Source organism: Lepidochelys kempii, chromosome 21, assembly GCF_965140265.1.
Source record: "Lepidochelys kempii isolate rLepKem1 chromosome 21, rLepKem1.hap2, whole genome shotgun sequence".
Taxonomy (NCBI): Eukaryota; Metazoa; Chordata; order Testudines; family Cheloniidae; genus Lepidochelys; species Lepidochelys kempii.
This window is the reverse complement of record NC_133276.1, coordinates 12,122,157-12,183,131: the sequence shown is the minus strand read 5'-3', so window position 1 is coordinate 12,183,131 and position 60,975 is coordinate 12,122,157. Positions and strand designations below refer to the sequence as shown.

Below are 60,975 nucleotides of genomic sequence, written 5' to 3'. Positions count from 1 at the left end.
CCAGCTCCCGCCCGGGACCTGTGCCATTGGCTGTCTTACAGTCACTGCCTCTGAGTCGGGCTGCGTTAAGCTCCCAGGAACAGCAGATACCGAGCGCCCGGTCACTGCCACCCGGAGTTCCCAAGCAGCCGCACATGTGTGCCCGGGCAGGGGGCTGCTGCTCTGCCTGCCCCCCCCCCTACACACACACACACATTGGCACATTTTCGAGGGCACTATTTTCTCCCTTCACCATGGCCTGGCCGGGAGCCCACCCCTGTTTCCCACCCTTCCCCCACCAGCCTCCCTTCCAGAGCCTCTCCCACTTCCGGCTCTACATTTCTATGATTCTGTGCTTTTGGTTAACCCTGGTGCCCGGCCTGGATTTAATCAAGGGTCATAAAATTCTGCCTGCCTAAATTCTCCCCCTTGCAGTTTCCACTGAATGTGGCCTCCTCCTTCCTAAACTGGTGTGCAGTGTTCCCGGCAGAGCAATTTCCCGTGTCTCACCGGCTCAGCGGCATTCAAGGTTGCTGGAACTCACCTCACTCTTTCGGATACCTCTGATGCTGCAAGAGTGTCCCCCCTTTTTGATCCGAGTGGCTAGTCAAATGTTGGAGCCCTGGAAATGAAAAAAGAAAGTGATGGGGTCTTATTTTCTTTGAGGCAATCTTGTTTGCGTACAAGGAATGTACTAGGGCCTACTCCTCTGAATACAGGAGGGACAAAACCCAAAAGCCTACAGCCCCAAGCCTCTTTAACCAGCAGACCCAAAAGCTCTCTCTCTAGCTTCTTCCAGCATCACACTGAGCTCTGCTCACAGGCTACTGCTTGGCTTTCTAGCTTTTTGTCTCTGGCTCTCTCTCTGTTGTCAGTTTCTGTGTGTTCTCTCTCTCTCTCACACACACACACCCCCAGGGAAAAGCTCCTGGGCACAGTCATACACACCTTTGTTTTGTGCAGGGGGTAAAGGGGGTTATGTTTCCAGTTATGTTAACTGAAGGCTGAGTTCACACCTAACAAGCTCAATGGGGTTTTAATTCAACCCAGCTCATAACAATTTATATCCCTGACCTACAAGGGTGTTGGGAAGCCCTAGGAGTGGAAACACTCTCTAGGAGGACAAACTATTATCAGAGAGAAGCGAACTAGATACCATTAACTTAGGTTTGAACAGAGACTGGGAATGGCTCGGTCATTACACTTATTGAATCTATTTCCCCATGTTAAGTATCCTCACACCTTCGTGTCAACTGTCCGAAATGGGCCACCTTGATTATCACTTCAAAAAGAACAGGAGGACTTTTAGCACCTTAGAGACTAACCAATTTATTAGAGCATAAGCTTTTGTGAGCTACAGGCATCCGATGAAGTGAGCTGTAGCTCACGAAAGCTCATGCTCAAATAAATTGGTTAGTCTCTAAGGTGCCACAAGTCCTCCTGTTCTTTTTGCGGATACAGACTAACACGGCTGTTACTCTGAAACCTATCACTTCAAAAGTTTTTTTTTCCCCTGCTGATAATAGCTCCTCTTAATTAATTAGCCTCTTACAGTTGGCATGGGTACTTCCACCTTTTCATGTTCTCTCTATGTATAAATATCTTCTTACTCTATGTTTCATTCTATGCATCTGATGAAGTGGGCTGTAGCTCACGAAGGCTTATGGGTTAATAAATGGGTTAGTCTCTAAGGTGCCACAAGTCCTCCGGTTCTTTTTGCGGATACAGACTAACGCGGCTGCTACTCTGAAATCTACAGTATCCTCCCACACTGATGGGCTTTCCTCTCCTGCTCTCACTGAAGGAATTCCACTCTCTCTCTCACTCCTCCCTTCTATGTCCAAGCTCGGTAGGTTGCAGTTTTGTCCTGTTTTGCTGTCTGAAGTGATCCTTGCCCGAGTTGCCATGGAAACTGGCTTGTTTGCTTTGCTACTCGGGAAGGAAAGCTTAACTAACTCTGACACTCCCGCTGGAGGAGGAATTTCTCTGCCCTCATGAGGAGGTTGGGGTGGGCTGTGCTGCAAAAGCAAGCCGCTGACAACCGGAGGTGGCCATGCAGAGGGGACAGGTGATGGGCAGGGGGGAGGGAGAGCTCAGTGGTTTGAGCATTGGCCTGCTAAACCCAGGGTTGTGAGTTCATTGTGGGGCCATTTAGGGATCTGGGGCAAAAATTGGGGATTGGTCCTGCTTTGAGCAGGGGGTTGGACTAGATAACCTCCTGAGGTTCCTTCAAACCCTGATCTTCTGTGATTTTATTGTGTTCATCTTCATCAGCTGATTAGCCTCATTCACATTGGCACCGAGTGAGAGCGAAGCACCGAACTCATTGGCAGAGGGTTGCAGCAGCATCTGTCCTCCCCTTGCCCCCGCCAGCCTGTGACTGAACAGCCCCATCTCCATAAGTCCGGGAATGGGAGAAGGAGCAGGGATCTGTGCCCAGCAAGGTGGGGGATTTTCCAATTCCCTGGTTCCCTTTTGCAAATCACAGCCCCAGGTAGTCATACGGTCCCCATCAGCAGCGGAGCAGAGCCTCTCCCAAACAGCAACAGACCTTTACTCTCCCAGTAGCCCTGGGAGGCAGGGATAGACTTTCCCGCTGCTGCAGATGGGGAACTGAGGCCCAGAGTGGGCTAAGTCACTCGCCCAACTGCACACAGGAAATTTGTAGCTATGTCTCCTGAGCCTCAAGCTACTGTTCTCCCCACTGGACAGCTGTTTGTCCACTGGAGGGTTGTGCCGCCGGGGGGGGGGGGGGCTGAAAGACCAGTCGGGGGCAGCAGGACAGATGTGAGATGTTGATTCATAGATTCTAAGGCCAGAAGGAACCATTGTCATCTCATCTGACCCATAGGTGCGGGAACTAGGGGTTGCTGCAGTACCCCCAAGTTTTACACAGGGCTCCACTTCTGCCCGCCCCCCCGCCACGGGGTCCCAGCTGCCAGCCCTTCTCCTGGGGCTCCCGGTCCCACCCCTGGGGCTCTGCTGCCAGCCCCGTGCCCGGGGTCCCAGCTGTTGCCCCGTGCCCGAGGCTCCGCTGCTGGTCCTGCACCCGCCCCCCAGTTGTGGCCCCAGCCTCAGCCTCCTTACCCCTGTCCGGGTCCCCGCCATCCTGGAAACACAGCCCTGCTCCTGGCCCCAACTCTGGGGAGGGGGGACGACAGGATAAGGGGGCTGGATTTCAGCACCCCCACTATGAAAAATGTTCCAGAGCCACTGATCTGACCTCCTGTCTAGCACAGGCCAGAGACCCGCCCCCAAATAATTCCTAGAGCCGAGCTTTTAGCAAAGCACCATGCACTCGCAATTTAAACATTGTCAGTGATGGAGAATCCACCATGGCCCTTGGTAAACTGGCCCAGCGCTTAATTACCCTCACTGTTAAAATATTATTACAGTCTGAAGCAAAGCAAACCTCCCACCCCTACTCCCCCACACACCCCGGCCCTTCAAGGGCAGTATTCTCCATCAGCCCCTCAAAACACACACACAACCCAAGTCTCTAGGGGTAGCACTGAGCCATGTTTTACTCTGCCTTATAAAGTAAATGTCAAGGGGTCGCAGGGATTCGGGACTTTGGCTGGGAGGGAGGGGGCGCTGCCCTAACAGGTTCAGGAACACTGGCTTTCCCGGTCCTTCCTTCCCATGGTGCTACTCCCTTTTCCCACCCAGCAGCCGTTACCCGGTTAACACCATGGTGCCAGATCGCTGGGCTGCTGGGTGTGATGACTGCGAGGGGGGAGTGGGATTCCCAAGGGAGGGGGCGAGGCAAGGGTAGTTGAATTAACAGCAAGGAAATCAAATTAAGCAAGGAAAGATCTAGGCAGCCAGATATCAGGGAAAACACCCTCCTGGCAAGGCGTCGCTGGCTTGGGGCAGGGAGGCAGTTCATTTAGACCATCTTAAGCCATAAGCCACGCATCTGATCGCTTTGCATGTCTGTTATATCCCTTCCGTCTGCCTTCATGGTTCTGGACTGCCCCCTACTTTGGGGTGGTGACTGTATCTGCTCTTGGGTTTGGCAAATGCCCAGCACACCCTGGGTGCCACCACAAGACAAATAATCATCGGCTCGCCCACTTACCTGGTGTGCCCCGGCAGACATGGGAATGGGGCATGCAAATTAGGTAGGCAATTGCGTGTGCAATTTTCTGCACGTGCTGATTAGGAAAATCAGGCCTTGAGGCCCTGGTGTGTGGCCAACGTGTCCTTCCACTGGTGGGGAGCACTGCTGAGTCCTAGCGTAAGCAAACCTCTTGGGAAACCATGGGACTTTGAGCCTCTTCTCCCACAATTCCCCTGGGCCTACTCTGAAAGTATCCCATGAGACCATGGAAAATTACCCAGAATGCCCCATGCCAGACCACAGTGTTGGGAATCAGGGATCCGCACGGGCGCTGTGAAGTGCTGCCCCAATCGCCAATCGGCGCAGCGCCGTTCCTGGGGAAACACACGGCGTCGCTCACGGCACCGACTCCGCTGAAGTTAGAACAAGTGGCGTAATTCATTCCACTGACATCACACCCCCTGAGCTCGCTGAAGGATCCAGGACCTTAGCGTCTCTCTGCTGCATTTCCGCCCGGCTCTGTAAAAGGCAGCGAACGGTACTGACCTACCTAGGCTGAACTGGATCATTGCACAGGGTCTCCCCCACCTTCGGAAAACGGTCTCACCAGGCCAGTTGAAAGACAGGCGACAAGACGGTGGAGTGTTAGTTGTCAAGCGTCATGCTGGGCCGGGAGCGACCAGTGGAGTGTCTCTGGTGGACCCTACCGGGCGAATTCCCTGCTCGGATCCTCCACTGGATTCACGAACAGGTTAATCTTTGCAACACGTTGCAGCATCTGTCTCTCTCTCCCCAGACACCTCTTCCCTAAGCAGCAGCAGCCGCCAGCCCTTGGTGCTTTTGCAAAAAGGCATTTCTCAGAGCTTTTTGCAGCCCAGATTTATTCCTGACAGCAAGCGGCGCCTCTCTGGGTTGCAAGCTGATGGGGACAGCACTGGGTCAAGACCTGTAAACCTGCTCCTTCGCTCGCACCCGCAAGTCTCTGAGGCAGGTTGGAAAAGCTCAGCCCGAAAACAGTCCCCTCCCTTTGCCAAGTCCTTTCCGCTGCTAGCATCCCACTGGTGCCTGAAGGCATGTGGATGGAAAGGGTGGTTCTTCTGTGTAGGCAAATATCAGCTTTTCCTGATGAATGAGGAGACCTAGCAGACAGACAGGGAATGGGCCCACAACATCTTGTGGGAAAAAGCAGAAGCCAGCGGCTCTCTCCCAGCAGCCCACCCACCTCTCAACGCCCTTCTCTTGTCCCTCTGGCCTGCGAGTTTCCAGCTCAGCAGCTCCTGGGAGGTCACAACTCAGGCTGAGGGGGGTCTATTCTTCCTCCCTATTATTTTGTTAGCCACATCCATCCCCCTGCCCCACCCCAAAAGGGGAGTGGAAGTGCCAGAATCTTGTCCACACTCAGGTATTGCCCTGATTCAGTCATCCGCATAGCTGCCCCAGGACTGAGCCCAGACAACGGCAAGCTGGGTTTTGCCTTGATTGCAAGTAGGAGCAAGGCTCAGCGTGGCCTTGTCTACACCAAGGTCTGGCTTACACATGACAGTTGCACCAGTAGAATTCCCCTTGTCGCGAGGGAGGCAGGCCTGTGTCCCCACTTGTGTCTGCCACCTCAGGGGCTTCCCCTTGTCAGAGCACCACCAGCCCAGGCCGCTGGAGAGAGTTTCCCCTCTCAAAATGCAGAGCAGCACCTCTGCCTGGAGCAAACTGGCCAGGCACCTTTTCCCGCAGACCCCGCTCCTGCTGCATGTCTGCGTGGTAAGCGACCTCTCATTTCCAGACATCGGCGTGTTCCAGTGTTGAATCCACTGCTAACAGAACAGAGCAGAAGCGAGTGATTGCAATACCAGCAGGGCGGAAGAGAAGAAAGCAAAATGCTAAGCCTGTTCCAGTTGCCCAAAGAAAGGATCCAGTTTAATCCTGAAATGCAGCCACATAATAAAGTCCAGTACTGTGGGGTGAGGGGGAAAATGAACCGCTAACTGTTAGTTAGAGGAACCTGCCCCTTCCATCTCCCCTCCCAGTGGTTGTGCCTGTGGCCAAAATATAACATGAAGAAATCTAGCACAGCTGTAAGGAAACCCTAAGCCAGGAGCATTTCGCCTTGAACCAGGACCAAACCAAAATCAAGGCTGGGGTCCTGCTACTGCATCATCTGTCCTCCGGGCCAATCTTGAACAGAGCCAGCCTCGTCTGTGGGAGACACAAACCCAATAGCTGCCCCTGGAAATGTGGGGTTGTTTGATATGTCTGGTTGTTGGGCGTTGAATTTTGCCAAAAGCTTTGAGCTGAATTTCCGGACGGAGGCCGCAGACCTCCCATTCCATGGGAAACCCCCAGTCGCCACCAAAAATCTCAACCTTTATCTTTGGAAAGAAATCAGCCCCCCACCTCCGAAAACACACCCCTGGCTTGCAGCCAGCAAAAGCTGGGTCTTCCTTTTGCTGAGCCCATCTCTGCTTCCTGTAAAGCTCTCTCTGCAACCCCAGCTGAACCGGAAAACACACCCCCTGCCCTGAGTGAAGACAATCGCGCAAGGAGCAACTGGGTTTCCGTTCCCTTCTCTGAGCGCCTAAGAACAGACGTGTCAGATTACGAACCTGAAATTACAGGAGGAACTCATAAAAGAAAGCCCAGATCCCCACCAGGAGCCCAGCTTTCTACAGCACTTGGAGCTTGCTGCATGCTTCCCTCTTTGTAATGTCCATCAACCTCCTGGAGTTGTCCTGGGTTTAAAGAGCTGCTGGCACTTCTGGGAGAGAGTGAGAAAACATCACATGCAGAAAGGATTCGGCTTTCCTGAGGCTGGATTTGTATACTGTGAGTCTTTCTATTTCCCCTTCTCTAATTACCCCTAGTCATTCAGTGCCATAGATTTGCATGATGATTTACAACCGTATAAGAAGGCAGGTGCCAGCCGCAAAGAGTTTGCAATCTAAATATTCTCCTGGCCGTTTTCCTCTACTCCTTCTTCTCATTCCCTGTTTAGAAACCCTCATCGACTCTTTAAATGTTTCACAACCAGAGTACCGCCCCTTGAAGACTTTGCCCCGTGGTGCTGCCCGCTTATGGGGAGTAAAAGGAAACAGCTGTGTGACAGTAGGGAGACCCGAGGGGGCTGCTGGCCCAAGCAGAGTCCAGTGTAGCATGGGATGCTAATGCGTAAGCCTGCATCATCCCTGGCCCTATGGACGTAGCAGGGCCAGGGTATGTGTCGCGCCGAAGCCCTGGGCAATGAATCCAAAGAATGCACTAAATGGTGACTGTGGCAACCAGCTTCCCAACTGGGTTTGTCACCAGGTGGCTCTGCCATTCGCTTTGTTCCCACTGCGGGTTTGGTTAGTGTGCCGGCTTGTGCAGCCCACAAGCAGCTGCATTTCGGGGGCGCTTTGTTTTGCTAGGCTGTAAAGCGCAGTGGGATGGAAGATGCTCTAGAAAGGGAAGCTTCCAGTAGACAGCTGGGACTGAGCCCACCACCTGGCATCACCACAGAATATTCCAAATCAACGGCAAATAACCCTGCAGGGCAGAAGTGGGGAGATAGATAAAACCTGTGGGAGCTCTCCCCTGAACTGGCGGTTGCAGTGGACACATGTGTGTTGCATCCATCAGAGAGCAACAGCCTACTAGTGCTACTGCCTAAAGGAATTACTCCTTTTGCTTAAGAGACAGAGGCCTGTGCTGTGCGGCTGCAGATCCTATCTTCAGACTCAGCTGATGACCCATGCAGGGAATCGTTAGTCGGTCCTGATCCTCTGGTTCCCTGCCATTGTCATCCTCCTGGCTAGTAGTTTCCAGGAGTCCATCCTTCAGGAGCCGCATGAACCAGGGTTTTAATTCCTCTCCCTCACCCCGTTACAAAGGGCTTGAACCTGATTGGTGCTGATGGCGCCACCCAATGACCTCCGCAGGAGCTGCAATTGCTCAGGATCTCCGGAGATCAAGCCGCGAGCTGGTAATGTTCTCCTGTAGCACAGGTCACGGTCATATATCTACATGAAAGTGGAGCTGTTCCGGCTTTAAAGCAAAAAGGGGCCCAGAGGGAGCTTCACATGCTTCTCCCCAACCCTTGATTTGGGGCGGGGGAAATGGGGTCGGATTCAAACACCTGGGCATAAACCAAACTAGATCAAAACCATAAAAGGGCCGATTTTCTTGGTCCGGTTCAGATCCAGCCCAAGGAGGTAGAAATCCTGTACAATTTTGGTGCCCCTCCCCAATCTAATCCAGATACAGTCCCAAACTTCTCCCTGAAATCCCTCTGCCTGCTGGCTCTGCCCAAGGAAGCACTGCACCACCATGTAACATGAAGGCCACAGGGCCATCCCTTACAGATGACTCACAGGCACTTTGACACAACCAGAGAAGAGGCCAGCCCCCGGAAATCTCCCCCATACCACCTGTGGGAAGAGGACTTCGGGCGTTCAAGCTGGGCCATGCGGGTGCCCACGCAGTGCAGACAGGTGCAACGAGGCTTCTGTGTATGCCCCACCCCCAGCGTCAAGTCCCAGGCTTTGATTTAAGAATCTCCCCAGAAGCCACAACGGCCTTCTCCCCCGCCCCCCTGAAACAGACCAGAAAAGGTGCAACGCGAGACCCACCTATGTTCCCTGAACGAGGAGAGCCAGCCACCCGGCTAGCCCTTCTGGCCATTTGACAGCTGTTTGCGGCTGCTGATTGGCTCTCTCCCTCCTCCAGCGATGGCTTCTGCCATGGAAACGACTGGAAATTGCCACGAGAGCCGAGCACGCCGTGACGAGCGATAAATCACCCAGGCATTTCACAGTGCAATTTAATCTCCCTTTAGGGACTTAGAAAGCCGTTTGCATCCACGCCACGGTTGATGTGGGCTTTGAGGGCACATGCCCAGTGCTAAAGGCACCTTGTTTGCTTGTTTCAGGTCTTCTGAACCTTCCTTTTCAGCCACGCCGGCCTGTAGCGTTTGGTAACAGTCACACGCGAAGCCCCGGCACAATGCACAGCGGCGTTTCTCTGTGGGCACCGGTCAGAACGTTCGCTGGGGCGTATGGCCATGTCGCTGCTCAGCGAAAGTTTATATTCGTCAATCAGCTCCACGGCTGGTCAGGAATAGAAAGGGACAGGGGCGGCGATCAGAGCTTAGAGAAGAAAGACAAGACGTGACGCGGGGGCAGAGCATTGACCACCTAACCTCTGCCATGCATCACCTTAACTCTAGGGTCTTTGTGAGCAAAGTACGTGGGGACATGCAGAGCTCTTGATCCCTGGGTTCTGTGGAGTTTTAAATTGTGATTGTCGCAGGGAATGTGGACCAGCTGCTGAAGGACTGTTAGGGTAAGTGCAGGTCGGGCAACGTCTACAGTTGCACTGAGTCAATGTCAGTATGCCGTTCGGGGAGGTGGTTTCACCACATCGCTGTCACAGGGCTCTGACATCATCAGCCAGAGACAAATCTGAGTGTAGACACATGCACCCATTGGGTAACACAAGGCAACTGACGTGGACCTAACTTCATAGTGTAGACCAGGCCAAAACGTCGCAACGCGTAACGGCAGTGAAGACATCCCCAACTCCCCGCTGTTCAGAGTCCCCACGTTAACAGGGATCAATTTAATCCTTCCCCACAGTACAGGGCTGTAATTGTTGATCTATTAGAATTTTAATTGTACTGGGACAGCGCCAGACTGAAGAATGCAATTAACGTGCCAGCCAGATCTGAAAGAAAGAAAGGTCTTCGGGTTTTTATTTCTGTTATCGCTACATCAGCCTGCACAATGGAGGAGAAGGAAGCTGCATGAAATTACATGGCTTCTGGGGATGAGCGGAGGGGAATCAGTGTTCTCAGCTCGTCACATTTGAATTCTCTGGCAAAAGGGCTACTTCAGTTTCCTATGTTAAAAAAACAAAAGGCTCCATGTATAAGTAGACATACAAAAGGCTGCTTATGGCACACCCAGGTCAGCATTCCCCAATTGCCTTTGCGCAGAGCAAGTCTTCATTGTTTCTCTCTCTTCCCCCGCCCCCCTAGAAGAAAAGCTAGACAATTTACAGCACATACAAACGCAGTGCCAGGACAGAGAAGTGGCTGTTTGACACCCCCTAACCCATCAACCTCCTGAGGGCCGGATGTGAAACAAAGACCGGGAATGAGGGACCCAAGAAGGAAATGAGGGAGCATGGAACGACGTGGAATTAATGACGTTATCCTGAGCAGGGTTGCTGATGGTGTCGATTTCCTGACTCAACTGTTTCTGAGAAGTCATTTACCATGGCAAAGTAGAGGTGGATTTGGCCAGGAGGGGCCACTCGTGAGTGAGAGCTGATGTTGTTTAATAGGATATTGTAACACTTCAGATTTAATGGCTGCTGCTATGCGGCACCTGTTCAGGACTTTTCCCAACAGCAGAAGAACCCTGAGCCTCCTGTACCCAAAGCACAGGCCCCTGCCACCGCAGCGAGAATGCAGGCTCTCGGCCATACGGGGCCTGTGACACACGGCTGAGCAGATCTCATTCTGGCCAGTAGAGGGCAGGAATGCACATGCACAGTAGCCAGGACATGACACTCTTGTGAGCTAGGGAACATGGACCTGCTCCCTGACAGGTGAGCTGAGCGACCCTCTCCTGTACCAATCTCTAACAATGCATTTCTAGCGCACATGCTATCGAGCAGTAGTTCTCAGCCCGTTTACCACTGGGGGCCACATCCAGTACTACCTGTCTGGCCCTGAGGATGACACATAGGCCGCAGCTCTGTGCTGAATTGGGCCGCAAGTGGCTCGCAGGCCGCAGGTTGAGAACCACTGCTATAGAGTCATTCGCATTTCTCTCTCTCTGGCCCAATGGCTGTTCAAGTATTTTATACGCAGTGGAAATGTTTCAACAGGACAGATGGAGAGCCCCACCCCGGATTACCCGATAGCTCAGTGACTAGGGCACTCACCAGGAATAGGGGAAACCTGTGTTCATGGCTCCGCTCCAGAGCAAGGATTCAAACCGGCCTCTCCAATCCCAGGTGAGTTCCCTAAGCACTGGGCTATTGGGGACCTCCTCCCACTCTTCCCCTTGGGAATGTCGCCCGAAAAATTGAAACATTAGGAACCATTTCAACACTGCCGATTTCGTTTCCCGCTGCGACCGAAGCAATTCGCTGAACTCGCCACGAATTTGCCAAACGTTTCGGTCGACCCAAATCTGCCTTTGTTGCTGGAAAAAACGTATCAGCTGAAAAACATCACCCAGCTCTAGTTGTCAATGTAACCAAACAAGGCAGGGGGTGAACCCAGGCTGGGTGAATGCTCCAAACAGTCCATACCAAGAAGCTGCATTTTCTCACCAGGAACGAACCTCTCCCCATCCCCAACTCCCCAGCCTTGGCTCTAATCGCACAAGTGTTTCCAAGCCATTTCTTGCAGTGGCGTGGGTTCATCAGTACCAATGGGATATTGACCATTTGCAACGTCCTTTTGAAGCATTGTGTGTATAAACCAGGGAAGGGCTCAGGCATAGATCCTCAAGCATAGTTTGGTGCCTAAGTCCCCACTGAAACCAATAGATCTTTGAAGATCTGGACATCAGTCCTCAAGGCAGACCAGAGGCAGGAAAGGACAACAGAGAGAAAACAGAAAGGTGGGGGGGTGGGATTCCAAAGATGGTGGCAACTTCGCCAGGCATGGATTGAGAGGTCCTAGCAGAAGTACCTAATCCTCGGTAACTGGTGCTCAACCAGAAAAGGACTGGGGACCACTGACCTAGAGAGAATGAAGAGAGAGCGTTAAATTCTCTCATTTACACTGGTGCAGTCCCACTGACTTCAGTAGAGTTGTAGCAACGTAAGAGGAGGAGGATTTAGTCCGTGGCGGCTCCGATTGTCACAGGCACTGAGCACCCACAACTTCAGTGGACGTCAATGGGAGCTGTGGGCCTCAGCACCTCTCCCTATCATGCCTGGGGGTCCCAAGCCTGTTTATAGATCAGACGCTCGTTCAAATCCGTTATCTGATCTGCTTTTAATGGATCAGAAGTCACGGGCCCTGGTTTCTGTTCCCAGCTCAGCCACTGGCCTGATGCACGACTTTGGGCAAGACACCTAACTTCTCTATGCCTCAGTTTCCGACCCTTTATCTGTCTTTGAGCTGCAGTTCTTTGGGGCTGGGACTGCCTCTCGCTATGAGGGTGTGCAGCATCTGCACAATGGGACCCTATTCCTGGTCGGGGCCTCAAGGTACTATCATATAAGACGTATAATAAATAATAATAATTTTAAAATATTCCCACCTCCCCATCTTTTATTTTTCTAAAGACATACTTCAAGAGGCTCTCAGTGAAACTGAATAACAAGAAAGTAAATTTCAGGGTTGATCCTGGATCCTGAACGAAGCAGTTATGGAATTAACATGGGAAAATTGTATTACTCCTCTCTCGTCCCGCATTCGTTACAATAAACAGCTCGCTAAATGCAACCATATTTGCAGCCCTCTTCTGCAGATAAGATCAGGACTTTATTAAAGCATTAAGCCTGAAAGGCTGTAATAACGGAGACCTAAATGATTCCTTCCATTAAAAGGAAATGGGCTGAGATAAATCTTTGGAGGAAAAATGGGGGCGGGGGAAGAGATGCTATTGAAAGGAAACCAGAAAACGTTCCTTTTTTAGACGATAAGCCACATTTTGTCCTAAGAGATGGGCATAAAATGCCACCACACCAAAACCATCATCTGTCTGCTGGAAAATGCTGCCTTGCCAGAGCCCACAAAGCATGTTACTGCTCACCCCCAGCCAGAAGCCCCCAGATACACTAAGCCAGTGAGAATCGCTCTTTGGTGGCATTAGCCTTCTAGCCTGCAATGCTCTCTGAGAGGGCAGACCCCTGCCTACTGGGGCTCCAGCCCGGCACAGGGGTCTGCTAGCATGGAGCTGATGGCAGGATCGGGGCCCTAGTGAAGGCGCTCTGTGGCGATGGTTGACAGTTCAACTGGGGATCACTGTAGGCACTGCCAGCCAATCAATTAGGGCTGGTCAAAAAGAAAAAAAACCCCAAACCCCTGGGTATTTTTCCCATGAAAAATCTTGAGTGAAATGAAAAATGTTTGTTTCGTTTGGAAATTTTTCCAGATTTTTCAACAAAAGGATTTCAACCATTTTTAAAAATTATTGTTATGTTGATTCACATCACACAGAATTGAAATGGGCAAACAGTTGGTGTAGGGGTTCCCCTCCGTTTTCTGCCACCCCTTCCCTTCAGTTCTCCACTGGAGAGAAAGGCGCATAATGCCCCCAGACTGGTTCTTAATCAGAATCAAACATTTTCATTTCAAATCCTTTGGTCGAAGGGGAAAAAAACAGAAAGTTTCAAACATGAAACTGTTTCACAAAACTGTTTGGATTTGTCCAAAAAGCCATTTGTCCTCCAAACCAGCCGGTATCCAGCACCCTTTTGATCTATCTTCGTGGCACACGTCAGCTGACAGCAGAGTACTCCACAGCTCACAGTCCTAGCGTCAGCTGGCCTGAAATGGCGATCATTCCCCAGAGCCCTTGTCCCAATGGAAATGGGATCACATGTATTCCACCCGCCCACGCTAGACACATCAATCTTCCCACGCCGAAGGCTGAGGCTCCTTCAAATGAGGACACTTCACCCCATATGGGGTGACCTTCATAAGAAGGTTAGGAGGAGTCACTAAATTAGTTCAGAGCGTACCATAACATCACATCCAAATATAGTCAGGCACTTTGTACAATTTATCTCTTTTCAGTCTCCTTTCCTTCTCCACCAGCAACACACAGTTAATCAACATTATAATGGGCACAAAGTTTCTGCCTGAGAGGGGGTCACGTAGTGGAGAGCTTTGATTAAAGGTCACAAATTCACGCCTGAGGTGACTCCTGATGTAATAAAGACTAAAAAAATGCATTCAAATAATGTTAAAGGCCTGACTGCAGCCTGGGAAATTCAGTTCCCGCGCCCCATTGCATCCAGGTGCTGCTGCTCAGCCGGCACAGGGGAGAAGAAACACACGGCATCAAGGCTGGCTTGCACGCATGGCCACTGACCCTTCAGTCTTCATGCTGCCCCAGAGCAAGTCTCCTAGCGTGAATTTCTTTACCTAGAAGGGGCCTTCTCCAATGCTTTGCGTTGATGTCAGTGGACCTTGGACTCTAAGGCCTTAGGCCCTAATTCCGCCAAATACGTAAGCACATGCTTAACTTCAAGCATGTGAATCATCCCACTGGCCTCGGTGGGACTGGCAGGCCTCGGATGGAGTACGCGCTGATGTGGGAGAGTGCTAAAGGCACATCTGGGAGGGAGGCACCCATCTCTCATTATCTTCCAATGGGAGTTGGGACCCCGCTGCCCTCTCTGCCTACGACAAATCTCCCCCCAGGAACCTTAATGAGGTTATTTCTCATCTCACAGAACAACCAGTGGAGTGGCCGCTAGAACTGGGATTACTGGGACCCACCCCTATGCATAATGATAGGGGGTCTGATCCAAAATCCACTGGAGTCACTATGAATCTTTCCATTGACTTCAATGATCAGGGCCAAGGGGCAGGGACGCTACCAAGGATGTAATAAAGCCATGACACACGGTAGTGCTACTCAGAGATTGGACTTTTCATTCCTAGCCTCGATCACCTGACATGGGTAATAAAAAGTCACCAGTCACATAACTGAGTAAATAAGTCTCCACTGACCCAATGGTTACCATTACCTCTTCTTTCTCTCGTTCTCCTCCTGCACTCTCAGGCCATCAGGTGTCCACCAATTTCCGCCCTTTATTTCAGCCTTGTGCTGGTCTGTGTCAGCTTCTGAGTATCAGGTTGATGGAGGTGGCGTCTTTCTCGACGGTTCTGCGTAATGTTTCCCTAGGCTACCCTCCGTTTCCTCTCCCCAGGAGGTCTCCATGTTATCACTTGACATGAAAGTCTGTTTGGTGGCCTCTTGAAAGCTGCAAAGATCAGGTAGGTAATGTTTAAAAAGGATCATAGCTACTTTTCTTCTATGATGCTGTGGGCTACGACACCGCAAAGCCCCTGCGTGTTTTGGAAGCTGCTACAGAAATCAAATCATTGTCTATCACGCGCGTAAGGACTCAAACCATTTTAAAACTGCAGCTGCTGGTCTGACAGATCAGCTCACACACTCTGGAAGCTTGAGGCTGAATTAAACATCTAATTATATATTATTAGAGCTGCAAAGGCTATTGATTAATGGCCACAAAGGGCATTATCCAGTGCCCACTGAAGTCAGTGGAAGCCTTTCCACCTAGCAGGCAATGGATCCAGACCCAACTTATCCAGTTCCAATTAGGAGAAAAGAGGAGCTGACAGAGGAAGGCTTGTCCAGGAGGGTAGAGCACTAGACTATGACTCAGGAGATCCTTGTTCAACTCCCTCCTCTGCCACAGACTTCTTGGGTGAGCTTGGACAAGGGTGGCAGTATGGCCTAGTGGACAGAGCACTGGACTGAGACTCAGGTGCTGCTATGTGACCTCAGCTAAGTCCCTGTGCCTCATTTTTCCCACCTCTAAAATGGGGACAACGAGGCTTCCTTCCTTTGTAAAGCCACTTTCTAAGAGCTACTTATTATTGTTTAATCTCTCTGGGCCTGATCCTGAAAGGTATTTAGGTTCCTAACTCACCTGGGATCCTAAATCCCTTTGAGGAGCTAGGCCTCAGGTCCCCATCTGAAAAGTGAGGATAAAAGTACTGCCCTGCTGCCCAGGTTGTGAAGTGCTCACACACTCTGACCGTGGGAGCCCTACAGGTACTGGTGATAAACAGATAGTGGCCCACTTACTTCCTGGGTGATAGAAGCATGAAACCTCCTACTGCCCTATGAGAGGGCACAGCCTAGTTAATTGCATTATGACCAGCTCCCCAACAGCCAGGCTTAGTCACTAGCCTAGATAAGTCACCAGTCTGTTCCAACCTGGCGTTTCCTTTCCAAGCCGCTCAGGTTGAAACTCAAATAAATGAAAGCTCCAGGGGTCTGAACGCTTGAGAGTATTTCAGAATAATTTAAAATTAAATTAAAAGAGCTGCTATTCCTTGGTGCCCTTTCCCTGGGTCAGAACTCACCTGCGGGAGGCTAATTTGGTTAATGAGTTTTCCCACTGAACTGTTGGCTATTATACTCCAGCATCAAAATACTTGTCAGTCTAGCAGGTCAGGCACGTTTTTTCCCCTCTGCCTAATTGATATGATACGAAATAACGTATGATACATTTGCAGGTGCCTTCTTAGACTTTTCTGGGAGATGGAGCGACTGCTTTCAGTGAGCCACAAAGTCTGGAGCTCAGATTTTTCCCCCCACCCTGCCCCACACTTTGGGCCTTTCCCTAGATTCACTATTAGCTGGTTTCACAATCACATTTCCCCAGACGCTCGCAAGCTGCACTGTTTGGCCCCAGGTGACAACAGACACGTGCCTCGAAGGTTCTGGGGTTGTTCAAAGCTACATCGCTTCAGCCCAAATAAAAACAGGTGCCAGCTGCATCTAGATTCTGAACCCACCGACGTCTGAGGTTCCCATCCTGTGTTTCGCTTAATGGCCTCCGTGCGCTATGGAACCAAGCCAGCCAAACACTTAAGCACCTGCTTAACAGTAAGCCTCAACTGAAGGCATGAGGATGAGTCACACGCTTAAATTAAGCATGTGCTTAAGTGCTTTGCTGGGCCCACGCCCAAGCTAACAGCAGAGCCAAGAGCTGGCCTAGGAAGAACGGCCATGGGGTTAGAGCACTGACTGGGGATTTGGGTTCTGTTCCAAAGAGGCATTAAGGGATTTGCTCAAGAAAGGTTAAGTAAGAGGGTGCCCACAATTGCCAACGCAGAGTGCAGGTGTGATTGTAGCAAACCCGGGCTAGCTTTCAGCTAGCTAGCGGAGCTGACCACAGTGGTGAAGACCTAGCAGCCCGGGCTTCAGTGCACACTAGCAACCGGAGTACGTACCCAGAACCCCTGGTGTGCCATCACATCTTCACTACTGTTGTGACCCGTGCTAGCTAGTCACACCTTCACTTTGCAGCGTAGACTAGGGTGACCAGATGTCCCGATTTTATAGGGACAATCCTGAAATTTGGAGCTCTTTCTTATATAGGCTCCTATTACCCCCCATCCCCCGTCCTGATTTTTCACACTTGCTATCTGGTCATCCTAGTGTAGACGTAGCCTGAATGTGAGGCTGCAGCTAGTTATCTGGGGATTGGTTTGTCACTGCCTGATCGGGGCTTTTTTCCCAGGAGGTGTATTTTACAGGGCCTGGGGCTATGTGACGCTCCTGGAATGCTAACCCGCTGTCATCAAATACCCATGCGGCTTCTCACAGAGACCCAGGCACCACGCCTCCTGCCCCTCTGTGCCTTCGGGGCAACAACAGCAATAAATAACCACCATCACGGGGTGACATTTAAAAAATAAAAAATACAAATTGTCAGACTGGATGCACTATTTAGCCCAGGATCCAGTGGCCAGCACCGGATGCTTCCGAGGAAGGTGCAGGAAACCACATAGTTGGCAGATGTGGGACAATCAGCCCCACAGAGAAATCTCCTCCTGATCCCTTTGTAGTTACAGCTTGTTTGATGCCCTGAAGCAGTTCTAGGGTTTTAAGGGGTGTGTGGGCCTGTGCTGGCTCTCTGCCCAGGGTGAATTTCCCCCAGTGAAAGTGGAGATCTCCTGCATCCCAATGGGTTTCTGAACAGAAAGGGGAATTGAGTTGATGCTGGTGCATCCTAGCTCCCATGAGTTTGGAGGGCTGGCAGTTAGGGGGGGAAAAAACCCTTTTCTTTGCTAGTAAGCTGAGCAAACTTGATCAGAAATCCATGCAGAGATGACAGTCTGTGAAAATGGCACCACGGGGTTCCGTCACGTCTCGGAGCAGAACCACACTTTAAGCCCCAGAGGCAACATGAGCTTTGAGGGAGCAATGAAGGTGGGGCCACTAAGGGGCTGCCTCTGCTCCACCGGGAGGGGCGGATTTTCAGACATACTCAGCACTGGCCTAGTTTTGCTTTGGAGTCCAACTCCCAGGGACCGAGATGGGAACAAAGTGACACCTCGCTGGTATGTCGGCAGACGCCACGAATGAGGCCGGGTGATGGACTGAGAGTGGCTCAAGCCCTGATCTTGCCGTAGGGAAGGATGAGCTCAAGGGAAACCCCGTCGATATCGATTGTGGGTGCTCCCATGGATAACTAGTGTCTACAAAGGGAAACGCTTCTGTGCCAGAGACGCCCAGCTGCATGCCTGCCTCGGCAGGACCTGCCTCCATGCCAGATGCTGGGGAGGGGTGAGCATACCTCAGAGAGAAGAAACTCTAAGCACAATTAGGAAACATGTTTTCCTTTCGTTCCCCGGCTCTCCTTTGATCTCCTCTCCTCTGTTTTTTAGAGAAGGGTGTTTTTCCCTTTGTGTCTCTGCTGCTCTAATTCTTCCCCCTCTTAATTTCTCCCCACTGACTTTAATTAGGACCTCATTAGTCCTCTCTACAAGCACTTTATAAAAGAAACCCTCTCCTTCTGCCCACTTAGTTTGCTTCCCAAGGTTCGCCCACCACGACCGCTCACACAAGCTCCTCCAGTTCCAAGTGCTTCGGACAACAAGGACAGGTCTCTGCAGCTAGCACCAGCAGCCACTGCACAGACAAGAACCCTTCGTGATGGGGCTAAGAAGGGGTCTTGCTCCTGGAGATGCAGCAACTCACTGTAAAGCCTATTCTTTGCTTGCTGGTACCCACACTCTGAGCTTGAACGAGCGTAGGGTTGGGCCGTCAGTGCAAATGAAAGTGTTATCCCTTTCTGATCCGAGCAGTTAGTCCAACTGGGGTGCTGAGGGTTGTTTCCGGTAGCAGGAGAAATTGATGAGGGAGTCAGCTTTCTTTGATCCAATGCTGATTATTTACAGAGAATGTACAAAGTCCTATTTCCCTGAATGCAGGAGGAATCACACAACAGGAGACAGTTTCTGGGCTTGCAGCTCCAAGACAGGGTGACTGTATTTCCCCCAAGGGAAAACGGGACACCCCCAGCCGCTCACCTGAGGCCCCCACCACAGAGGCTGTTGCCGGAACCCTGCCAGCCCCTCGCATGCTGGACCGTTGCCCTCCCACCCAGCCTTGCCCTCCCACACAGGGCTGGCATCTCCGCTCACCCCCCCCACATTTCTCCACACCCCACTTTTTTGACAAAAGTGGGCACTTGTCCCGTTTGCCCTTGCCAACTGATCAAAAGTGGGACAAATGCAGAAAAGGTCGGGGCAGCCAGGACAGGGCTTAAAAAGGGGACTGTCTCAGCCAAAACGGGATGTATGGTCACCCGATTTGAAGACCCTCTCTAGCCAGCACCTAGCCCAAAAGCTTTTCTCAGGGCCACACTCACAGGACTTGTACAGGGGCGTTTTGGCCCCTGCTGTCTTGTGTTATCACCTGCTTCTTTCTCTGCTCTTCTGGCCTTTCCGTCTCTCTTTCACAGATACACAAACCCGCACAGAACAATAGCCAGCGAAACCCCTCCATGCGCCTGTGTTTTGGGTGAGGGCTGCTGTTGTTTCAGCTATCTGATTCCATAAAAGTAAGAAACAATTAAGCTCCAACTATCTTAAATGAAGGGCAGCAGTTACACCCCCGTCCCCTTTTCCAATTCAATAAGGTCTAGTCCAACCCATAACAGAGCCGCTCTAGTGGAGACAGCTGTCCAGATCCTGCCAGCTTAAGGCATCTGCCAGTCCATGTCCTCCCCGTGCTCATCTACCCAACAATCTCGGCACTGCTATTTGGGGAGGGGCTGCCACATTTCTTTTCCCCACTGAGAGCTGCAAGGAATGCGATCAGCGCAACGGGTTATGTATGCAGCAAGCACATCTCTGGGCAAGGATCAGGTGGCCAGGCCTAGCAGGGTGGTGAAGCACTGGAACGGGTTGCCAAGGGAGGTGGTGAAATCTCCATCCTTAGAGGTTTTTAAGACCCGGCTTGACATAGCCCTGACTGGGTTGAGTTAGTTGGTGTTGGTCCTGCTTTGAGCAGGGGGTGGGACTAGGTGACCTCCTGAGGTCTCTTCCAGCCCTCATCGTCTAGGATTCTAGTCCAGTGCTGCTGGTGGCCTGTCCTGGCAGCACTAAGGGCTGCTCTCTGAGCAACACTAATAACACTGACTCGTGCCCCGGCTCCTTTTCAACTCTGTTCCAGCTCCCTTCCCGATTAATGGGATCAGGGGCCTTATGAAGATGGTCTCTCCCCGCTCTGTGGCTCCCCTGGACAAGAGTCAATAATTGTAAGCTGGAGAACTTATCAGAGGCGCCCTCCCCTGCATACAAATCTCATTAAAAGAAGGCCCGGTGTCAGTAAACAGTTTTATTACTGACTATTTATATTGGTTTCCCTTTATCCTCTCTCAGATCTGCTGGTAAACTACCTGCCTGAGCGCTATTCATTCAGGAGTCCCCATAGTTAACAAATTAGTCACAGGCGCTGCTGTGGTGGAAAACATGTATCAATTTCCCCCAAATCAAAGGAGAGGGCTGAGAAGGTGTGTGTGGGGGGGGAGGTCAGCAGGGGTTAAAACTGGAGCTGCCCAAGGTAATGAACTAGCTCCCGTCCCTGTGTTTGAATGGGGAGAGCACAGAATCTGGGGCACTAGACAGAGGGCGGGAGGCTGGTGCCGGTTCTCCATCGGTGCCAGGGATGAGATGGACTCCCCGTCACCTTCCCCGCCCAGATCCAGGTCCCAATTTGGGGGGTGTTCAGATCTGGAAGATTGGTCCAGCCCATTATAAAGACAGGAGTCCATTCGGATTCAGATCCAGGTTTGGGGACTAGGGACTGGTCTAGGAGTTTTGTTCAAGCCCATCTCCAGTTTTGTACCTTTCTCTCTCTTGCCTTGTTTTCTGGGAACTGGGGCCTTACATCCCATCAAGACCTAAGTCAGGCAGCTGTGGTGAGCGTGTGGGGTCTCAGCCAAGAGGCCCTGCCATTCGGGACCCTAGCATACCCTGCCTCCCTCTGCACCCTGACCAAGTAGTCTGGAGCTCTGGGACACAAAAAAGCCCACAGATGCCCCAGAAGCGGTCACACAGCAGCCATCCCCCCACAGCCAGAGAGCTGGACTAGACGGGTATCGCTGCCCGCTTGCAGCGTCTCCACCTGCGCGAAGCCTGGGCACCACAACAGCAGCCGCAGCAGAGGGCTGGGGTGTCCCAACCCCCTTCCCCCCACCAGCGCTGGGCGTCCCTGCACCTCCCCCCCCCGCAGCGCTGGGCATCCCAGACCTCCCCCCCCCCCGCAGCGCTGGGCGCCCCATAACCCTCTCAGGGCTGGGCGTCCCAGCACCTCCCCAGCGCTGGACATCCCCCGATCTCCCCCCCCGCAGCGCTGGGCGTCCCTGCACCTCCCCCCCCCGCAGCGCTGGGCATCCCAGACCTCCCCCCCCCCCGCAGCGCTGGGCGTCCCAGACCTCCCCCCCCCCCCCGCAGCGCTGGGCGCCCCATAACCCTCTCAGAGCTGGGCGTCCCAGCACCTCCCCAGCGCTGGACATCCCCCGATCTCCCCCCCCCAGCGCTGGGCGTCCCAGACCTCCCCCCCCCCCCCGCAGCGCTGGGCGTCCCTGCACCTCCCCCCCCCCCGCAGCGCTGGGCGTCCCAGACCTCCCCCCCCCCCGCAGCGCTGGGCGTCCCAGACCTCCCCCCCCCCCGCAGCGCTGGGCGTCCCAGACCTCCCCCCCCCCCGCAGCGCTGGGCGTCCCAGACCTCCCCCCCCCCGCAGCGCTGGGCGCCCCATAACCCTCTCAGGGCTGGGCGTCCCAGCACCTCCCCAGCGCTGGACATCCCCCGATCTCCCCCCCCCAGCGCTGGGCGTCCCAGCCCCAAGCCGCTCACCCCTGCGAGGCTGCATCCCAGCCGCGGGCTCCCTCTCTGGCCGGGCTGGAGCGGAGAAATGCTGCCGGGGGGCGCCCCCCCCGAGCCGGACCCGGCGAGGCTGCGGCAGCTCGGGCCGGGCGGCTGCAGGGGGCGCTGCAGCGCGGGCCCTTCCCGGGGGGGGGGGGAGCTCGGGCTCCCGGGAGCCGCCGCCGCCGCGCGCCGAGAAACTTTCCCCTGCGCCGGGCGCCGCCGGGCCACGGCTCCGCAGGGGGGAGGGGAGGCAGCCCCCGGGGGGGGGGGGCTCCTTGCACGGCCTGGGGGGGGGACGGAGGCTCTGCCGGAGCCGCGGGGGATGCTCGGAGGAGGGAGGAGCGGCCGCGGGTCCCCCCCACCCGCAGCTGGCTGCAGAGACGCCACCGCTCCTAGCCGTGGGGCGCGGGGTTGCAGCAGCACCGGGGGGGGGGTGCAATCCACAGGCTGCAGCGAGCTGACACCCCAGGAGGAGGAGGAAGAGGAGGGGGGTCAGTGGGGGGGGCTTTGTGGCAAGTCTCAGCTTGCAGGGCCGGGGGGGGGCACCTACCGGGGCTGATCCCCCCCCCAGCTGCGCTTCCCGGGATTCCCCTGCCGCTTGCTGAGCTGAGCCGGGGTGGCGGGGGCTGTTGGCTCCTGGGTACCCGCCACAGGTTCGCGAGCCTAGTCCCGGGCAGCGAGCTTGGCGCCCCCCGGCCGGGAAGGACCCCCCGCCCCGCGGAGCTAGTCACATTGCCACGGTGCAGCCGGAGGGAAGGGGGGGGGATCTGCTAGCCCTCCCCATCCCTGCCATGAACCCTCCTGCTGCCCGCCTCGCTCCCTGCCCAGCTGCAGGAGGGAAGCGCACAGCTGCTGCGGGCGGTGCCGGAGAGGGAATTACCGCTCGGCTTTCGCCTGGCAAACTGCACCCAGCCGGGGGGAGATACTAGCCGCCGCTCTGCGGGCTGAATGCAAAGGAGCTGCCCAGAGATCCGGGCTCCCTTCGGCCCCCGCCGGGCAGCAGAGGCGTTTGGCCCCCAGAGAGAAGCCGGGTGGACGGGCTGCATCTTCTGGCTACTTTCACCAGCTGGAAGACACTGGGCTTTGGAAAAAACCCAGCCCGCTGTGGGTGAGAGTCTGACCCTGCCTGGACCAGGAGCACAGGACGCTGTGACAAGGAGCCACCCACAAGAGGGGCAGATCCCCCCCCCCCTCCCGCACGTGGGGTCCCCCTGCGAGGCTGGGATGTGGTGACCCGGGTACTAAAGGAACCAGCCTGTGCCCCCCTGGAGCTGCAGCTCTCCTGCGTGGCTGCAGCTTTTCTCCTGCTCAGAGGGGCTGGGACTAGGGGGGGCTGCCGCCCCCCCCTTGCTTGGCGTGGTTTCCATCATATCCAGGGTTGACAGTTTGGTTCAACAGCTCTCAGCCCCCCCCCCCCCCAAATGGCTCCAGCCCTCCTGCTCTGAAGGGAATGCAGCTACTCCCCAGCCATGCTGGGCTGCCCTGTGCCAGGTGGAAACGTCCCTGGTAGTTGGATTTAGAGGGGACCCTGCAGCGTGAGAGGGGGGTCCAGCCCTGCCTCCCCGCCCCCCTCCCAGCCCACTCAGGATGCTGGCCGGCTGGAGAGAGCTCTCTGCAGGGATTGGTGCCACGCTTTGCTTCCTCCTCTTCTTCTGGCTCTTGTATTCTCAGCCGCCTAAGGAAGGTAAAGTCTCCGCTGTATCATACTCCTGCCAAGGCTGCTGGCTTGTGCCAGCCGGGGCAGGGGGGGAGGGTTTAAAGGGGTTGTGTCCCCTTCTGCCACATGCCACCCCAGAGAGCCTGCGTCAGAGCCATCTGGTGCCATGCAACCAGCAGGGATCCCCCTCCTCTCTGAGATTTTGCATCGCAGAGGTAGCATCGCCTGCTGGAGGGGCTGGGGGAAACTTTTCAGCAAGGGCTCCCCAGAGGAGAAGAGGTTCAGTCTCCCACTGGACTCAGTCTTTGGCTGCCAGGTGCCTGGACTGGTTTTCAAATTGAGAGACGCTGGCCTGCGGTAGGGGGAGGATTCACCTCTGTGAACTGGGAGTCTGGGGGACTGATAAGCCTTGCGAGCTGAGCCGTTCAGCAAGGAAACTGGGGCTGCCCTTCCTTCCCGAGGCTGCTGGGAGTGCGTGGTGCACTGGGTCAAATGGAGGTAGGTCAGAGCTGGCCCAAGAGATGGGGCTGCCTCTCCTCCCTGTTACCAGCTGCTAAATCACATTAGAAAGAGCATGAGATACAGTCAGTACTTCCCTAATGAGTCCTCTCCATGCAAGGCAATTGCAGTGTCATCCAGTGGGAAGGGAAGGGGTTTGCGCCATCATGAGTGGGGATCTGCCCATAGGACAGTCTCTCCCTTAAGATGTGAGGATACCCTGGGGAAAAGTTTGCTCTAGGGTCTGAAGCATAGGACTGGAAGTTAGGAAGTCTGGGTTCAACTCTTGGCTCTGCCACAGACTTTCTGTGGGACCTTGGGCAAGTCACTTAGTCCCTCTCTGCCTTGGTTTCCCATCTGTGAACTGGAGATCATTGTACCTCTGTTTACTGAGGATTCTTTATTAACAGGGGTAAAGTACTTAGGTGAAAGGTGCTACAAAGTGCAAAATATTATTTCCACGGGGGGCTGGTGCTGTTATATTTACATGGGATAAATTAAAATAAGCTGCCTGGAGAATGAACTCTCTTTAATTGTATAGAGTCCCATATAGTGTGGATTGCAGCTTGGGTGCCCAGGGTGACTCTTCTCCCAGACAAGAGGGATGGAGGGAGAGAAGTGAAAGTAGAACAGAGAAAGGAAAACTGCCAGGTTAAAAAAACAACCAACCCTGAAGAGCACTGTCAGTTTCCCTTTTTCTCCAGACTGGGGGGCGCTGTATGTTTCACAGTGACTGAACTTTGTCTAGTTCAGTGTCCCACTTTCCAATGTTGTCCCAGCTGGTTTCCAGAAGGCTCTTGGGGATGGCCAGGCATGTAAATTGGATGAGAGCTGGAATCTCTCCCTCCATTGTCTTTTGATGGTATCTCATGCAGTAGGGATCCTTTTTATAGCTGAATGAAATTCACTTCTAACACTGCTTGGTCTGTACCCAAATTGCTGCCAACATGGGGGAAAAGAGTTTCACACATGACCCAAGGAAAGACAGTGGGAAATTGGAAGAGAAGCTGTTAAAATGGCATGGGAATTGGGATGAAAAATTGCTGAGAACACCCCCCTTTTGTGGGGCTCAATCCTGCAGGAGTGCTGCATTCCTTGACCTAGGGACGTGGTGGAATTTCCATCCTTGGAGGTTTTTAAGGCCTGGTTTGACAAAGCCCTGCCTGGGATGATTTAGTTGGGGATTGGTCCTGCTCTGAGCAGGGGGTTGGACTAGATGACCTCCTGGGGTCTCTTCCAACCCTAATCTTCTATGATTCTGCATGAATTGAGGTTGCTTGGCACCTCAAAGGACAGGCCCCGTGCTACGTAACTGATTTGCTGTTCAATCTTCTCCTCCGCTTTCTTGCTGCTAATTTGCCGCGTGACTGCCGGGGCTGGCAGCAACCTGAATAAACCATGCCAAGACGCTTGCTCGCCCCCTGAATCGACACCCTTACGCTGAGCGCTTCAGCAAGCCTGCCGCGTCTCCCTCCCCTCCAGAGGCTGCGCTTGCAAATGAGGACGTGAGAGGAGCGTTGCTGAGCCATGTGGATCCATAAATAATGCCACAATTACCAACTGTAACTAAACATTTATGCAATAATTCAAATGATGCAGCATTACTCAGCCAAGCACGAGACAAGTTCAAGCCTGGCCTTGGGCGTGGAAGAGGCTAGAACTGCTAAAGCATCAGCTGGGGTTGGTAAAGCTGTAGGATAGAACAGCTAGAGGGTGCAATGCTCCTGACTCCACATCACCCCCTGCTGGGCAATTTGTAAAGCAGCTGGGAACTACTAGTCATTATTCATCCTTGTTAGAGGTAAGGGGCTGCCCCAGATTGCAAATGTCGGAGGAAAGGAACCCCAGTTTCCTTCTGGTTTAAGATATTAAACCAGAAAGCCCTGCTTAACAAATGGGTAGAGAGAAGGCCTAGTGAGAGAGTCAGCACAATCTAGCGGATTGAACCAGGAAATCCTAAATTCAAACCTCAGCTCTGCCATTAACTCACTGGGTGGATTTGAGGAAATCATGTGACCTTTCTGGGCTAAATTTAGGCTCTGAGTTACACAGGTGTAAATCCAGAGTAACTTCAGTGGAGTCACTTCTGATTCACTGTGGAGTAAGTGAGAATTTGGCCCTCTCTCAATTTGACATGCATGTGTTTTAGTTGCTCCCGGCTGTACAATGGAGACAGGTGCACTTAACTACATCAGATGTGGTTTGGGAGGATCAATCAGTTAATGTTCTCTAGGCAAGTGCTAAGTAGAATGCTCAGATGTGTGTGCGTGTGGCTGGGTGCATGCCTGGGCCCTGGTGGAGGGGGAAGTAGTTTCCAGTCATTTCAAGGGGGAGTTCTGATTTAAAAAACTAGTGGCACAAAAAGACATCCCCCTGCCCCAGCTGGGTAACTGGAGGGCATAGAATTTGAATGGCTCTGAGCAAATTTTGAAATTTGCCCCCTTGAGCAGAAAAATTTCAGAGAGACCCTAACATGTTCAGAGCCGTGATTCTCAGTGCCCTTGCCCTGCTTGAGAGTTTCTTCTCATACTGCTTCTGATGGAAGCAAACAACTCAGAGCAGTTCTCTTGCATTCCTTGTGGCGTGCAGTTGTGTATGAGTGCAGAGCTGGTAGCGCCCGCTCCTTTAGAAGGAGGATTTAGTTTGGATTCATATTAGCTGCTTTCCAAGCTGCCCTCATTCTTGTGCTGGAGCATTTTGCAACGTGTGACTCATAAAATCTCCTCCAGACATTATTGAAATCGCCCATTGTCCAAATGGCCACAGTTAATTGGCAGTGTATGTGTGGGCAGGGGGAATGGTGCATCCCCCTGGTGCAGATCCCAGAGACTCCCAAGGCATATCCCAAGCCAAACCATAATCCCTGCTGAATCAATGGCAAATCTCCCACTGATTTCATTGGAACAAGCATTTGGCCCAGAGGATGCCTGGCTGTGGACAGCAGAGGCTTCAAAGCTACCAAGCACTAGGCCAAACATGGCTCACACTGGAGCTGCCTATAAAAACACTTGTGACTGCCTGTAGCAGCCTGTAGGGTTGCATCTTCAGCAGTGACCCTGCCTGCACCCAGCAGAGGCTGGGAATGATGGCTGAAGCCCCTAATACTCATCCACAGACTCCCTTTTTAACAGATTCTCCCTGGTGACTGGTCTGTGAATTTTTTAAAAATTTGGTAATGACGAGGGACGGTCAGTGTCATTGACCCATCACTTAGGAATGGTCCATGGGGTGCACATCTCAGCCCAGTGAATTTTTCCTGCTCCTGTCTCTCTCCACGTGGTGCTTTTCTCTGTCTAATACAGACTGGGGCTCCTGAAGACGTCTCGCTTTTGTCACCCGAGGAGAGGAGAAGAAAACGCCCTGTCTCTTCAGTGCTATTTTCAAGGGGCTGATTGAGAGGAGCTAGAAGCAGGAGCCTGGCTGTTTTAAATCTAGGAACACTGAATGCCAGGCACACAATTCATCTCAATGTAATGAGAGGGATAGCGGTGTGTTAAATAATTGCCCCAAGGAATGGAGGCTTTGGATTCATAGCCAAGTGCAAACTGCAGCTGTCCATTGGCATTTGTCAGTGTTGCCTTTGATGGGCATTTAAAACCAATGTTGACTCAGTTACCCTGAACTTCCAGGGGATGAACTCCCCCGCTCTTCCACTTTAAATGCCAAGTTTAATAGCCTGGGTCCATTGAACTCAGCAGGTGTTTAGCCACTGACTTTCCTCTGGAGCACCATTTCACCCCACAGCTGTACTGAAAGCCTTTTGCAGCATTGGGAACTGTATGTACATAGCTCCCAGGGCTTGGTAGAAGGCTGGGTGTCCATCCAGACCTCAGAAGCACAGATGGTAGGGGAGGCATCCATGACACAGTCTCTCTGTTAAACGGAACTGGGAGTAAACTTGGCTTGAATAATGGTTCCAGCTAAACTGGTTTCTAAGCCGATTTAGCTGATGGGAGTGGATGGAGTCAATGTGTGTTTGAAAACCATGCTAGCTAGTTATCTATCCATCCATGGCAATTGCTCTAACACTTGAGCATCCAGGCAGTGGACAGGCATACAGTCTGAGCTGGATGGCTTATTCCCTTGAGCAGGAGGCTGGTCCAAAGAGACACTGCTTCATGTCTTCAAGTCTCATCCGGAGCTCCAAGCAGAGTGAATTCCACAGTGCCTGACCCCGGCACGTTTCAAACTGGGCCCAGCATTGAAACCAAGCAGCCTGCAGTTCAGGGGAGAGGCAGGTGGAGAAGAGCACAGGCCCACAGGGGTTTCTGGCCAGCTGGAGCATTTAAGAGAGTCAGGCCTGATCACATCAATCTAGAGAGTCTGCCCTGAGGGGCAGGGCACTTGCTCTGTGGAAATGTGGCTGCACTGGTGAGACAGGCTGTCCAGGAATCCGGAAACTCACCGTTGTGCAGAGAGCCTGGCACAGGTATAGCATTGTAGGTTTTTGGCTGGCTTTCATCCGGAAGAAGCGCTGGGTGGGGCTGGAAGAGACAAGACAGTGAGTCCAATCAAGCTCTCCAGGCCTTCCTCACTTGTCTTCAATTGAGTCCCTCCTGTTTTACTCCCGTTAGTGGGAGCAGGAGCCACCTCAGCATTCGTCAGGACAACAGGGAAGCTCCAGCCAGCGGGCCACACAAGACTAACAAAAGCAGTCACATCCCAGTTACTCAGCAGGACTGCAGGGCAAAGCTATTGCTGAAGAAAGAAGTGGCTATATTTTCAGATCAATTAAAAAAAGAAAAAAGACTAAGGATAAATACATTAAAAGGCTGTGAGACGCTCAGACACTATTGTTATGTGAGGCCAGATGGGGACCATAGATTTAAGAATCAAAGAAGTTCTGAAAGCTTTGTAACGTTTTGCCCTCCGTTTACTATGAATTAAGGGCCTGATTCTGTGATGTGGCAAGTGCCCAACTCCTGTTCACTTGAGCAGGAGCTGAAGATGCTCAGCACTTTGTAGGATAGGTCCCCAAATTGCTGAAGGTTATTATTGAAGTGTAACCATATTTAGAAAATATTTTCAATGGGTTTTTTTTTTTGTATTTCCTGATGACCCAGATCTGCTTTTGGGTCTAGAATTCAGCTCCAGCGCTTGGAGGTGTTAAGATTTGACAGTTCACTGGTTCGGTCCATTCCACAGACAGCCCATTTGGATCAGAGTTTAGCTCTTGCTTTCGACACAGTCGCCCCAAATGCTTGGGAACTGAATTATAGAATCTTAGGATTGGAAGGGACCTCAGGAGGTCATCTAGTCCAACCCCCTGCTCAAAGCAGGGCCTATCCCCAACTAAATCATCCCAGCCAGGGCTTTGTCAAGCCTGACCTTAAAAACTTCTAAGGAAGGAGATTCCACCACCTCCCTAAGTAACCCATTCCAGTGCTTCACCACTGTCCTAGTGAAAAAGTTTTTCCTAATATGCAATCTAAACCTCCCCCACTGCAACTTGAGACCATTGCTCCTCGTTCTGTCATCTGCTACCACTGAGAACAGCCTAGATCCATCCTCTTTGGAACCCCCTTTCAGGTAGTTGAAAGCAGTTATCAAATCCCCCCTCATTCTTCTCTTCTGCAGATTAAATAATCCCAGTTGAGACCCATCTCTAGCTATTGTAGGTACTTACATGGCCCGCATCACCATAACATCCAACTGCCTCACACTCTTTGAATAATCATATCTTGCTCTTCTGTAGCACTTGTGACAGAGTTGGGCCAGATGGCTATAGGAGAGTAATAGAAGTCAGATATATTAGCCCCAGGCTAAGTAGGTCCCTTTTCCCTGGGTAAGGTAACAGGGAAGGTTCCAGAACAATAAGGAACCTTCTGGAGACAATTAAGACAGGCTGATTAGAACACCTGAAGCCAATCAAGAAGCTGCTAGAATCAATTAAGGCATGCTAATCAGGGCGCCTAAGTTTTAAAAAGGAACTCACTTCAAGTTTGTGGTGTGCGTGTGAGGAGCTGGGAGCAAGAGGCACTAGGAGCTGAGTGTAAGAATGCACACTGTTGGAGTACTGAGGTGTACAAGCATTATCAGACACCAGGAGGAAGGTCCTATGGTGAGGATAAAGAAGGTGTTGGGAGGAGGCCATGGGGGAAGTAGCCCAGGGAGTTGTAGCTGTCACACAGCTGTTCCAGGAGGCACTCTAGACAGCTGCATTCCACAGGGCCCTGGGCTGGAACCCAGAATAGAGGGTAGGCCTGGGTTCCCCCCAAATCCTCCCAACTCCTGGTCAGACACAGGAGGAGTCGACCTGGACTGTGGGTTCAGAAAAACGGCTAATCTGAGGGCTGCCGTGAAGCTCCAAGGCGAGCAAATCCGCCAATAAGCGCAAGACCCACCAAGGTAGAGCAGGAACTTTGTCACACACCTTTCAACAGTAGATCTCAGAGTGCGTCACCATCTTTAATGTGTTTATCCTCACGCCCCTGGGAGGTAGGGCACTGCTACTATCCCCATTGTGCAGATGGGGAATCAAGGCACAGAGAAACTAAGACACGTAAAGATCAGAGCCTAACTCCCATTGAAGTCAGTGGGAATTAGGTGCCTAAATACCTTTGAGGATCTGGGCCTAAGTGACTTGCCCAAGGTCCCAAATGTCCTGGGTCCCTGGACAAAGCCCTGACCACTGCACCTCCTCATTCCTCCTGATAGCTAGCTTCCCAAAGTTTAAAAAGTCAACCAGAAAACCCCACAACACCCCCCCCCCAAACAAACCATCTACTCATAGCAAAAAATAAACCCACCGAGTCTCAGAACCCAGATCAACAGACTTGGGCTCATGCTGCAGGGCTAAAAATAGCCATGTAGATGGTCAGGCTGGAGCCCCGGCTCCAAGACCCTCCCTGCTCACCAGGTTTCACAGCCGCAACTCCAGTCTGAGCCCAGATGTCTACACGGCTATTTTTAGCCCCGCAGTGCCAGCCTTGGGAGCCTGAGTCATTTGATCCGTGCTCTGAGACTCCTTGCCGCAGGGTTGGTTGGTTTTTTGTGTGCTGTGTAGACGTGCCCAAATGAAGGGCCTGATCCTGGAATCCTTCCTCATCAGGAGGTTCCCCACTGACTTCAGTGGTACGACTGTCATGAGGAATAAAGGACCGGGTCCTAATTAATCAAAACAAAGGCATAAAACAACACACTCGGAGGCAAGTCATACCTAACGAATGCCATTCTAATTGAAACATCTTACCCACCCACATCTACTTACTCAGATAACAAATCGCTTACTCTGGGAGAGTCCAGATTGAATTTATATATTACAGGCCAAATAAATAGGAAAAGGCTGCCAAATCCTTCCATATAAATCCCAGTGACCTCATATCTTTTCATCTGTGCAATTTGGAAAAAAATATGATGGGAAGCAAAAAATGTTTTTATTCAGCTAATAGGGCAAACAGCAACAGGTGGGGTTTTCCCCCCTCATTTGAAGGAGCAGGACTGTCAGAAATAGAGAGATGCCACAGCTGCAGACTGTGCTTGCGAGGCGTTAAAGGGGCCTTGGCAGAATCAGTCACATTGCTGTGTAAGAGGTCTTGCCATGTTCTCCTGTTTGTAACCATAGAATCATAAAATATCAGGGTTGGAAGGGACCCCTGAAGGTCATCTAGTCCAACCCCCTGCTCGAAACAGGACCAATTCCCAGTTAAATTATCCATACATTTAAAGGGAAGGGGTTTCCTAACCCCGCATTAGTCAGAACAGCTTAGATCACTGGAACGGAAAGAGTTTTGGGAACCCTGTTATGCCTGTTGGATACCAGGGGCCAGATTCTGATCTCAGGTACAGCAGTGTAAATCCACTGAAGGCCGGATGCTGCTCTCACATCCCCTGGTGGAAATCTGGAGTAACTCCACTGCAGTTTGTGGGCTTCCAGCAGCGTAAAAGTGGCAGGAGGGAAGGATCAGGCCCAGTGAATGTACACTGGATCTCTGAGCCCCGATCCAAAGCCCACTGAAGCCAGTGGCTGTTTAGGTCACAGGGCTTTGAATTGAGCCCTACGCGAGAGCAGAATCCTGCCCCAGGTTTACAGTGGACTTGATTCTCTTCTTGCTTACACCCGTGTAAACCAGGAGTAACCCCACTGAAGTCAGAGTTACACCAGTGCAACAGGGAGGGGAAACAGACCCAGAACGGGGGGTTGTGTTGGGCTAAAGAGCAAGCGTTGAGGGTTTCAGCTCCCACCATGAGCTGCGGGTGGCAGCGTGCTGCCGAACTACCCGAACCCTTTAAACACCCTGCGTTGGGCCATGTTGGACTGCCGGCCGGCCTGCCCCTGCCCCTTGTCACAGGCTGCAGAGAGAGCGCGCAAGGGGAGCCGGACGAAGCTCTGAGATAATGCCGCTCACGTGCGGCTGCCTCTCACCCACCTGCCTGGCGGCATTCATGGGTTGACATCCGTTTCCCCGGGACCAAAATGTTAACAAGGACAGGCGCAGACCCTGTGCTCAGCTACAGGGGAACGCTCCGGGCTGAGCACGAGGAGGCGTGCTCCGGCTGAGTGCAGCCTTCCCCTTAGAGCAAGGAAGCCCAGACTGTCTTGCATGCAGCCCAGCCTTCCTGTCTGTGGGATTCACTCACGCTCCCTTTATAGATCAAAGGGCGGAGGAAGGGCGGCTTTAGGTACCGAGGAGTCTCCTCAGGCCAGGCAGACTGGGCCTTGCCCTATGCTGGGCTGGATTGGAGACCTTCTGAGCCTTGCCGGCTGCTGCAGTTTGGCTCAGTGTGCACCCAGCCTGCTGGCTTTGCCTTCCCGTCCCCATGTTACCAGCCCTCCCCCTGCACAGAGGTGCTAAGGGATCACTGTAGAGCTGTTCGAACGACTCCCCCTCCTCCCCTTGGGAGAAAGACCCTGCTTATGTTGTAAGCCACTCCCAGGCCCCACGGGCCAGGAAAGGAGCTAAGGGAAGGTGCTCAGTGCCTGGCCAGGAGGGAGGTGAAAAGCGTTTTCTCTAGATTGGGCCATCTCCAGAGTTGTCCTGACTCAGGCTCCAGTCCTATGGAGGAACCGCTTCCACTGAACTCAACAGGGACTGCTGGAATTGTACTTCTGAGGGGTTTAGTTCCTTTCACCGTGGGAGCATCAGGCTGTTAGCCCCTCTGAAAACCAGGCCCTAGCTGGCTCTGGTTGGGCTCCCAAGATATAGAGGCACCCAAAAATCAGTGGCTTCTTTTGATTCTGTTGGCCCAGAATACACAGCAAGTCAGTGACAGAGTAGAGCATAGGACCCAGCCGCCCTGACTCCCACCTCCCTGTTCTTGCTACTAGGGCTGTGCCCTGCCTCGACACTCTGACTGCGCAGCGGCTGCTGGATGTCCCCTTGTCTCATTGCAGGCAAGGAGCTGGAGGTGGGGATGTGTGAGATTACGGCACTGAACAGAGACCTCAGCCACCCCAGGAGGATGATTGCCCGGCAGACAGCACGCTGTGCCTGCAGGAGAGGCCAAGTCGCGGGCACAATGAGGGCAAAACCTGCCTGCGTGGATGGTAAGAGAGCTCTGACTGCTCCAGAGAACTACGGGCCAGGGCCATGGGGCTGCCTGTGGCTTCTTGGTTCACCATGGTCACTTGGGACTTTATGGTGACAGCAGCCACAGAACTCAGATCCTCCTGCTCCCAGAGGTGCTGAAACTAGGGGCAGGGCCGCACCCCCTGGCTTGAAGTGGTTTCCATCACATGTAGGGTTTACTGTTTAGTTCAATGACTCAGCCCCTGCCCCCAACTCTACAAATCATTCCAGCCTCCCTGCCTGCCCCGGAAACACAGGCCCCTATTATCACTGGGAGCAGCTAACTGTACAGGTGACATGACACACAGTCAAACTGTCCTGGCTGGGGTCCACGGTGACACACACGCACCTGCTCATTGAGAACACTCATGGTCCAGCAACGTCCAGCTGTATCAGGGTTTATATCTGTTGGTAGCAAGGTGGGGGGCAAGGGAGGAGAAGAACCCCCTCAGCATGGGGAAGTGGGGGTGCAAAGCTCTTTGGAAAATCTGGCCTGTTTGTGGGTGCTGAGCCCTTGAAAATCTGGCTCTGAACTCTGGGAAGTCCAGCTTCACAAGCGAACTCCTCTCCACTCCCAGGCACTGCATGAGTGCAGGGAGGCAGGAGCCATGCTGGGCAGAGTTCTGCAGAGAAAGCCACACTGATCCTTTCGGTGCCTGCCGGAAGCCTTGCCGGGCGGGAGCGTTGCTATGTCCTGCAGGTGTCAGGGGCCACGTGGCGCCCTGGTGAGGGAGGGACATGTCATCTCAGGTTGCTCTGTGTAGGGAATGTGTCCCTCACAGGTGGCAGGTGTCCCTACGTGTGGGGAACACGAGAGGCTGCTCCAAGCCTCCGGCTTGCAGACGGCTGTTATCTACTGTTGGTAGGTGCTACAATGATACAGATTGTAACGTTCTGCATAAACTGTCCCTGACGGCCTCAATTCTCTCTCCCTTTCTCCTCTGCCCCTTTGACACATTTTATTTTACTCTTATTTTATCTCCTGGTCTCCTTGTTTTGGATAACTCAACCCTTCTTTCTACTCCCTTTGATTTTACTTTCCTTATTTGTTCCTGTTTAATCTTGTGCCCTCTCTCTCGCCATTCATATCTACCTATCCATCCATATATACATCCATCCCTCCTTATATATACCCATCTTTCTTTCCCTATACACACCCATCTATCCATCCATCCCCATACATATCTGCCTGTCCATGTCTATATACACCCATCTATCCATCCATCCCTGTACATATCTGTCTCTCTGTCTATATACACATACACCTATCCATCCATCCCTCTATATACACATCTGTCTATCCATCCATCCCCATACATGTCTGTCTCTCCACATCTATATACACACCCATCTATCCATCCATCCCTCTATATACACATCTATCCTCATACATATCTGTCTCTCCATGTCTATATACACACACCTATCCATCCATCCCCATACATATCTGTCTCTCCACATCTATATACACACACCTCTATCTATCCATCCATCTCTATATATTCGTCTGTCCATCCCTATATACACCTTTCTGTCCATCCATCCCTATATACACCCATTTATGTATCCATCCATCGCTATATATACACCCATCTATCCATCCCCATACATATGTGTCTCTCCATTTCTATATACACCCATCTATCTATCCATCCATCTCTGTATATACACATCTGTCTATTCATCCATCCCCATACACATCTGTCTCTCCATCCCAATATTATATCCATCCCTATATATACCTTTCTAACCATCCATCTCAATATAAACCCATCTGTTTATCCATCCATCCTCATATACATCTCTCTCCATCCCTATATACACACACCCCCCCTTTCTATCCATCCCTATATACACCCATCTTTTTCCCCTTTGTACCCTACCTCTCTCTTTCCCTCTTTTCATAACCCTTCGAATTTCTCCCTCCCCATGCTCCGTGACCTCCCCCGCTCTATGTGGCAGCTCAGCTCATTGCCAGTAAGCAGTGGTGCGGGATGGAGCCCTGTGCCGAAGGGGAGCAGTGCACTTTGTTAATAAATCGTTCAGGCTGGAGCTGCACTCGACGATTGGGCCGAATAAAAACTGTCACAGTAAGTAACTCCTGCCTCCTGGCAACCAACCCGACTGAGATGGGAGAAGGAACCAGCCGGGGGTGGAGAGTGTCCTGGTTTGAAGGTATCTGGGGGGGGGGGGAGTTTGGTGTTAGCTGGGAAAGAAAGTGAATCACTGGTCTGTCCATGGATGAGTGAGGACACCGCCCCCCCCCCCCCCCCCCCATCAGCTCATGCATTTGGGAGCACTCCCAGTAAAACCGGAACTGCTCTGCCCAGAGAGCTATTCCAGGAACCAATCAGGACAGGCTATAAACATGTCTCCATAGGGCTGGATGCTCCTTTGCTGGAGAAACTGGTTTCACTGCCATTTCTTTACACCTCCTGTCACTCCCATTGCCTGATCTTAGCTTCAGTGGCTATGGGCATTTCCAGGCCTCTCCCCTCACAGTCAGCCCCAAGCATTCAAAGATCCTGAGGCAGGTGCCCGAAAATCATGAGATTGGCTTAAAAAGCACCATATTATCAATGGTCTGGATCCTCAAAAGTATTTAGGAGCCCAACTCCCAGTGATTCCAATGGGAGTTAAAGCTATTTAGGAGCCTAAAGATCTGGGCCTAGGTGCCTCGCAAATGAGCCTGTAAGGGGTGGGACAGGTCTGCATAATTTTTATCCCATCTTAGAGTGATCGGGAAACTGAGGCACAGAGCGGGGAAGTGACTGTGCATACGGATTCAGTGGCAGAGTCAGAATGAGAGCCGAGATCTCCAGCCTCCTAGGCCTGAATACTAACCACAAGACCGTCCCTCTCCTAGTATGAGTGTGTGTATGGGGAAGGTCAAGTCTTTAGGTATAGGGCGGGAAGGGGGAATATTTGCATGGCGGGAAAGGGACCTTGCTGTCTCTTACTCTAGACAGGCAGGCAGAGCACTGTGGTTGCTCCATGCAACGTGCACAGACCCCGACGGGAGAAACAGCCCCAAGAAACACAGACCTCTGGGCTGTGGGCTTTGATGGAAATTGCAATGAAATCCCAACCCGTGGTACTTTCCTTCCACTTGCCCTGAGAGCACAGGGAGGCAGCTGCTGGCACCTAAGGGAATCAGCTTTGCTAACCCAGGGAGAGAATAATAGATCCTGCAGGCCCTGCTCTCTAACCCAGCTCCATCCCCCAGGGAGAGGAGAAGGTCTAGTACCCACCTGCCAGCCCCCACTCACAGACTCCACTCAGCACTATCTCTGCCCCAGGGACGGCGTAAAGGGGAGGTGTCCCTTTGGTACAAGCCCTGGCCCTGCATTATCATAGAATGGACCCAGCTCGGTTCTGCCTTGTCCGATTACAAATGCATCACAGTTTTGTTTCTAGTGCAGGGAACACAGGCAGCCTTCTGACTTCCCAAAGGGGAGGCCCTCTTCTCCACTGGGGCTGCCTGCCAGGCTCCCCCACCATGCCACAGGCTGCAGCCTGGAATAGGCCTGTACACATTCTGTCATTTTAAACATCTGAAACCTGCAGACTTGTTCACAGCTGGTTTAGTGCCAGCCTCTCCCAGCACGGGGACTGTAAAGGAGGAGGCGAGAGCACTGGCTGTGGGGGAGGGCCCAACTACCAGTCCCTGCCGTTCCCAGCAGGGGGCGCTGTCGGGCACGGGACAGCAGCAGTGCCGTGGAGGAGGGGAAGGGGGCATGCTTTTCCTAACGCCCACCGGAACTTTGGGGATATTTTATAGGCTGGTGGGGAGTGGACAAGCCTGAGCTGCAAAACCTGGATCCAGATTTGGAACCCTTTCTGACTGCACACGTTGGGGGTGTTGAGATCGGTGGTTCTGTTCTGGCCTCTTCTAGATATGGGGGCCAGCTGTGAGGTTCAGACCTGGATCCAAGTTCAGATTCCAGGCACCTCCCAAGAATCTGGGGATGTCTGGATCCAGGGTTTGAGCTGGGGCCCATTCTGTCAGGCTGCTTGGCCTTTCCCTTCACAGACAGCTGAGAAAGACTGGAGCCCTGGTCTCTGCTGTGGGGAGGTCTGAGGGGACACAGGTGGAGGAGGGTCTGTGTATCTTGCATCTGAAGGCTGTTAAAGTGACACACTCCTGTAGCCGCATCCCCCAAACGAGCCCTCGGCTCCAGAAGCAGCTGCGTAGCTTCCCTCCGCGCGAGGCCCGGGAGTCTGCTCTGCAGTCAGCTCAGCCAGTGAATGACAATGAACGGGGAGCTGGATGCTGCTGGTGGGAGCCTCAGAAGTGCAGCGGGATATTTTATTAATGTCAGAGACATTAAGGTTTGGAGAAGAGCAAATTATGCTCCCCGCAGCACAGGGGAGACAGGCATGGCCAGGCCACGGCTGTTCATCTGGCAGGCAGGCAGCTGTGTGAGCACGGCTGTCCTGGCCTCTAGCCATCTCCATGTTATCGGGTTTGTCTCATGGCCCGGTGGGAGGGACCCTCTGTTGCACAGGGAGGAATGAGGGCTGGACAGAGCCTTTGCAGAAACCACGGCTCTCAGGCTGGTTTAGAATGAGGTGCCCATGCAAAGGGCTGACCTCTGGGCTCTGAAGTACAGTTTAGTTTCCTGTTTAGTTTCATAGGCACGGCTGCACTGGGTCCGACCAGGGGCCCATCTAGCCCAGTATCCTGTTGCCAACAGTGACCAGCACCTGCTGCTTCAAAGAAAGGTGCAAGAACCCTGTAATGGGCAGCTATGGGTAACCTGCATTATGTCTCCTCCTGAGATCAGTTTAAGCTATGAAGCATGAGGTTAGCCCTTCCAAAATGTTTGTGAGCAATAACTACGGTACACTAAATCTGGATATTCGTGGTATCTCTGTCAATGTCCAATCCTTTTGTTAATCCTGCTAAATTCTTAGCCTCAGTGACCTCATGTGGTAGTGAGTTCCACCATCAAATGATGTGCAAAATCATGAATCTAATTAGGTCTATCGGTGCGTGGTCAGGACCAGATTTGCAGCCTCAGGACTCTGTATCCATGGCTGGTGTCCCATCTAGGTCTGTGTGCGCTATCAGGGCTTTGCCTTGCAGGGTTGGGTTGCCAGCCCCAGTGATAGCAGGGGACTTGACCCAGGAGATCCCTTCCAGCCCCATCCCCCTATGACCATGGAGTCCTGCCTAAAAAGGATGGGACCCTTTGTATTGTCAGGGCATTATCTGCATGGTCAGGACAGAGTCTCTGTATAAGGCTGAGCTCTGAGTCTGGATCAGGGTCTTTTCTGCAGTTAGAAAAGGAGTACTTGTGGCACCTTAGAGACTAACCAATTTGAGCATGAGCTTTCGTGAGCTACAACTCACTTCATTGGATGCATATTGTGGAAACTGCAGTAGACATTATATACACACAGAGACCATGGAACAATACCCCCTCCCACCCCACTGTCCTGCTGGTAATAGCTTATCTAAAGTGATCATCAAGTTGGGCCTTTAGATAAGCTATTACCAGCAGGACAGTGGGGTGGGAGGGGGTATTGTTCCATGGTCTCTGTGTGTATATAATGTCTACTGCAGTTTCCACAGTATGCATCTGATGAAGTGAGCTGTAGCTCACGAAAGCTCATGCTCAAATAAATTGGTTAGTCTTTAAGGTGCCACAAGTACTCCTTTTCTTTTTGCAAAGACAGACTAACACGGCTGTTTTTCTGCAGTTGTCACTGGGTTTGGTTTTAGGATTGAAGCTGGTTCTGAGAGACTGGGGACCAGTGGAGAAGTCTGGGTATGGATGGAGCCCTGTCTGTAATGTCAGGACTCTTGTTCATGGGGGGTGGGTTCACTTCTGGGGAGCCCAGGCCTCATCTAGAATATTGGGGCTCTGTTGGGCTGGGATCCCATCCTTCCATCCCTCTGACTCAGCCTGCAGTTCCCTGCATGTCTCTCTGGTGTGAGAGCCTGGCGTTCAGCGTAAAAGGGTCCAGACTGTTCCAGAGAACAGCCAACTGCGTGCCATTTCCAGGCAGCGAAGGAAATATAAATCCACCCTGGGACGCTGGGAGTGGGAGCCAGGGGAGAGGAGCGGCACATTCGTACTGATCAGACACCGTCTCAGAACTGTCCTCCTGCCCCATTTGCACAGCCCTGTTTTGCATAATTAAATATTCAAATGCACTGGGCAGCGGTGTGGAATCTGCACATTTCTCCCCAGGAGTTAGGGGAAACGCAAAATCCTACTTGCTTTCTGGAGCGGAGAAACCTCCCCACCAGAGCAAATGGATCACAATAAACAGAAACACCCGCAACCTCTCTCCGGGAGGTCTGAAAGAGGCGGCACACCCCACCGCTCTTCCTCCAAACTCTGTGCCTCTTTGCCTGGGCCTTTCTTATTGACCCCCTTGAGATTCAGAGTTCATTCCTGTGGAGGAGCCCCTAATTCCTTCAGTAAGCCCAACCAGAAGTAGATCGGTACAGGAAAGGTACTGGCTAGACCAGGCACTAACCATCTGGCTTAGGGAAGAGGTTCTTGATTGGAGGTCATGACCAGGTGTCAGGGGGATCATGACCACCTTGCCCTGCCCCTATTTATAAATCTCAGGGCTAGATTATTGAAAAGGGGGTTGCAATATGGAAAAGGTCGAGAACTACTGTGGCACAAGCCTGTGGACTGTGTGATGAGTTGGCTGGGTCTCAGTTCAGCAAGTCGATCAGGGCCTTGAAAGACAAGTTTCTCAGAGGACAACCAGGGAAAAGCACCAGCCAGCTCTTGGGGACCTGAGATAGATTGCCACTTTGTTCCATGTGAAACTGATTTGCTGCTCCCAGCTTAATCCGCAGGAGACATTTGTGTGCAATACCACCGTGCCGAGAGGGCCAGCTGGCAGCCCCAGCTCAGGGGAGGCCCCGACCTAGATAGCAGGTCAGGGGAGAGCTACATTGGCAGGTCTTTCTGGGCGACTCTGCACAGAGCTGATTGTATAGTACAGCCAGACTCCTCGCTAGACCTTTGCTTCCAAGAGCATGATGTTGTCTACAACCGTTTAAGAAAGGGGGAGCTAAGGTGAGGGCTCAGGGGGCTGGTATTCATTTCCAGTCCAGATAGTGCATCACCAAGAGCCATTGCCATCAGAAGATTATGTGCAATAAGCGGATGGGTCTCACTCTAGTTCCTAGTGGACACACACAGTCATAACTGGCACCAAATGACAGGTCTCGGCAGAGGTGCCAGGGACTGACTGGATGGAGACTGAACTCCCATCTCTGGAGGTGGGGTCACCATGCCAGGGTTTAGGCCATGCTTGTACCTGTTCTAAAGATGTGGGACTTTGGCCCCACCCTAGATATGTTAATCGGGTGAAACCCATGGGGCGTTTTAGAAATGTAATAGGATTCTCTAGAAATTGCTGTAAAGCCCCATTGAAATGGGCCCAGAATGGCACTTCCTATAGCTTTTGGTATCATCCCTTTGAAGGGACAGAACCTTGTATTAGATTCTCCAGGATGGGTCAAGAAACTCTATAGAAAAGTGATAATTTCGTATTCTATCCTATGGGACTGCTCAATAAAGGGGCACCTCTCACCCCAATCATGTCTCCTCTGGGAGCTGCTCCCATGGGGAGAGCTGGCCCCAAAATTCCCAGTGTGTGTGTACATGTAAACATATGCCTCTCCCCCCAGCTCCCATCTTCCTTCCTGTGTACAAAGAATCATAGAATGGTAGGACTGGAAGGGACCTCGAGAGGTCATCTAGTCCAGTCCCCTGCACTCGGGGCAGGACTAAGTATTATCTAGACCATCCCTGGCAGGTGCTTGTCTCACCTGTTCTTAAAAACCTCCAATAACTGAGAAAGAGCTAAAGCCAAACTCATCCTGAGCCAGATTCACCACCAAAAACACGCAAGCAGCTGCCATTGGCTGAAAGGGCAGGGCTGGAATGAGCCCTACTGCCCCCTTCTGCAGCTTTGATGCTAGCACACCATCCCATTGCCCTCCATCACCACCCTACCCCGGGAACCCCAGGATACCTGCCAGTGCCCACACAGTGACGGGGATACAGTGGGCCTCTCTGTGCCTCCCAGAACCACCTGGCTCCATGGAGCCCGCAGTGCTCAGTCCAAGTCATAAAGCACCTCAGAAATTCAGCCCGAAGGAGGGGGCTGGTAGGCCTGTGGCGCTGGGAATGAGACAGAGTCACTCATCTCTTGGCTTCCCATTTACATCTGGCCTGGTGCCTGGGCTTTGCGCACCTAACACCCTGAGGCAGCGGCTCCTTTGACAGTCCCAGCCTCAGAGCGGTGGCCAGCCAAGGGCTGTTGTGTGGTGGCCTGGCTGCACTCAGGCCAGTGCGAAGTGCATGACCCAGGAGCTGCCCTCAGCGAGGCCAAGGACTGACCGGGGCAGGGAGGCCAACCTCCCCTCTCACCCTGCCGGGCTGGGGTGGAGAGCTTGCCCCGTGGCACCTGCCCTGTGGCTAGACACAGGCATTCAAACTCCACACACACATTGTCCAGGGCTCTCTGCTCAGTGTCCCCCTCTGGATCCCCTGTTTGGACCCTGCACCCCCATCCCTGTAGGCTGACACGCCCCCCCACTCCGTACTCTGCTGATATCCAGGTTTGGGGTGTCTCTTCTCAGAGAGGGCAGAGGTTTTGTTATGCACTAGGCTCTCCCCACCATCACAGCGTTGATAAAGACCCTTCCACAGTGTCAAGCTCACAGCACAGAGACAATGCTCGGGGGGGGGGGGCTAACTGAAGAGTGGGGACGCCCCAGGCAGGAGGCAGCAGATGGGCCTCTGGGTGCACAAACCCCTGTCCAGGGCCTCAACCTGCCCCAAAGCACCCAGGGCTGTTGGAGGCAGAGAAGGATGGGGGGGATTCACAGGCTCCCTGTGTGCTTTGTTTCCCCAGGTCTCCTGACAGCAGCAGCTGACGGCCCGAGCTTGGTGCCTCCACTCCTTGCTGCCGCAGCAGTATACCACCTTGCTGGGGCAAGGGGCCAGCCCCTCTGTCCCCATCCCCGTGGGTTGGTCTCCTTGCAGCAGGGCCTGGCAAGTCTCTGCTCTGCACCTCCTGGGCCAGGCGGCCTCGCTCTGTTGCTGGCTTGGATGATGCCAAACAGCTGGAAAGATGTCGGGTTTATCCCGATGGAATGGATTTCCGTTGTCCGGAGGGGTTTTAACTGAAATGCACCTTTCTGCAAACCTTTTAATTGTGAACAGAGGGAGCAGCCCCTTGGCACCCATAAAGAGTGGGCACATTCGCTGCGGCTGGCTCACTAGGCTGTGAGACCCAAGGAGAGACGGACGCCGGCTGATGTATAACCACAGTGGAGCTGAGAGGTGGGAAGCAAACTCTCTCTTGTATTTCTCCTCCCTTCCCAATCTCCAGAGAGCGAGAGGATGCAGCGGGGACAGCTCCAGAGAGAAGGTGCTAAGGTCATCTCATCTCTACCCCACTGGGTCACCTTCAGCCCTTTGGAAAGTCCGCTGAGGTGGTGTGGGGCTGTCTGAGCCAAGCCCCCACCCCACAACCAGCAGCACAGGTTCCCCACCAGCTGCTGTGAGTTGTTCCATAGGGAAACATTGATTTGATGAGTTTCTCTTCCCTTTCCATTTGCAACTTGTCCATCAGCAGCTCACAATTTCCCCAGGTTCATTCAGCGGCTCAGAACAAATGGCTAAATTATTCCTATGAATAAATTCTCAGCCTGTTGCCCAATTGCAGTCAATTCATCATTGGGTGGGGGTGGGGGGGGGAAGAATCTTTAAATGAACATGACTCAAATTGTTTTGATTGGTCCCATGGTGGTGTTTTGGGGCCCTGACTGGCCAAGCATCACTCTTGGTATGGAGTTACCTATTCCGAATTGGGTTCCCATGAGTGCCTGCCAGCCTTCCCACTGATGTCCCTCAGTTGTTGTCGGAGGGTAGCCTGGGGAGGTATTTGCCATGTGCATGGGCAGGAGGGAGAGAGACGGTGGAGTGAGGATGTGCTGAGAGCCTGAGCTGTTGGGTTGGAAAGGCTTGTTTGCCTCACACTGGTCTGATCCCACAGTGGAAGTAAGAGGAAGGTCGGGGAGCCGGTCAGGGTGCTGGGGAAGCACTCAGGGCTTGACGTTGCAGCCTTGTCTAGACCAGGATTTGGGAGGTCTTGGCTAACTTGTGTTCACGGCCTGGTGCAGACAAGGCAGGATGCCTTTAACACATGTTGCATGGCTCATGTTAAAGCCTAGGTCAAGGCACCGGTGTAACATGTATTAAAAGCACACTGCCTTGACCACACTAGGCTGTTAACAGGTTTCAGAGTAGCAGCCGTGTTAATCTGTATTCGCAAAAAGAAAAGGAGTACTTGTGGCACCTTAGAGACTAACCAATTTATTTGAGCATGAGCTTTCTAAATTGGTTAGTCTCTAAGGTGCCACAAGTACTCCTTTTCTTTTTAGGCTGTTAACACCTTCCAAATCCTCATCTGGACAAGGCCTGAGAGGTGCTGAGTGCCTACAACCCACTCTGAAGCCAGTGGGAGCTGAAATTGCTTGTCACCTCTCAGGATCAGGCCCTTTCTGCTCTATAGAGTGCGCTTTACGGTGGTCAGAACTATACAGCTGGCAAAGAGATGGTCTGTGCCCCGGAGAGCTTATCCTTAGAGTGGAGCCTGAGCCAAAGCCGTGGGTGCAGACATCCCCGAGCTGTGGGCAAGTTTGGATCTCAGGGCTTTCATGTCCTTCTCCAAGGTACCAACAGGTACAGAGCCATCAACACACATGAAATGCATCTGGACAATAGTGCAGACAGGCCTCGCAGAACAGCCAGATCTGCCTGGGAGGAAGGAAGCCCATAGGAAAGGTCACTTGCAATGCAAGGGGACAGCAAGGCAGAAGGCAGAGAGCAGGCCAAGGGGAGGCTGAGGAAGACCAACATGGATCAAAGTTTGCAGGAGTCCTTGAGGCACTGATTTAAACTAGGAGAGGCTTGATCCCTGCTGCCAGGGCATCTCTGAATGCTAGACAATGTCCAAGAGGGGTCTCACTCTGTGTCTCCAATACTGAGAGCCAATAGGCAGCTGGCTGGTGATTTACAGCATTGTCCTACCCCAGTTCCCAGAGTGGCTTTGTAGTTGGGGATTGCAGGGTGGGCCATGGGCTGGTTCCACTTTTCATTCCCTGCAGCCCAGCAGTATACTGGGGTGACCTGGCCCAGTCCTCTCTCACGTGGCATAAAGAGCTGGCTGCTGCTAGGGGGAAGATCCCCGTCCCTAACAAGCCCTGCTCCATCATCTTGTAAATATTAACGGAGGTCCTTCTCCTCCCCATCTCGTTGTGAGTGGGACTCTGATCCATGGGATTTTTTCCACTGTAATAAGTTTCCAAAAAACTTGTGATGTCAACAATGTAAGGAAATAAAATTCTAACTTTATTAATCCGGTCAGACTCTTGTTTCCCTGGTGATGGTTTGCCCCCATCCCCACTGCGGCAGTGAGGGCAGGCTGGGGGGGAACAGGGGGATTACCTCCTGGAAGTTCTTGGCAATGGCTTGGCAGGCTGCTACGTAACGGGCACGTCTCAAAAGGAATCAGCGGCGCAAGAGGGCCTGGCCCTGAGCCTGCAGTCTCTCCACAAGTAGGCAGAGTGAATGGGAAGCCCTACAGGGAACCTCTTGCTTCAGGTTTCACGGCCCGCCGACACGTGGCAACCACCACCTCCTAGTTCAGTGGCTTGCTCCGGTTTTCCGGACTTCGGGGGCAGAGTGCACCAACCCGAATGGAAGGCACTGGCCAGAAAACTGCAGCAGCTGCTCTGAGGTGCAAAAGCCAGCTGCCGTCTCCTCCCCTTCACCTCACGTAGGTAGAGGGCTGGGTTTTCCGGAGGTCAAGCTTGAGGGAGTGGGATAGGCTTTTCTACAGCCCCATCTCCACTGGAGTATCTGAGCATCCTCCCCCATTAATTCATTTATCCCTCTAAGTCCCCCACAAGACAGGTAGGAAGTTGTGCTCCCCATGTACAGAGTGGGGAGGACAGGCCCAGAGAGACAAAGGGCCAGGTTTGTAGAGGAGCCCGGTGTGCTGGGTGCACAGCTGTGATGAAAATCCGGCCATAAGCCTCACCATGGAAGCTGAGCTCTTTGGAAAAAAATCCAGGGTCAACTGTGGCAGCTGAGCTCTTGAGAACCTGCCCCTATTATACACAGTCAAGGTCCCCCACCCCATGAAGACGGGCAGGACTGGGAGTAAAGCCTCGAGTCCCCTTACAAAGCCATAAACACCTCCTCTTCCTTCTGTGCTAGGCTGCTGAACAGGTGCGGCTGGGGGTGGGTAGCAGCAAGCATGGTCCTTCCACAGCTCCCAGGGAGCAGGCCAGCGGTTAACGGAAGCTGCCTCCTTCTCTTTGTGGTGTGCTTCAGGTACACAGTGAACTCTCCTCTGACTAGGCAAGCCACCAAGGGAGCTGGGCGGGCAGCTAGCCAGCATCATTTAAATACCTGCCTTGTTCCACAGGGCTTCGTCATCCTCCCCCCAACCTCCACTGCAATCAGAGTTCAGAGAGTCAGTCTCCAAGGCACTAATTCGTGTCTCCACCTAATTACCATTGATTGGATTTCCACCTACAACAGTCTCGGTCATGATCAGGGCACCATTCGGAGCAGTTCTACGTGAGGGTCTGTTAGAGAAGCAGCTTCAAACCAAGAGAGGTGATTTGCAGCCCAGCACAGAGCAGTTCAGACAAGGAGCCTTTAATTATCCATAAAACACAGGATCGCAGGAGAACAGTGTACCTCATCTGGAAAAGCAATCTCTAGTGGTGTCTAGGCCCATGCCGGGCCTGATCCAAAGCCCAAAGTCACTGGGACTCTCCCCCTTGGCTTCAAGCTCTGGATCAGGCCCTCTCCTCTTTCCTCAGCTTCTCTGCTGAGACTGCTTCACAGTTATTTGTATCATAGACTTGGAGTCCCACTCATGGACCAGGAGCCCCATTGTTCTAGGTGCTGTCCCTGCCCCCAAGGAGTTCACAGCCTAAGAGGATGTCCAGATGCTGTGGCCACCATGGTATTGCCCAGACAGCACCACTGTGGTCATTGCTACCCCAATTAGTGCCAGCCTGGAGTTGGTTTGGTCAACGTACACATTTGTTCACTAGGAACTGGGCTGCCACCCCAATTTTTGACTGCCAACTGGTCCTCCCCAATGGGGTTATTTGAGTTACGAGGACATTCCTAGTTTAAGAGTAGCAGCCGGCTCACAAAAGCTTATGCTCAAATAAATTTGTTAGTCTAAGGTGCCACAAGTCCTCCTTTTCTTATTCCTAGCTTAGTAGTGCTTCTCTCCTTTGTAAAGCATTTTGAAGAGTATCTTTACGCTCGTTTCGCAGATGGGAAAAGCTAAGACACAGAGCAGTAACTAGCTTGTTAGAGGCTACACAACAGAACCAGAACCCAGCTCTCTGGAGAGCTAGGTAGGTGCTCTACCCACTGGGTTACACAGTTTCCTATCTTGCCTTTCCTGATGAGGTGCTGTTATTGTTACGGATGCCTTTTAGCTGTGGAGTAACTTGATAAGTTGTAATTTCATTACTTTGTTTTAAAAAAAACCAAGCTTTTTTTAAATTTAATCATTTCATCCAAAAATGTCATCACAGAATTTAATACACAATTACTTATCTCGTCTGTCTAAGACTTAAATCAAGCTCATCTCCACGATCACCTTGCGAGAGTTTAAACATTTATTTAACATCTCTGAACTAAATATTTCCCAACTAGCCCCTAATCCAACTAATCACGAAGCACTCCACGGGATGGCAATAATGCCTTGTGTCCAGGAAGAGCCTAAAGTATTTTCATAAATAGAGAATCATATGGGAATCATCAACCTCTGAAATGCAGCCACCTCTGGGGTGGAGCTATTTGACAATACGGCACAGCACTATTATACCAGGACAGGAAGTGAAGGTTGTTCTACCCAAATGAAAAATGGCAGGGGAAGTTTTAGGAAGGTAGACTGTAATTACCCCCGTTGAAGGTAATTTGGTCAAGACGCAGGAATTTATGCCTCCCGTCTGGAATTATTTATGACCAGTAGTGCTCTTATAATGCATAACATCCAAAAGAGTCCACTTCTAGCAACACAGATGCCCCTGACATCATGCAGGGGGCATCAATTCAGTACTGAGCCAGAGACCAGCTTGAACCCCCTGCTATCACATCACCAATACAACTTCCTTTATGATTCCTGGCTGGTGCAGGAAGCCAAGGACCCATATTTCAATATCACCACAGTTATGTATTTCCCTGAACCGGTGAATATTAGGCACCATAAAAACCAGCTGATTATAAATTCCATTAGTGCTCCAGATTAAAATGTAGAGGATTGAAATATTTACGACAGGTCCTTCTACCTTTTCTTCTTCCACTCCCCACCCATAGATCACAATGTCAATTACCCTAAAACCAATCAGTTTAAGCAGCATTGAGGGTCAGAATGAATTGGGGGTGACTGCATGGAAGACTCCAGAGATTGGTAATAAGGTACAGGGTTCTTGCAATTTATCTGGGTAGCTGTTGCCCAGGTAAGTAATGCTGAAAGCCCTTTCCCTCTAACCACTGTGAAATGGGCTAAAGGCCTCTCGCTCTTGTTCTTACAGGGCAGGGGCACATACCCACAATTGGCACGAGTGGGTAATATTGGGAGATGGCCCTGAATAGGTATTTACTTGCAGTATGTTATTCAGCCATTAGGTGTCTGCATGTTGCACTGAGTTCCAGCCAGGGTGCAGCCCCTGGTAAACAAAGCAGAGAAAAGTGGTACTCAAGCTAGGTGGAATCCTGTTTGTTTCTATACTTCGTTGCAGATTTCTTTCTGATGGGCTGTGACTCCCTATTTTGCACGACAGGAACCTAGGAGCTAAAGGGCCATGGAAATTGAGGTGGTCCCTCCAAACCAGAGTTGGGGGGCCGCGTGGTAGATGCTTGCTCTGTCACTCATCTCTGACTAAACGGAGTAGCCCAGACTGTCAGATTGATGGACTTATTCTGGTGGTCTCAAAAATTAAAGTCCCATCTTTGCCACCGGGCCCACTAAACACCCTTTGTGCCAAGCCCTGCCTTCCATTCAGTATTGTTCTCCCCCAGAGAGGAACGCCAGAGACAGCATGAAACTTATTTTGCATTGAGTCATTGAGGCAGAAAAATTGCACTGCAACAACTGTAGCAGGACTGATTGTTCTTAATTCCATAAAGAGCATCCTGTAAAGTCCCAATGCCTGTGCATTGGAGAGAATAATACTGCCTCCTGGCTATGCCAGCTTGCCTGTCTTGGCTGTGCTAACTCTCCTGCTTTGCCACTGCCAGCAATCCGGTCTTGGCACTGCTGAGTCTCTTATCTGGGCATTGCTTTGGCATCCTCACCCCTCGTGCTTTGGCAATGCGAGTTCTCTTGGCTTGTTGGCTGTCACCCCCCAAAAGCTTCTGGCTCTCCTCCTCCTCGTGTGCTAGCACAACTCCAGAGCTGCCCAGCTTCCAGCCAGCAGCTGACAGGGAACGAGAAGCTCTGTTAAAACGTGCATGCCAGCTGTTTGTTGGCAGCATGTTTAGCACCTCCTGATGTCAGCATGCCACATCTCACAGCTGTTGGCTTCCCGGAGGGGTTGGAGGCGGCTGACTACCAGCAGTGCCTAACACCACGCACCAGAAAGCAAGTGATGCCATGAGGATGAGACGCTGGGACGCAGGTTAGACAGGAAACAGACACGGGGTGGCAAATCGTGCTCACCGCTAACAGCAAGCAGCAAGGCAATGCCGAAGCGCTCTCACACACAGAGACGAATTAGTTACCATGCATGCAAAGTTTATCTGTGCGCAGGTTTATCCTACAGAGGAGATGCAACGCCGTCTGCATTCTCATTTCAGACGTGTGTGGGGCGTGGGCGGGTAGGCTATCATCCTGGATTAAACAGGAATAAGGATAAACTGATAGAGTTTTCAATTATTCACAACGAGCCTGAAAGAACCCCCCGGATGCAACCACCACTGTGGGGACGTAAAACCTGAACACAGATATAATTATGGCTAGAGCTCCTTGTGGTGGTCCCGAGAGGCCTAGTCAAGGACAGAAGCCCTACTATGCAAGGCTTTGCACATGCACGTAAGCAAACTGTTCATGTCCCCAGAGAGTTTACAGTCTGAAAACCAGATTTGCAAAGTCTGAATCCAGATAATTGTAGATCAGTCCTGCACTGGTTTCACAGTTCTGTTCTGTAGCTGCATAAAAACTAAAATCATTTCTCATGCTTCATGCCATAAACTGATTGTCTTTTGGGGTCAGGAAGGCACCACCTCGCATCACCCCCCGACATGTAACATTGCCCACCTAGATACGTATTAGCTTTTCTATCAGTGCTAAAGTATCTCCTGATGTGTACACAGCTAGAGTATATTGGACTTCATGTCTGATCCAACAGGGCAGGCCCTAGGTACCTAATTCAGATGCTTAATGCTTCTCCATCTAACTTAAAATCACAGGTTTTTTCTTTTAAATCACTTGATCCCAACTGCCTTTGTGCAAGCCATCCCACAAACCATGTCCACTCAATTCATAAGCCACCCACCTTCCACAGCAGACTCTAACCACAATCAATTTTCCTTTATCTAATAGGCAACTTTTAGCTTCCAATGCCCAAGTCGTTGTTCTAGCATGCCACGTTCCCATTCCCAACAGAATGTCTCAGCCCCAGCTGGGACACAGCTATCTCTGAACCATCACACACAGCAAAAGACAGCGTATGTGGATGGATACACGTCAGACACTGAATTTTAATTTAAATCTTCTTGGAAGAAAGAAGAAATAATTTTGCATTGCTCAAACCAAGAGTGAGAAATGAAAGTTCACGCTCCAGTGGGTGCATCTGCCAGGGAAAATTTATTTTATTTAGCAATTCTAATGGACCAATTAAAATATATCAGCATGACAATTTCATTTCTTTTCTGATCAGTTACAAAGTAAACAGGAAGAGTTAAATACACAAGCTGTGAAGCAAACTCTCTCACACACCCCACAAAGCATCTTTCAACTGTGAAGTAGCTTATCAGTCACTCTGGCTTTTCCTATCACTTGATAACTTTCATCACTCTCTTCTCTTTCTGGGGAAGAGTCCAGTTACAGTATAAGTGACTGTAGCCAAAGTGGGATTTCAAAGGTGCCTAAAGGAGTTTATCCATCTATCTAGCCACATACACACCCAGCTAGCTAGCTATTTTATCTTGCCACCTGAAATCAATAGCAATAGTGAAGTCATGCATGTACTTTGAAGAGACACTGACACTGGTCCTGTTTGGGGGTCAAAACTCAGCTTCAGATAGGGCTTGTTTGGTTTTCAAGATTTTATCAATTTGCCATTTTTTTTGGTAGAGGTTTCAGGGTAGAAGCAGGTGTCAGCATGGGGGGGGGGTGTCATACTAATGGTGGGAAAGAGGAAGGCATTACAGTATTTCCTAGAGACCTCCCAACTCCAGATTCTCCTGATCTCCGCTGGGAGTTAGAGGTGGGATTTTGAAAAATGACTTAGGAGCACAAGTCCCATTGAAAGATTAGTGCCCCTACATCACTTATAGCCCAGATGCACAAAGATAACATCCACTGAAATCACTTTAGATTAGGAGCCTAAATACCTTTGTGGATCTGGGCCTCAGGCATGTTTGAAAGTCCTCCCCCCTAGGTGCCCAACTCACATTGACTTTCTCTGGGAGTTGGGCATCTAACTCACTTAGGCCTCTGATTATATTGACATATAAACAGGTCATTGCCTCCCAAGCACCCCCTTGGGGGCTGGGGTGGCTTTGCAGCACCCTGCCTCAGTTTCCCCCTCTCACAGAGCTTCCCAAGAACTCCACTCAGTCCAGATCACTCTAAACATTCCCCTTCTGGAGGGGGATCCAATTCATTTACCCCATCCAGACATTGGCCCTCCAGGCTCCAACCCTTCCTTCTAATCCAGGAAGCACCAGTCTGTCCCTGAACCAGGAGCCCCCAGCCCTCCTTCCCAGAGCTGGGTTACAACCCCAACAGTCCCTTCACCCCTGCAGGAGCCAGCCCTGCTCCTTGCAGCACTCACCTACATCTGCTTCCTCCAGCCAGCTGCAACTCCCCAGGCTCCTGCATTTCCCAGCCCTGCCTACTTGGCATTACTGATTCAAACTCCCCCAGGAGGCTCTCAGGCCTCTCCCTTATATCCCAGGACCTGGCCTGAGTTAGTCACTGACTTTCCTGTCACATGGCCAAAATAATTTTTCCCACCTGGGAAAGTATCTTATCACAGGTTCAAAGATTCATGGATTCCAAGGCCAAGGGGAACCACTGTGATCACCCAGTTTGACCTCCTGCATATCCCAGGCAAGAGAACTTCCCCAAAATAATAATTCCTAGAGCAGAACTGTTAGAAAAACATCCCCTCTTGATTTAAAAATGGTCAGGCTGGAGAATCCCCCCCGACCCTCGGTAAATTGTGCCAGTGGTTAATTCATCTCACTGTTAAAAACTAGCGCCTTATTTCCAGTCTGAATTTGCCTAGTTTCAGCTTCCAGCCATCGGATCAGGTTAGACCTGTCTCTGCTAGACTGAAGAGCCCATTAATAAATATTTGTTCCCCATGTAAGTACTTATAGACAGTAATCAAGTCATCCCTTAACCTTCTCTTTGTTAAGACAAATAGATGGAGCTCTTCAATTCTCTCACTATAAGGCAGGTTTTCTAATCCTTTAATCATTCTTGTGGCTCTTCTTTGAAACCTCTCCAATTTATCAACATCCTTCTTGAACTGTGGGCACCAGAACTGGACACAGGATTCCAGCCGCGGTCACACCAGTGCCAAATCCAGAGGTAAAATAACCTTTCTGCTCCTATTCAAAATTTCCCTATTTATACATCCCAGGATCACGTGAGCTCTTTTGGCCACAGCCTCACACCGTGAGCTCACGTTTAGCTGATTATTCACCACAACCCACCAAATCTGTTTCAGAGTCACTGCTTCCCAGGAGAGAGTCACCCACCCTGTAAGTAAGGCCTATGCTCTTAGTTCCCAGATGTATACAGTTACATTTAGCTGTATTAAAACGCATAGTGTTTGCTTGAGCCCAGTTTACGAAGTGACCCAGATTGCTCATATCTTCCCTCCTTTTACCTTCCTCTTTTGTTATTAGTTTACCTCCCCCCCCCACACACACACACATTCCTGACTACTCTAGCCAGCCTGTCCCCAAGGAGATTGGTCCCCCTCCTACTGAGGGGGAGGCCATCCAAAATATACGGCCCCCTTTCTCCATAGAAGGTGGACCAATGTTCCCGCTACACCACGCACTTAGCCAGCAGTTCCCCCTTCCAGAATCTTCTGCCTTCCATGTTCCTTTGCTCGTGGGACAGAAAGGATCTCAGCTATCCAGCACAAATGCTCTACACCACTATTCTGAGGGCTTAAGTGAGAATGAAATGGTGCATATCAGCCTTGTGGTGGGCCTCTGCACAGAGGCAAAGATCACAGTGGCCCTGATTCAGCAAAGCACGTAACTTCAGGCATCTGCTAGTTCTTGTACTCTATGTGCACAGAGAAATATAGATAGAGTAACGCATTTTTCCCTTCCTTAATTTCAGCTTGGTACAACCTCCCTGTCCTAAGGCCGTGGCATAGCATTGCCATTTATTGTTAAGCAGGCACCGTGTTGCACCCCAGACCAGGATGCCTGCATTCACAACAGATGAACACCACTGTTCTAAGGCAGCTTGGATGATATTAATTCTTAGTAAGACAAATTCTGATCCATACATGGTAAAAGCTGATTGGTCAGCAGAAATTTCTAGCTGGCTGGGTGGGAAGAGTGGGAGGAGAGGGCTTTACAGTCCAACAGGTGCTAAGGATGCATTAAGAGGTAATGTCAGTGGATTAGAACTAGGTCTCAGGGCAATGGTCCCTTGCTACTACATAAATTCCCCGGCAAAGCTGACACATTTTCAGTTGTATTGATCCATTGGCAATGTTCTCTTACAATTCTTTATTTCTCTTACACCAAATGCTAGATAACCATTTTGCCTGATAGATGTTGGAACAGGAGAATGACAGCTGCTCGCTGCCCTGTTATTAAGGAGCTGCTTTCTGATCGTCTTATAGAACAGATTTATTGTTTCCTTCCGCCAGGCAGGGACCTGATTATCCATAAAATTAGGACTGAAAAAAAATTACATATTGTGCTTTTAAGGGGAAGCTGGTTCTCGCTAGACAAATTCTTTAAAAAAGTCCATTGGTATAAAATGGATTGGGTGACTCAGATTGTGCTTAGAATGAAATGAGCAACCCATATGCAAAAGTCAGATACCCCCCATCCATGCAAAATCGGATTGGGATCAGGCTATCTATATTTGAATGCCTTACAAAATGATGTGAACCCTTATATATGGCCTACACAAGATCAGTGTCTTCTCTTTGCTGGATCAGTCCTTGGATTGGAGACCTCATGAGAAAACCCAAGGTCCTACACTTGGTGTTGGTCATGACCAGGATGTAGGCAATCTGGCTTAGTGGGTAGGACCAGGAGTTAGGCCTAGTGGTTAGAGCAGGAGTAGGATTGGGGCAAGGGCCAAAGCCAGAGCTAGGAGTCAAGCCAAGGGTGAGAAGGAGAAGTCAGGAGTCAAAAGCCAGGCATCTGAGCTGAAGAACAGAGCTGGAGTTCAGAGCAGGGTCTGTTGTCAGGTACTGCCAGGTTGCATAGACAGCGTCCTGGAACACCTTCCAGGCTTCAGTCGTGCACCCGCACCAATCAGAGGTCACGGGGGATGCTGCCAACCCGGTCTTCCATGGGCGGCACTTCCTGTAGTGGTTAGCCTCCCAGGATTTACGGCGGGCAGAGAAGAGCTCTGCTATGAGTGGCGGTGTGGATGCTGGATCACCAAGAGCTCCACCGGTCCCGGTCGCAGGCCCCTAGATCATCGCCCGCGTTAGTGATTCAGGCCACGGTGCCCTTCCCTCTGAGTCAGCGCCAAGCCCAGCTCCCAGGGCCGTGTCACGCTGCTAGAGGCTCCATCACTCAGATGAGACGTACAGCTCACTTGTGGGCGTTCAGGAAACAGTGGCACACTTACAAGCCTAGGGATTCCTGGCTGGACACTAGCTCAGGTAAACAGCATATATCACCCTGTCCGAGTGACCATGCTCGCTGGTCTATCATCATGCTCTCAATGATCCTCACAATCTCCGTTAGCCATAATCATCCTTTTGTCCCCACACCATCTCCTTAGCCTCTGATCATTATCGCTCTGGAGGAGCTACGGGGTTAGGCCCGGGCATCTTGGAGCATCCGAGCTCTGTGAGCCAAAAGGAGGGATTTTGAGATGACTCTGCACACTCCATCACTGGCTCAGAATCCTTATTAAACGCCGGTGCAGCTACCTGAGGCTGCTCCGGGAGGCTCAGTGTCTTGCTCCATTAACACCTGTCCCCAGCCCCTTCTTACATGTGAAACCAAAAGGGAGGTGTCCCCTGTCCGCCCCCCCCGGGTGCACACACACAAACAAGTTCTCCTTGGTGCCTGTCTTTCTACAGCCTGGAGATGCGGCAAGTGAAGTGAAAAGATCTCACTTCACCGACTGATTGCCTGGTTATCCACTTTGTACCCTCGGAATTAACAGCCCCCGAGATACTTGCTCTCACTTCTCTGGCAGCCAGCGCATGCTGGAGGGCGGCCAATAGGAGAGAACACCTCCTGCCTCTCAAACGAGCTGGAGAGTCACCGGCCCAGGCTGCTGTGCAAGTCTCTGTCGCCCTGGGGATCCCGATCCTGAACCTCAGGAAGATCCACTGCAATGCAGGGTACTGCAAAAGCCAGCGAGGGCCACTGAATTCAAACCATGGCTCTGCGCTAGAACAAAGCGGGAAACAAACGCAGCACGGAGGGATGCAAAGTATTCGGAGGACAGCAGTCTTGGTGCTGAGTTGGGAGGGGTTGCGGGTTGGGAGAGCATCATGGGCAGGAGCTTGGAGCTGTGGGTGGGGTGGAAGGACGGTGCATGGGCCCCTTTTGGAGAGAGGCCGTGGGAGACAATGCGTATGTCTGCCTTGTGCACTAAGCCCAGGCTCTGACTCGGGTTTGAGCCCAAGCCCCACTTCCATCCACACTCCAATCAGTCTGATTTGGGTCAGCCAGCACTCAGGACCCCGGTCCTAGGATCCTGCTGGGGTATGTGTGTGTGGATCAGAGCCTGAGTCCTGCCGTAACTTGGGTCCACGCCCTGTCACTTTGCAGTGTGGACACAGCTCAAGCCGTAGACCCGAGTCAGAAGGCATAGTGCAGTGTACAGCAATTGTAAACATAGGTTTACAGTGCAGTGTGGACACTCAAGCATGGGCTTGGAAACACTGGGTGTGCCTACTCTGCAAGAAGAAAACAGCGGCACTCAGTCTCGGACTGCAGGGCTAAAAGTAGCAGTGTAGACATTTGGGCTTGGACTGGAGCCCGGGCTCTGAGACCCTCCCCTCTTTGCAGTTTTATAGCCCTGCAGCCCAAGCCCCGCAAGTCCACCGTCCCCACCGAGTCCACAAGCTCGGGTCCCACAGCCCCTGGCTTCGTGTGCAATGCAGGCATACTCCCTGAGGGAGACCAAGCGAGTGACTGGGAACAGAGCGTCCGTGCAGCAGAGCTGGAGGGAGGGGGCAACTCAGAAATGGCTGAAAAGTGCAGTTTTGAGGCAACCGAAACTTTGTGTGAATTCGGGTCAAATTTGTTGAATGGTTTCAGCCGAATAAAAAGAGAGGCCATTAAAAAAAAAAGGAAACAGTTCGATATGCCGTTCCAAGGTGCCGTTTTGTTCGACCCGCGCCATATTTCTTCTGCTTTTCAGCCAAAAAACCCCCAGCAATACTGTTTTGGCATGAAACAAACTGATTTTTTTCCCCCTTCCCATTTTCCGGCTCAGCTGCTGCATGGACAGATCAGTTCTTCGCTCAGCTCCAGCGTGGAGCATGCGCCAAGCAAGAGGAGGCAATGTGTGTGCCAAGGCAGAGCCAGAGCCGCACCCAAATACCGCCCCCAGGCGCTGCCCAGGATAGGAGCTGTTGACAATGCGGATACTCCAGGGGACCGCCCCCCAGGACCCTTTCGGGCCCCCATGCACGCCGCTCACAGGGAAGTCAGAGCACATTCCCACGGTGGAGAGCTTGCAGCATCAGTCGCTTGCTTTATGGTACGCAGGTGCCATTCATGTTGCCGATTGCTCTCTCACTCTTCAATTTGCCTTTCATGTGATTGTCATTTTGTTTCTTTCCATTCCCCACTCCCCCATTTCTCTCCTACTCAGTGTTATCTTTGCCTTCAATGGGGCTCTCATTACCCCCATTAGCTTTTACCCGCTTTTCTCTCACACCTTGCCCTCCCCTTTGGGTTCCCTTTTTCCTAGCTGTCTCTCAGCCCCCCTCTCACCCCTCAGACTTCCCTCCCTGGCTCTTTCTCCCATCAGACAAAGCAGCCCTAAGGGAGGTGTCCCTCCCGCTCAATGAGAAGATGTCTCTGGACCTTCAAGGTCACCCTAATTGTTCCCCTGTACCATAGTGGGCCTCTGTTTCAACCTATTTTTGCAAGAATGATGGAATTTCTCAGTTCAGTGGCGCAGAAAATCCCCCTGGTCTCAGAAACAAACAGCAGTAATAAGGGACTGTAATGTGCTTGAAACTTATTTCAGATGTCTCAAACTTTCAGCAGGTTTCTCATTTCAGGGAACAGAATTGAGAAACAAGCTAACCTTGAAGGGCATGCTGCATAATCCCCTCTGCCTGGCTTTGGCAGGAAGCTGTCAGTGGGCGAACTGGCTCCCAGCCAGCTCCGAAGCTGCATAGCCAAAGGACAGGGTGGAGAGTCCCCTCCATCCAGGACAATCGTGCTGGGCAAAGCAGCTGTGGGGCTCAGTGGAAAACCCACTAAGTGATGGGCAGCGAGGGGGAAGTTCCCCGGGAAAGCCTCAGACGTTATGATCCTTGCCCAGCCACTAGTGATTTCAATAAGGGCTGTAGGGCTAGGAGAGATTTCTAAAGAGATCAGACTAGATTTTCAAGGGCTCAGCACCCACCACCAGGCCGAGCCCTTCTGCAAAAGTGGCCACTTGTTTTGGTGCCTAAATGGGATAGAATTTCTGAGCTCCCTTTGGAAAATCTGGGCCCAGTTATTTCCAGAGGGGGTGGGGGAAAGGGGTAGGAAATATGGAGAGAGAGGGATTTTTTTTTGCAGGGGGGAGACGAAGAGAAAGGGAAGAACAGAGATGTGCTGGGTAAAAGGAAAGAGGGAAGATGGCGAGAGAAAGGGAAGTGGAGAGAGGATGAAGGGGAGAAACAGAAAGGGACGAGGAGGGAGAGAAAGTGATGGGTGTAATAGTTCGCTCCCCCAGCTCCATGGGGCTGGTTGACTCTCTCTGTTCAGCCTGCCAGTTGTTGCAGCTCGCCCAGCCAGGAGCTGAGACGAGGCTCTCTGCTCGGAGCTGGCTGCCCACGGAGAACAAGCCTCCCCAGGAACTCGGCTCCGCATGAAAGGCGGCGAGCCCACAGGCACTTTCAGTTGTGTTTGCCTAGAGGATGCTGAAGTCCCTGGCAGCAGCTAGGCTGGGCTCACACAGTACAGAAGCCCTGGCCTCAGGCACGGCCTGAGGGGGCCCTGCCTCCTATGAACGGCTTTCCTTGGCAAAGAAAGAAGGTTAATGAATGATTGTGTGAAATGCGAATCATCTTTGATAACACCTGTGTGACACTCCAGCTAGTGCTGCTGGCAGGCTTTGGGTGGTCTGTGTAGCCAGGCAGAGAGCCTGGCACCAGCCCCAGCTTCACAGCCCTTGCAGAGAGGGCGAGCATGGGCAGTGCTCTGGGTGTGTGTAGGACAGAACGAGTGTGCCGTGTGAGGGTGTGTGCATTCATGGGCATACGGGGCCGGATTTATGGGCAGGCGATCTAGGCGGCCGCCTGGGGTGCCAGGCGAGGGGGGCACCGGGCTGGGAGGGGGTTGCTTTTGTCGTTAGCGAGAAAAGGGGAAAATAGAACGTTTGGAGTGACATGTTTCAGGTATTCCGTATGTGGAGTCATTTGTCACTAAGCTTCTAGAATGTTCTGGACCTTTCTAGAATCTCGTCGAACCTTCCAGGCTTTCTGAGAACTACCTTCTCCTCGAACCTCCTCGAACGTTGTCGGTCGGGCCTTCGCGGGTTGAAGGGGCCGGGTGTCGCCGGTCAGTCAGATATAAGAACGAACTGACGTGAAGTGAGAGCCCAGCTGCGATATTGTGAACAGGGAGAAACGGTGCGTGCAAATCATGCACCAATGTCGTGAAATGGGCTACGAATGCAATCAAAATAAGGTATTAACAAATTTAAGACATGGAGGGGAGGCGCCGAAGACACTCCCCGCCTGAGGGCACCATTTGGTCTAAGGCCAGGCCTGTGTGTGAGTGTCTGTGTGTGTGTGTACGTGCAAAGTGTACAATGTGTGTGTCTATGAGTGTGTGACAGGGAGACAGAGAGAAAGAAACGGTTGGCTAGACTGCAGGGGAGACCTGCAATGTGAGCACTGAGTGATGGGGAGGAAGCAGAGAAAGACGGGGCGTGAGTGAGAGCACGCCCTGTCACACGTGCGGCAATCCCCATTTCATCCTCGCTCTGCTCCCTCCCATGACCGCCCACCCTTCCCTCCTCCTCTCAGAAGTTCTCACTCCTTCTCCCACCCAGTGCTGAGAAATGTTAGAAAGCAGCAGGTGCAAACCTCCTGCCAGTCAGACAGCAAAACCTTTCCTAAATGCCTTCTAAACACCAGCCCTAAATAAATCTCCTGGCACAAGCCCCCTGCAGACAGCCAGACAGCAGCACCTGGGAAACGATTCATAACACCGCGTGAGCCTGGGGAGGGACGTGGTAAAAGCAGGTCATTTATCATATGCAAGTGTCGCCCCAAATATCCCCACTTATCCATCCAGCCGCTCAGGTTGCTAGCAGAGGAAAGTAGCTGCTAATTCCCAGCCTCTTCCTCTCAGACCCTCATGAACACACACGAGCCGCACGTGCTGCCCCTGCTGTAAACACCGTGGCTCTTTTTGGGGTTACACTCAGTGTCCAGGGCAAATCGCTAGCTCCAGCTCACAGCCGGAGGGACCCCAGCCTGTGCCCACCAGCGGAAACTCTCCCCAGCCCCCGACAACACAGGGACTCCACCCTGAGCTCCCCAAGCCCCACTCTTTCCCAATGCAGGCTAGCAATTCACACACCCCACTTTGTTACCCTCTAGTGCCCAGTCCCTATCTTCTGGAAACCCACAAAGTTGTCGATCCGCTGCCTCCATGGAAGCATGGCACCCCCGGGTCCCTGGGTTCACCTCCGTTCAAAACTCTTCTTAGCACAAGGCACTTAGCCGTGTCTATAGCAAACCAAATTGTAGTTTATTTAACAGAGCTTGAGATAGAGATTCAAATAAAAGCAAGTAGAAGGGTTTGGAAACATAGGATTACAAATGCAAGAAAAATATAAAGTGCAGTCAATAGCCTAGACTTATTTGTCTCTCTTCCCAGGGTCCCACCTGGTGAAAGACCTCCTTTGTCCTTAGAAACTTCTCAAGTCTCCACCTGAGCCAGACAGAAAACGAAGGGCTGGCTCAAGGGATATCCCTTGTTTTCAGTGCTGACTGACTGAGACCTGCCTTGCCTCAGGGGACTAGTTTCACTTCCACAGTTTTGAAACCTACAATTCTACATTTTACCTAACTCTCAAATTATTTCCTGTACAAACTTCTCGCAATAACCATGACGATCAGCAAGTTCGGAGCATTCGGCAGAGACCCCCACACCCTCCCCGCTTCGGTGTAATACTAAGAAGATGGTTGGACACAGGTGTAATAATATACTTGTCTGGGTACTCTGTGTCACACACACACACACACACACACACACACATGGAGCAGGGCTGCATTGCCATTAATTCCTGTCCTTGGCTTTTTCCTCCAGTAAAGCCCAGCCTTGTCATGTCCCGGCATATGATGTCCTACCATCTAGTTAGTGGTTGGCGTGTAGGTTGGCCTGACCTTGTGGCGATTGCATTGTTTTTTTGGGCGACCTACACACACAGACAAATATACATGCTGAGGCATCAATGCATACACATCTCACACACACATTTGGAAGTGCAGTCACAGGCCAGCAAACATCCACACACACAAATCCAGGTACTCACTGCCCCCCAAAGCGCATGCACTCACTCACTCAAGGCTGCTCACACACACACAAAATACTCAAGGACACACTTAAACACATGCAAGCACATGACACACTCACACACAAGCCGACTTATGGACACACATCAATTGCTGTGTGTTTGGTTTGCTGTTTCCTCACGACTGTTGCGCTGTGGGTCTCAGTGTCATTCGGAACTA

The 60,975-nt window shown here is 51.9% G+C and overlaps 1 protein-coding gene and 1 long non-coding RNA gene across 4 annotated transcripts; one reads left to right on the top strand and one right to left on the bottom strand.

Annotated features, from left to right (window-relative positions):
- Positions 1 to 304: 304 nt before the first annotated feature.
- On the bottom strand, positions 305 to 22,281 carry LOC140901182 (uncharacterized). Of its 2 annotated transcripts, none has more exons than XR_012155789.1 (3): positions 21,894 to 22,281; positions 14,718 to 14,971; positions 305 to 601 (listed from the first exon to the last, which is right to left on the bottom strand). It is a non-coding gene; the product is annotated as an uncharacterized lncRNA (long non-coding RNA). The 2 variants fall into 2 exon arrangements; XR_012155788.1 differs by having other exon boundaries at positions 14,735 to 14,971; positions 21,894 to 22,279.
- Positions 22,282 to 22,446: 165 nt separating this feature from the next.
- LOC140901180 (chemokine-like protein TAFA-5) lies at positions 22,447 to 43,291 on the top strand. 2 transcript variants are annotated; one of them, XM_073319553.1, is made up of 4 exons: positions 22,447 to 23,013; positions 33,395 to 33,547; positions 35,532 to 35,659; positions 42,468 to 43,291. In XM_073319553.1, the coding sequence occupies exons 1-4, from the start codon at positions 22,854 to 22,856 to the stop codon at positions 42,474 to 42,476; spliced, it is 450 nt and encodes a 149-aa protein (XP_073175654.1). In that variant the 5' UTR covers positions 22,447 to 22,853; the 3' UTR covers positions 42,477 to 43,291. The 2 variants fall into 2 exon arrangements, with proteins under 2 accessions (XP_073175654.1, XP_073175655.1); XM_073319554.1 differs by having other exon boundaries at positions 22,941 to 23,589.
- Positions 43,292 to 60,975: the final 17,684 nt, after the last annotated feature.

Bases quoted from the DNA above. Each gene is read 5' to 3' on its own strand.
- LOC140901180 (XM_073319553.1), top strand. From the start codon at position 22,854: ATGCAAAGGAGCTGCCCAGAGATCCGGGCTCCCTTCGGCCCCCGCCGG. The intron at 23,014-33,394 runs GTGAGAGTCTGA...GTCTCATTGCAG, and splicing joins AAAAACCCAGCCCGCTGTGG to GCAAGGAGCTGGAGGTGGGG. The intron at 33,548-35,531 runs GTAAGAGAGCTC...TCTATGTGGCAG, and splicing joins AAAACCTGCCTGCGTGGATG to CTCAGCTCATTGCCAGTAAG.